The sequence below is a fragment of the Lolium perenne genome, chromosome 5 (genome assembly GCF_019359855.2).
Source record: "Lolium perenne isolate Kyuss_39 chromosome 5, Kyuss_2.0, whole genome shotgun sequence".
NCBI lineage: Eukaryota > Viridiplantae > Streptophyta > Magnoliopsida > Poales > Poaceae > Lolium > Lolium perenne.
In genome coordinates, this window is record NC_067248.2 from 174,814,493 (window position 1) to 174,886,433 (window position 71,941).

Genomic DNA, 71,941 nt, shown 5'->3' on the forward strand with positions numbered 1-71,941 from the left:
ATCAGAGCAAGCCATATGCTATATATGTCCAATGCAGCAATGTTGCTCTGCAGTATCACGGCAACGCAGACACAAAACAGCCGGCATGCATGTCCAAGCAGCTCCGTGCGGATTGCCATCACGGCGGTACCACTAACGGAGGGCCAATTCATGCAAGAGCATGTGTAGCCGTGTAGGTATGATTTCGCTCACGTACGCCTGGCAGTAGTCACTCTTCCTTTCGTTCAACCTCATTGCGTACGGCCCACTGGCCTAGGACGCACTCCATTCTATTCGTGTCCACTTACACACCATCACGGTTGCATGCTCAACGAGCTCCGTGTGTCCGGCAAACGCCGAGCAGCCACTTCCACACGGTGGCGTCCAACTTGGCCTAGAAGGTCGACCATGCACAGGTTATGGTCCAGCCCGGGCACGATGTGGTGATCGGCCTGCATCGACGTGAAGTGAGGCCTTTCGGCGTCGACCAGGTCGTTGTGGCTGCAAGCGGCCGCACCCAGACGGAACGATCTCGTCGTATACATCCAGAGACTCCTTGCCCGTCCGTTCTGTGAGCCTACCCGAGATCAGGGCTATCCATGTGACGGGATCTCGCGTGCGCTGTGCGCTGGCCTGGGTCGGGGGACCTCTGGCAGGGACGGCAGAGCCGACAGATGAGTTCGACTTCCACATGAGCGACACGGAGGAATCGCAGAGGCACGCGTGCAACCGGCCGCCCGTCATCCACCGCCGCCATACACCGCAATAGAGATTGTGGCCTCGTGGGGAGCTGATCCGGCAAGCTCTGGCCGGCGTCACCGCGACGATGCGATCCAAGTATGAAGGACCGGGCGGCCGTTCCTCCTGCGCCTGGTAGACCTCACCTCACGCGCCGCAGACAGGCGGCCGGCAGGCCGCGACGTTGGAACGTCGGATCGGGTGAGCTTCAAGGTGCCCCGCACAGCGCTGCAGACGCCCGGCCAATATATGGACGAAGATTTGCAGCAAAGTGGTTTAGGGCAGGCATCGGGTAGTTTTCCTGGTGGTGGATCTCTCATCCTAAACTCACGTGTATATATAGAGAGAACCAGGGGAAAGAGGAAGGAAAACTATACCCGATCGATACGGTCATAACTTATATACTGACGAGACTACATGGACGGCCAAACAGAACGAGGGAACCAGGAGTTTTCTCCGCGTACGGCTCCTGCGGCGAGCGATGTGATTGGGCTAAGCAAGCCAAGTCGGGACCACGCACGAAAAATACCTTCGCCACGGTCGACTTAAGAAGACGTATTCAAGGTTGGACGAAAGCGCATCTAAGACGGACCAAACCAAGGAAACTTTATTATTATTTATTATTAGGTAGGTATAGATATAGATATCAAAGATGCATTTCAAAATAAAGAGGTATATACACTCAAAAGCGAAAACATCACTCGCCTGACTGACTTGCAATACGTTGTTTTTCAATACAGTACTTGTCACCTAAGAACTAACATGTGACGCTGTTTATAAGCCCTCAGGGGTTATACCTTCATGCCCAAACTCCAATGTTCTTCCAGAAACACACAACTGACTGTGGACAGTTTTTCATTAGAAAGAAGGCATCAAGAAAACAAAAGTACATCGAGACAGAATAAGAGCAAAAAAACAGAAACAAAAACTCCTAGGCCCGTCAGCAAAACAAACAAAGAAAAAACCTAAGAAACTAGAGGCCATTAGAACAGAACTAAACCTACAACACAGGCACCTAGGCCCGACAGCAAAACAAACAAATAAAAACCCTAAGAAACTAGAAGCCATTAGAACAGAACTAAACCTACAACAAAGGTCCACGCCTAGGAGCCATCGGTCGGTCTTGTGGCTGTGCAGCAAATCTCCATGCAGTTTGCGCCCTGAAACCAGTTAAGAAACTGATCATCAGGCTGGGAGTAATGACCTGAAGAGTGAAGACCATATCGAGCCAGATCTGAGTGCCAGACCAGTCGGCGAAACCGCATTCTGACAACTGTGAGATTGATTCTTTGTCCTGGCCATGAAGAGGGCAAACCGCAGGATGATCTGGCCCTCGCTTCACAAAACGGTCTGCCATCTAACACCGGTTTTGCGCCGCTAACCATGTGAAGAAATATGCACTTAAAAGGTGCCCAGGATTCACAGATTGGCTTCCAAACATCGACCTTGCTGGCAAAAAGATTCTGATAAGCCGAGCTGACCGAATAGAGCCCTGACTTAGTTCAACGCCAAATGAATCGGCCAACGCCATCAATGGCCTCCACCGAGTTCGGTGCAGGACTGTCCACAAAATACTGCTCACTAAGGCTTCCATCACATGTGATAGGAAGTGTACTCTTTGCAGATTCTCCCACCCTCCCATCGAGCCCAAAATGTTGCAATCACCAACAAACATATTGTTTCAAGCAGTACTTCAGTAGTTCCACAGATTACTGCTGATCAAATTTTGATCGCATGAGATAGAATCATATGGAATGTACACTTTGTAAATACTCCCCCCTCCCATTTCAGCATTCACGAGTAAATTGGGAACCCAAAATGTGGCGATCACAAACAAACATATTCTTTCAAGCAGTACTGCAGCAGTGGGCCTAGTGTCTGGATGGCCAGATCCAGTCATCAGAATGCCTTCTAATTTCTGTCTGCACCCTGCATTGCATAATCATTGTTTTGTCCTCTCAACTTCAGTGTCCATCAGGAATATTTCACATTAGATTCTACTAAGATGTCACCAGTAATCACCACATGAACAAGAACCATCTCTAAAGTGGTGAAAGCGGTTAGAATCCCGCAGTATGATCAGCCTGCCCTCGATTGCAGAGATATACTTGAAAGCATTGTGACAATCTCCGCATACTCTTAGGTTTTTTATTACTCGGATAGGCCTCCCAAGAGGGATGTTTAGAATACCATAAGCAACAGCAAGCTTCTCGCTGTGATACTTTAGCATGTTCTCCTTCTCTTCGTCCTCCACATCATGCAAAACCATTTCTGTAGCTGATACATAGCCAGCTTTCTTCATCCTCATGTCAAGGTCTTTCAGGAAAGCATATATCTTTTCCTTCTCAGGGTGCACACAGTCACCAACTGAGAAAGTGTGTACTTTGTTCTGCACTTCCATCCAGCTGAATCCAGGCACCTTTTTCACACCGCGCTCCTCCATCATAACTCTCATCTTCCCCACATCACGCCATTTACCAGAAGATGCATATATATTTGAAAGCAAGACATACATGCCGCCATTTTCAGGCTCCAACTCGAATATTTTCTCAGCTGCAGTCCTGCCTAGTTCAGGATTGCGGTGAATCCTACTTGCACCAAGCAATGCACCCCACATAGTAGCGTCTGGTTCAAATGGCATGTCCTTCATAAGGCCCTCTGCTTCATCCAATCGTCCAGCCCGTCCAAGAAGGTCTATCATACAAGTGTAATGTTCAGGTTTTGCTGCCACACCAAAATCGCAGTGCATCGAATAAAAGTACGAAATCCCTTTCTCAACCAAGCCAGAATGACTACAAGCCGCAAGCACTCCAACCTGAAAGTCGAATTAATGAAAAAGCATAAGCAGAGTACACAAAAGCAAGTTGTATTTGTTAATTCCTATTAGTCTTACTAAACTAGGCAAAATCTCTGATGAATATTCCTGTAAATGTTTTACTAAAAGCAAGTGAACCTGATGGTACAGTATAATTGTCGACGAATTGATTTGTTAGCGGCACATATTGCACCTAAAGCAACTTTTCTGAAAGATATGGTTGAAAAACAAAGTTCAAGGAAAGGCATTCTTACTAGAGTAATATCATCTGGCTTGGTGGATGTCATCCTCATCATATCAAACACCTCAAGTGCCTCCTTGCCAAAACCATGACGTGCATAACCCGCAATCGCAGTATTCCATGAAACTGTATCCCTCTCCTCCATCTCCTCAAATGCATTGCGAGCATCCTCCATGTTCCCACATTTGAAGTACATAGCTAAAAGTGCATTCCCAACAAACCTTCCCAGCCCATATCCAGCTTTAATCAACCTCCCATGCAGCTGCATTCCACACTCAAGTGCAGCAATGTCAGCACACGTGCTCAACAAACAAGCGAATGCGGACCTATTGACCCACTCACCGCACCGCCCCATTTGGATGAACAGCTGCAGGGTTTCCTCACTAAAACCACCTTGTGCATATGCAGCCAACATTGCAGCCCAGGAGACTGCATCTTTCTGAGGCATCATGTCAAAAACTGCCCTTGCCTCATCCAGCATCCCTGCCTGAGCATACCCTGTCAACATTGTGTTCCATGACGCCACATTCCTGCTGGGCATCATGTCAAACAGTTCCTTTGCTTTCTCCATCATCCTCCGCTGGACATATGCTGCCACCATTGCATTCCACGACACAGCGTTCCTCTCTGGCATGGCATCAAACACCATCTGGGCATCCTCCAGCATTCCATTTTGTGCATACCCAGACACTACTGCCGTCCATGTGAATACGTCCCGCGCGGGTGCCATGTCGAACAGCCTTCTAGCCTCCACCATATCCCCTCCCCTCGCATAACCTGACACCATAGTATTCCAAGAAACAACATCTCTTTGCGGCATCCTGTCAAAAAGCTCCTGCGCTTCTGCCATCCGGCCCAACTGAACATACCCAGCCATCAAGGCGTTCCAGGAAATGGCATCCCACTCCGTCCTTGAATTAAACAACTCCATTGCTTCTTGAATCCGTCCATTCCTGACATAAGCGGCAAGCATGCCATTCCATGAGACGGCATCCTTCTCCGGGGCGAGATCAAAGTACTTCCGCGCAAGAGATACAAGCCCGTGGTTTGCGTGAGAGGAGATCATGACGTTGTATGACACCGAGTCCTTCACGGGCATTTCGTCGAACAGGCTACGGGCGTCAGTGAGGGACGACGAGATCGCCAGCGCATGGAGCAGGGTGTTGTAGGAGAAGGTGTCCGGCCGTGGGATGGAGCGGAAGAGGGACAGCGCGACAGGGAGGCGTCCGTTGGAGGCGTATCCGGCGAGCATGGCGTTGTAGGTGGAGGTGGAGCGGAGGGGCATGGCGTCGAATAGGCGCTCGGCCTCGCCGACGCGCCCGGCCCGCATGTGGGCGGTGATGGACTTGTTGCGCCGGATCACATCTGCGTCGATCTTTCCGGAACATGCCTCTCCGGCGGCTGGGGGGCGGTGGCTTCTCTGCCGCGCGGCGGCGCGGAGATGGCGGGAAGGGAGCATCGGTTGATTGTTTAAGTCTGGCTGAGAATTAGCTAAACCTTTGGTAAATGACTCGACTGAACCACTTTTTCGTTTGTTATACTCCCTCCTCCAATTACGAAGTTTATAATTGGTTATATTTTTCTAAATTTGACAAAGTCTATAAAAATGTTAATATCTACTGACGAAAATATACTTTAGTGATGAATTACAAAACTCATTCCACTGTAAATGTTGATTAATATTTTAATAGAATTAGTCAAATTTTAGAAGCTTAAAATCAATTAATACCCCTGAGCCGTCTTCTAGGGCGACACGGGAAACACCTAGCCGTCGGCCGCTTCGTATCCCTTCCGTCCTCCCAACCGCATAGCTGCCGCCAGACGATGCAGCCGACCAAAGCCCGTGTCGCGGAAGGTGGCAACGAACTTCCTCTGGTGGATCTCGACAAGAATGGCCCCCACCCATAGACGGTTTACTTCTAGAGTTTGACGGCGCTGCAGTGTGATGCTCCCTTGGGGCAGCGGGGTGCAGTGTACCTCGACGACCACATGGACATTCTCGTGGCGCAACCTCAAGCACCTTGACGGGATATGTATCTCTAAATCCTTCGGTGGGCATCTTGGACCTAGGCTAAGCTCCGTATGAGGTGGACAAGAAGGTCCAAATCAAGTTGGGCCCGTTGGAAGTGGATTTTGGGTCGGACGTTGGCAAAGCTTAGCGTTGTTTTCCCTCCCGGGAACTTGTGAGACTGGTGACAGATGTTGGTGTTCGAGGAGGTGGAGCGGTGTGCCATCGACTGCTTCATCCACGACGGGTCTCGGTGTTATGGCGCAACAGGTATCAGCAGCGGATGTGTATTGATGGGCTAGTGCAAGGTGGAGGGGATGTTTGGTGTCGTGTGAGCGTCGATCACAGACCTATCAAGGGTCTTTACGATGTTCTACACTCTAGAGATGAGTTGACGGAAGATGGCGAAGACAACTTCAAGAGCGTGCACATGAGGCGCGCTCTTTATATTTGGCCGGTAAGTGACGATTGTTTGGGGCCTTGTTTGTCCTCTACCGTTGTGCTAGTTGATGGTGTCGTTGTGTTTGATGACTCTGGTATTTATGTTCATTGTAAAATCTTTGCTAGTCATTGTTGAATAAACGAAACAGAAGAATAATGGAATAGAAGAGATCGTATGCATCGATTCGATTCACAAGACAAGGTATGAACCACTTATTCCGAAAAAAATGTATTTGACTTTATAGTTTGATCTTTCAAGTTCAGTTTATACTCCCTCTTTAAAATAATTGCCCCAAAATAGATATATCTAGTGTATAGATACATTGATTTTTCGGCAATTATTTTGAATCGAAAGTTTTTTTTTTCATAAATCAAGGGCTTGATTGATTTGGTGGGATTGAGTATTTGAGTGGGATTATTGCAAGTCAAAATCCCCAAATTGCATCCAAAGCTACCAAAGTGGACTTTGAAAGGTGTAACATGGTTTTTTTTTAGGGTAACATGGTTGTTTCTTGTTTAGAAACAAAAGAATACCCGCTTTGACGAGCCCACGCCCAAAAGGCCCATCAATATCTCTTCGGTCGGCCTAGAGCGGCGACCGCGTCTGGACAAAGCGCTTCGACGGAGATGGGCGGCGCCGCCGTGGCCTTGCTCGCCGCCACTAGACGACGCTCCACCCCGCCTGTCACCTCCTTGCTCCATCGTGCTGCGCGCGGTCTCCACGAGGCTACAGCGGCAGCGGAGGAGGATAAGGCGAGGACGCGGCGGCGAAGGAGCAGTAGCACCCGCCTTCTTGGACCTGACATCAGCGACACCTGGGACCCAGCCCCGCGCTCCGCGGCGAGGCAGCCTCCTCCTCGAGCTTCTGCAGGTGAGCGGGTCTTAGAGACTTGCTAATCTCTGCTTAGAGCCTCCTCCTTGTTATCCTTGGCGTGCGCTTCTTGGGTCATGATTTTGTGAGTACATGTTGTACAAAACATTAAATGTTATCAGGATTAGCTGTATCAACTTCGAGAACACATTTCATATTATTTGATATGTTTAGAGCGTTTGCTGTCAATTCGTGTGTTGGTGCAGAACCCATTTCCAGAACTCCAGATCCTGCCCTCTGAAACTTTTGTGTTCTATCTTAGAGGAAGTTTTGAGCTCTGTCCTCTCAAAGTGGAACTGTTGATGCATTGTGGGATAAAAATGTGGGTTCAAATAGAATGCAAGTTAAGGTTCTTTGCTAGCTTGCCTATAACGGTTCGTATTAGATGCTTCGATTTGGTTCGTAACTTCCAAGCACCAGTTGGATTTTTTTTTTCTTAGATTTACTTGAGCAAGCTGAACCCTTGCTGTCTAAAGTAGTGCTTTTTGGCATGCTGTAGTATCACTATGTATGTTTGATGAAATGACATAGTCAAATTTCAAGGTTTGCCATAGAAGCTATCTATCTCATTATTGTTGAGCCATCTTGTGCTAATGATTTATTGTTCTGATGTACTTTTGTTGTTTTCATAGTTGATTGTGAGTCCACGGCGACCATTATTGATGGCAAGTCCATCGCAGAGGACATAAGGCTACAGATTTCTGAGGAAGTTCGTCAAATGAAAAATGCAGTAGGACATGTTCCTGGCCTTGCTGTCGTATTGGTAGGCGATAGGAAGGACTCTCAGTCCTATGTGAGATTCAAAGTAAAGGGTTGTGAGGAAGTTGGAATAAAATCTTTGTTGGCGGAATTGCCTGAGAATTGCACAGAAGATGAGGTGGTGGATTCTGTATCGAGATTCAATGAAGATCCGTCAGTTCATGGCGTCCTTGTTCAGCTACCACTACCACAGGTAATGTATTTTACCTTTCTGATTGCCGCCCTAGTAAAGCATGATGTTTTGTTTAGTTCATAGATCCATATCATGAAAACCTTTTCATTTAGAGACTAGAGAACTGATTTGATGACTGATGCAAAGTACTTCTGTTCACATGCCAATAAATAGAAAAAATCAGTTGTATATTATTTGAACTTTAATTTTCATTGTCAAGATTTGTCTTTATGTCCAAGCTTTGCTGACATAATGCACCATCAAGCCGTCCATTCATGCTATGATTTTGTGTCAATCAGCATATGGATGAGGAAAAAATTCTGAACGCCATTAGCCTAGACAAGGATGTTGATGGTTTCCACCCCCTAAATGTTGGTAATCTTGCCCTCAGAAGCCGGAAACCTTTGTTTGTTTCCTGTGCTGCAAAAGCTTGCCTCGAATTATTGCTCCAATCTGGTATTGATCTCATGGGAAAGCATGTCACTATTATTGGGAGAAGCAAAGTTGTTGGATTACCCACTTCCTTACTTTTACAGGTAAAAGTTGTAAAATATACTCATCAACGGTCATCCTGCAGTTTTAACTGCATTACTATATGATGAATGTATTTTAACTTCATTTACTTTGCCCAGAGACATCATGCCACTGTAAGTGTTATCCATGCATTCACAGCAAACCCAGAGGAGATTACCCGTGAATCTGACATTGTAATCTCAGCTGCTGGAGTGGCCAACCTTGTAAGAGGGAGCTGGTTAAAGCAAGGTGCAGTTGTGATTGATGTTGGGACAAACCCAGTTGAGGTAATAACAGATGTCTATCATTCTTTTGCTCAAGAAGCTTGATTCATAATTGCTGCAGCATCAGTGCTATTGTTTGCTCAGTTTAGGTAAAAGCGTCCTAGTTTGATGATGTGAAGGTTGCTTCAGTCCACTAGTTCTGATTATACTTGCAAATTTGTTTGCTGATATTGGTTTTCTTGTTAGTCTATGTTTTAGATTTTCCCTTGGTGCACAACAGGGTAATTTTAGAAACACACATCCTAGATGGTTGTGCAATTTAATCTATCAAATCGTCACAGTTCCTAGTATATGTACAAATATAGCCCGAGTTTCATTGGAGGTTTCAAAATTTGATCAGGTAATTCATCACCAAGTAGCAAATTGGAGTCTTAACTTCAAATGCATAACCCTTTCTTTCTCCCTTCTAATTATCGAAGTTAAATAACTACCAATGTGGTACGTATTTTGTTGTCCTACTTAGCCCTAACCAGTCCTGGCCTTTTTTTTTTCAGGATCCAGATAGTGATTATGGCTATCGATTGACCGGAGATGTCTGCTTTGAAGAAGCAGTGACTGTGGCCTCTGCTATAACTCCAGTTCCTGGTGGAGTGGGACCAGTCACCATTGCAATGCTTCTTGCCAATACACTTGACTCAGCAAAACGAGTTTATGGATTGAATGACCCGACGCCCTGAGCTGTAACTATGGGTGTTGAGATACGGTTTGGATCAACCTGTGAAACCCGTCCTATATAGAACTTTTGAACTAGAGCTGCTACTTGGGTTGCACACAGAGAACAAAACCCTTTTGCCAGTTTTGACCTGGTTGGTTGCAATCCGGGACTGAAGACCGGTCATTGTATGCGCTTCCCCTTTGTAAATTAGTTTGTCTCCACTTTTTACTCTGCCCATTGCTCTCAAGTTAAGCTAGATTAGAGCTGGGATGTAATGTTTCGTTTTTTCGTCAACAAAATAATATATGCTTAGTGATATCCAAACTTCTAATAATTGTGTCTCTTGGTTGGGAATCATATGAATATGATGATAGTTCAGTTTCTAGCATACTAGCCAGATCCAACTCATGGAGATCAAGTAAAAACAGACACCACTTATTTGTATCGCGATATATTTATAAAACATAGTGGAGTCATGATACTACAAATTGCTTTTTGAGATACCTGTCTAGATTCTTTCATATTAATGATGATATTGACTCCTCAAGTTTAGAACATCCGATCCCTAGTCATCCAGACTGGAGTCATTATTTTATGCCAAGTCGTTGATCCATGAATGTGTAATAAGCAGGTGTTAAAAATCATTCTACATTTCCAGCAAAAAAAAAAAACATTCCACACAGTGCTGAACCACCTAATGACCACAATTCAGCAAAGGAAGCACCCTATTGCTTGTATCAGGGGAATCCTTTGAACGTATCTGATTTATCTCAGATTTGAGCAGCTCTTTCTGCACGAAGAGCCACAATATGTGCATACTATATTGTCTAGATCTAAATACATGAAGAAAGAAAATGTTCACCGTATCTTATTCAATATTTAACCCTTGTCGCACCAATTGTACATTGAAGGACATGCTATGAGTAGAACATGCAAGACAGCTGACCATCCAAGAGAAGGAAATAAGAACTTAATTTATTAATTTACTTATAAACATCTCATATGAAGGCATAAGTTGACCTAAGTATATTGGGAGTGGCATTATGTTCACATTGCCAGAAAGTAAAAAAACAGGGCCCTTTCTCCGCGTATTCTTTTGCACTGATTAGCTTCAGATTAACTCAATTTTCTGCTCTGCCACCCAACATTCTTTAGGACCCAGTTGTACTGTTTCAATCTACATAATGCAACCGATCATACCATCAGCCAAAATTATGCAATCGCCTCCATTCAAGAATGTGGAGAGTATACAAATGCTAATATATATATTGTGTATATGCACTTAGGCCTCGTACCTTTGCATTTTCGACACAGACAAAATCTTTGTAACATGCTTCCATCTGCAAGTGAGGATTCCACAACACTGCATCTGACCAACTGTGTTTCAAAAATTAAAAACAATTTAATCATGTGATCTTTGCAGCGCTGAAGAGGGATGAACTGGTTTGCTGAAATTAAACATACTTTGTATTTGAGATGACAATTTTGTCACCCAATCCATTGTCCAGGGTAAGCTCACTCGGTGCACCAAGGTAAACGCAGTCTACAAATCCTGGAAAGGTCACCTCTTCCCTGTATCACATGAAGCCGTTCATGATCATCTCTAGATATTTACTTTATGCACAACAGCTGACACTAGGATAAGTTTTTTCAATTAGTGCATATTTGTTTCCGAAATTAACAACTAAATCTATTTAATATATTGGGACAATAAAAATAAGAAATGCAACAGCACCGAGTAGTGCACACCATAGAGAGAAAAACGAGATGATTATTTTGGGAAGTTATTGGGAGAATATGAGACCCTGGGAGTTTAAATGCTTTAAACTAGTAATGTGGATATATAAATGTAAGTTTGTAACTAAGACTGGACTAGCTGACCAGCCCAAACTGACCTTTCTTCTTTGCCCTCCAGAGGATTTTTAGGGTCAGGATCCTTATTGAGAGTCTTACTACCTTTAAGACCTTTCACTGAAACACCAGCGATGGAAGCCTGTAAAAAAAAATTAGGCGATTCATGTGAATATAGTGTAGCAAGCAGAAATCAGTTTGGCTTTGTTCACAACCCTGCAACTTACACTGAAATAAGTATGGAGTGCTGAGTTGAATGAGAAAGGTTTATCGTCAGTATTAATTATTGTCAGGGTTGTTGACAGGCTTGTAGAGTGCAGTGTAACCTACAAATGATTAGACAAGCACAAATTCATATGCTGCAGAGGGGCAAGATTGGAATGTCAATTATTCTGAGTAGCATTGAGAAGCTTATGGTTGAACATATAGAGTGCACTAAGGAACATAGGTACTAGCAGGGTTTTACCTTGTATAAAGCATGGAAACTAAAATCCCACATTGAACGGCTGTATGAGTCGTCTTTTAGTTCCAAGGTTACAGCTGGATCTCCTTCGGTGACTTCTGAATCAGTGATAGACCAATTCACGTTCCTAGCAAATCCGTGCTGTAAGAAAATAAAAATGCCTTGATTACTACAGAAGAATATGCTGCAAAAATGTTTCATTCTATTGCAGCTGATGGATGGCATGAACATTACGGAAATCATTTTCTCACAGCACAGCTATACAACATCGGCTAGTGATGTCACATTATATATATACAAGTTCAAGAATGTATGATAGTTGCCCGAGTGCAGGTCATGTTTTGGGCTAAACTGAGATGCAACAACTGTTTGATTTAGTACTAGACATGGTTCATAGCTCTGTGTGACATCAGTAACAGATTTGCTAATATTCATTTGATGGGACGGAGTCTGTGAAATCTTATATGCTGTTATGATCGCAAATCACAAATTATATTAGGTTCTATGCTGATCTGCATAGGATGCAATAGAAAAATGGTTGTACAAACCTGCTGAATTGCGCCAGGCCCAAACTGGGGGAAGCAATGTGGAATTCCACCGCTGCTTTCAGAAAAAGAAATGGTTAGTTATCAGTTAAATCATGACGTTCTCTAATTCTATCCAATTAATCTTGATACCGACCTGATGGGTTTCTGACCATTGAACACAGCATCTGGTCTGACAAAGAGCAGGTCCTTTCCACTGGGGACCTTCCAAGAGGTGACACATCCTCCAAAGAGATAGATCTCAGCCTCACTTCATGCATAAATGAGTACACAATTAGCTGTTGCAAAGGTAAAAAGAAGTCTAGATAGCACATTCTGTTGCAGTAGTAGAATAACTCTAGGAATAACCTAACAGAAGCCATGATAGGCTACGCAGCAGTCACTTCTGACATTTATGCACACAACTGAACTATATTTCAAAGCTTTCATTACCATGCTGGCACAGTGGAACCAGGATTACTTAGTGTTGGACTCTGATGTGCCACCATTTCATCTTCTATGGTGCCTAATTCGAAACAATGAACCATCAACCCATGAGGCACTACTGCCATAACTTCCACAGTGGAATATCAAACCATCAGTTCACTATTTTCAACAATATGTTTCTTCTCTTGATTTTTAGCCTTCACCGTGGAAACCAGTGCACTAGAAGAAATTGTACAGCGATTTTTTTCTTTTCACAATAGAGTATGATATTACTCATGCTGCATTATCTACTTGCTTGTAAGTCATAGACTGATAGTAATACAGCTGAAGAATCCCCAAATCACCCGAAACCAGAATTTACCTCCCCTGCGGAGATTTGAGGCTGATCTTCGGCAGCCCGCCGTTTCCCTCTGATACCGCCACGCCCGGCGCGTACACCTTCTGCCCCACGCTGGCCATGGCCACCACCCGGAATCGCCTGCGCACACCCCGCCAAAACCAAAGAACAACACCAAGGGGTCAGTCCTTGCGCGCGCGCACGAATCGAATGCAGACTGGTGGAGGCAGGAGCTGATTGCGGTGCTGGTACCTGGAGCGGCGAGCTGAACTGGAGGAGGAGGAGGAGGCGGCGAAGGGAGCAGAGACGGCGAACATGCAGGAAGCCGCCATTTCTGCTTGGCCTCTCGGGAGAGGCTGAGACTTCGGTGTTCTGTCTGGTTTTAGAGTGGCTAGCCAGTGCCTTCGGATCTTCTGTTAAGTCGGATGCTGTGTTGCAATATGTGTGTATGGACTGATTGTGCTTTTTATTTTTCCCAAGGAACCAGTACAAGGTTAAAAGCTGCCCTTTACCAGCTTCTTCCATGAGCCATCCAGCTTATTACTTGGAGCTTTTAAATTAGTTATAAAATAATTAGTTTAGAAGTCCCGATTAATAAACTAGATGGCTTATGAGAGAAGTAAGGGTAGCTTACTTTTAAAGCCGACAAAAGGACTAGGTCTAAAACATACTTATGGGTTACCGACTTATTTTCAACCTATTTTTACAGAGAAACTTTGCGAAGGCAAGAAAAAAATGAAAGGTACCCTAGCCAATATTAACACTTGGTTGTGTACCTTCGATGTAGGTCATGCGTCTAAGATTTATCATTTTCTCTCCTTCCAAATGTTCCACAGGGTGCATGTGTGCAGGACATGTCCTGTATGGTGGATTCTCACGCAGGGAAGATCCACGTTAGAGAGGGACTAAAACATTAATTTGGATATTCGAAAAATCTAAATATTTTCCTTAAATATTCTACGTGATTTTCAAAATTTGAGTATGTGACAATGCCCGCACGCAGCAATTTTTTTGGCTGCACCCCTAGTTGTGACATTTCTGGGGTGGTGTCATGGACAATGGTTGGCATAATAATCTCTCATGTGCTGCAATTCCAGAAAACAGATGAAAACGGGAAGAACCAGTGGCGGACCCAGGAAAGAATTGGAGGGTGTGCAAACCTTCAAAAAAAAAGTTCGCACTACCCCATGTGCTATGAAGATCGAATGAAATATGCCTCTCTACGCGAATAAGCAGAAGTGATCCCAATAGAACAGATCAGAAAAGAGTTTACTAAGCTATCTTTAGCAGTTTTTTAGAATACCTTTTTAAAAGTGGATGGCTAGCTTGAATCTTAGATGCATGGATCTGACTAACCGGAGATCGGACTGCTTAGTTTTGAAGAAGAAAAATACCTTTATTATGTTCCAAATTAGGCTTGTAATTCGAGTGACCAATGGTAAGGATTGGCGTGGGTTTAGTTTGCCAAATCAATAGCATATATAGCTTAATGTGATACACAACATTGTAGATCAACACATGGGTTTCAGTTTTACATGATTCCAATACAAATAGCTCAAAACATTAACCAAGTCTTACATTATGAAATGAAATATAGAAAATTACATCACTTGGATTTGGTAAATCTACGTTCTTTCATTCCCATGAAGGTTTCAACTATGTCATCTTCACTTACTTTCGAGAACACATCTCGCTCAATAAATGTCACTAAACAATAGTTCAAGAGGTCATCACCCATACTATTTCTCAACTTGTTTTTCACTAGACTCATTGAAGAAAATGCTCTTTCAACATTCACCGTTGCCACCGGTAAGAGCAATATCAACTTGAGAAGTAAGTAGACTAGATCATAAACAACATGCTTGTTTGTTTCAACAAGCTTAATAGAGAGCTCACCAAGATGATTTACACATTTGAACCTATCATCCCTTCTCATATCATTGATAGAGGTATCAAGTTGGAATTCAAGCCTTATCAAAGACAAGCTTGGAAATTCATTGGGGTAGAAGCTTGCAAGTTTCATTACCTTTTGTGCATCATAAGAAGCAAATGAATTGAGGGGATTCAAAGCCGACATGCAAATAAGCAACTCCATGTTAACCTCATCAAACCGATTATCAAGCTCTTGAATAATTTGATCAATGACACCAAGATACACTTCTCTTCTACACCGATCATCATTTGTTTGTATTTCATAATACCGATGTGATCTACCATGAGCCACGTAATTATCCTCCGGTGAAGGAACTCCAATGCCATGTTTGTTGCAAAACAATGTCACGTTTGCAAGAAATCCTTCCCATCCATTAGACCTCATACGTTGCATTTGATCCTTTGCCAATCTAACAAGATCCATTGCATTAAGAATATCTTGATCCTTCTTTTGCAGAGATATAGACAAGTCATTTGTGTATCCAAGAATAACAAGCATCAAGTGAAGATTGAAAATAAAGTCAAATGATTCAAATGCGGCAGCAATTTCACGTATTCTTGACCACTCACTCTTTGGAGAAGGATCCTTTCCAATCCTTACAAGCACTTCAAGGATTGTGGAGTACATATCAACAATGTGTAGGATGGTTTTAAAATGAGAACCCCACCGAGTATCACCGGGTCTAGATAAACCCATTTCTTGATTCAATCCACTTCCACTTTCAATTTCACCCATTTCAAGTGCTTCATAAACTTTCTGAGCTCTAACATCTCGAAGCATGTCATGACGATTGCAAGAAACTCCAATAATATTGAACAAGTAAGAAACATGATCAAAAAACCAAACACATGGGAATAAATTAGAAATAGGTTGAGAACTTAGGGATTCATACATGCAGACTCGATCTGGCCGAGCGGCGAGCTGCGCGAGAAACGAAGGGCGAGCGGCGGTAAGTGGAGGCTGGCGAGGGGAGGGAGGCAGGCTGGCAGGGGCCGGCGTCCGGCGAGGCGGCGACGGCGACTTCGGGCGTCCAGTGCGGGCGGCAAGGTCGTGAGATGGAGCTGGAGGAATATTTTATGATTTGCCACACTTTTCTTTGAAGCGTTTATTATTCGCCACATGACCACCACATGTCAGTGAGACACAAAATGGCTAATGATAGAAGTGCAAAGAAAAATGTGGCAAATTGTAAAATTCCCTGGAGCTGGAACCTGGGGATCGAATGATTGGAACTTGTCTCGTGCTAGGCTGGTAGCTTAATTGGCATATTGGGCTGTTTTGGACTCTTGGGCCTCATTTTCAATCTGAAAAAGAGCAGGTAAAAAAAATTCTTCAGAATTCCAGGGTGTGCAATGGCACACCCTGCACACCCGCTGCGTCCGCCAATGGGAAGAACCATTATGGGCGGTAGTCATTCATTTTCGATATTAGACTCATCTTCGTCAGGCCAAACTGGACATTTGAAATGCAACTCCAAAGGTGCTAGACTTGTTTAAGCTTTTCAATTGTGTTGACCCTAGCGACAACTCTAATACAATTGTCGGCCTGCCTCTGTCCTAACAATCATTTGCTTTCTTTGAGCGATCTTATATAATAGAGAGTTAGCAGCTTAAGAGACCCTCTTTTGCTCCGATTGTCATGCCAGAAAACATTTTTCTCTCTGCTTCAATCGTGATCATAGTTGATGCTTGATGCTCTGAAGAGATCCATGTCCACCTTGTTTGTTTTCATTTATTTCAGTAGGGTGTATAAGCTTTTTAATAAAGTCATCCAACATGTTGCTTTAATTGTGTCATGTTTTTTGAGCTTCTTCGGTGACACACTCAACTTTTGTTGAGAAAAAAAGTCATGAACTAAATTTATCCGGCCAAGACTGCCACATACAAACATTAGTAAAATTAGATTGAAGAAACCACGATTCCATGCATATTTGATAGACCAACAATGTCTGATAATAGTATTTGCCCCCCTCGGTGAGTGACGGCTTCCATGACCTGGTCAGTTTCGGAATAAGTTGAACGAAGCTGAGAAAATTTGAAATTGCGGTTTATTAAAGTTGTACCTCTGTTTTAGCCTATATTTCGGCTAAAGTAGCGACAAATATTTAGGGCCGGAGGTAGTACCTCTGTTTCATAGTAAGATCACACAAGTAGGTGCTACAGTCCGGTACACAAAGGATCCTTGCCGCTTAGGCTGAGGTGCTTTGTGGTCTTCATGGGGCAGGCACAAAATGCAATTGTCCCTTGCCAACAATTTTATTCCGGGATATGCCTTTTGAGCGACTGAAAGGCAGGGGCAGGGGATATTATTTCCAACTCAGTAGTATCCTGACCAATACGAAGATGGATATTGTGTGGGCCGCACGGAGCAATCCACGGCGAGCCCAACAGCTGCCAGTGGAACGCTGCAGCCCGCCAAAACTGGAACGATGGGCCTTCAACCACACGGACATGTGGGCCCAGGCGACCGGGCCTCCGTCTTGTCTCTTCCTCGAATAAATCGAACTCTTATTCCTGCTTGGCCTTCTTCAAAAGGAAAAAAAAGCTTATTCCTGCTCGGCCCGGCCTCCTAAAATAAACCACCTCTGGAACCTTCTAGAAGACCTCATTCCCTCCAGCTAGCCTCTCGAAGCGGGGAGCCCCGGAGCGGGAACAAGGCGCGGGCGCGTGCTGCTCGCGCACCGGCGGCGATGGCGTCGGCGGGTGGTGGTGAGCCCGGCGTCGCGGGTGGCGTCGGGGCGCGCTCGGCTCCGTCTCCGCGGCCTCCCTGCGCAGCATCCCGGCGTGCGGTCGCTGCGTACGGCGACGGTGACGGCGACGGGGACGGGGGCGACCTCCCCGAGGTATTCGAGCGGCTCCACGCCGACGTCCATGTGGACTTGGTGTCCGCAGCACGCTGCGTCGGCGCGAGTTCGTCTCCGCCTCCGCCTCGCTGCGCCGCTTCCCCGCTGGCCCTCCTTCCGCTCCATGGCCACGGAGTCGGAGAGCTGCGAGTCTCCCTCCGCGAGGTGTTCGAGTGGCTGGTCGACAGCGGCTACGTGGAGTCCGTCGCGTCACGCGTCGGCGCGAGCTCGTCTTCGCGTCTGCCTCGCCCTCGCCGCGCCGCTTCCCCTCCCGCTCTCCTCCCGACCCATGGCCACGGAGGCGGAGGCCTGCGACTGCGAGTCTCCCTCCGCGAGGTGTTCGAGTGGCTGGTTGCCAACGGCGTGGAGCCCGTCGCGTCCTGCGTCGGCGCGAGCTCGTCTTCGCGTCCGCCTCGCTGCGCCGCTTACCCGCCTGCTCTCCTCCCGTCCGATGGCCACGGAGGCGGAGACCTGCGACTGCGAGTCTCCCTCCGCGAGGTGTTCGAGTGGCTGGTCGTCAACGGGTACGGGTACGTGGGCGTGGCGTCGGCAGCGTCTGGCGTCGCCGCGGGGTGGCCAACATTGCCGCCTCAATGCGCCGCGCCCCCGTCTGCGGTCGATGCGTCGGGTGGCCACGGCGGCGGAGACCTCCGGGACCCCCTCCGCGACTTCCTCGAGCGGCTTGTCGCCGAAGGCTACGTGCACCTGGCGTCGCCAGCGTTCCTCTGCCCTTTCCGCTCCTGCACCATCAACATCGGCCGGCTTGCGAGGTGAGGCGCCCTGCATTTGCCTGCATTCTGGTCCACCGATGTAAGCACTTCTGTTTATCTCGCTGATTCGAGAAAGAATAACCATGCTGTGAATCTCAGTGTTTGGCTATTAATCTTGGCATCCTGTAATTTTGGTATTTACAGTTGATTTATTGCGGTCCCCGATTGTATTCTTGATACCAGCAATGTTTAACGCTGTCTGCTGCATTCCACCACTGCGCAGTTATCTGATGAATCTGAATGCTCAACACTCGAATATGCTGCTTATCAATCAGAAGAACACGACAGAAGCATATTACCCTCAAGGGCAATCAGTTTTCCATCAGCATCATCCCAGGGTAAACACTTTTCTTACCTTCCTTTGATTCCTCTGTTGAATTTTACTTGCATTATCGAGTAATCATGATACTGTAAAGTGCTTTGTATTATCCACAAAGTATTGGTATGAAAGATCTTGGAAACGAGCTACACTGGTCTTATTTCCAACCTGAACCTTACTATTTCCATTGACATAAAACCTTGTTGAAAGAAAATTTCATCATCAGAGCACGTAAACAAGTTAGGCGTTTTGTTTGATATTTTAGTACTTCTCTGGATTGGGAAAAGACTGTCACGTGCACAACCTATAATATAAGTTTGGAGGAATACTGACAGATTGCTAAGTAATCTTCTGACAAGATGCTTGATTAAAGAAACAGTCCTTGATATTACAGGAATCTGGGACTTTTCTTTTTTGCACTTTTCTTGATTTGTGACTACTTCTTCCTGTGAATTAATCTTACTTATGTTTACTTATATTCATAGTACCCCAACTACCAAGCATAGATAAGGCTATTCATCATCTATGGTTTAGTTATTTCCTGCCAAATGGAAATTCAGTTAATTTTTTTCATGTTGTTAGGATTGATGGTGATCAGCCTCTCCCTATATATAATAGGGGAAGGGGCCTAAAACCTCCCAGTAATACCTAATTCCTAGTTTTCCTCATAATGGCCCTAGGGTGAGTAATTGATCCTTTAACTCTTTGATCTAAGATTCAAGAGCTCAATGTGGATGGGACAAACTTCAATGTATATGAAGAAGCAGATGATCTTAGTGACGCTCTTGCTCTTTTTATCGCCAAGCCCAAGCTCTTTGCTCAGGTCAGAAATGCTACAGTTTTAATATTTTGGCTTTGTTTCACATTTCTGTTAGGCATCTTTGTGGTTTATACATTTCTATCTTGTGGTTAGATATTTTTTGCTCTAATGTCGGTTGAGCACTGAATTTACTCACCTATGCATTAAAACTAAGAAATTTTAACTGGCATATGATATTTAATTTGTTCGATTGTGCTTCTTTGTCTTTGTCAGCCATCTCTTCTGCTTCCTGAAATTGGGCTGAAGAGCCAAATCTATGCAACAACAGACGTCATGTCAGCTATTAGGTATTTTACAACTGAGATCAAGTTTACCTGCACAGATGCACCGGCTTGTCACTTGCAGGTGCCAAAAAATGAAATATGTAACGCTTTGTCTGCCATGAATCTTTACAGGGAATTTGATCATGCCACTAATCCTCAATTTATTGATTCATGCACAAGCGCACCTCAGTTTTGCTTAACTGCAGGTGAGCTTCTGCTAGCACCAGCAGTATATGTATAGTAGGAAAAAATAAATCCTATTTTGTTGTACTGAGAAATTCCTTCAGTAAAATTTGATGCCATGGACTATCATTGCGTGCTATTGACCAAAATTACTTAAAGCTACTATTGTAAATACCACATCAGTGCCAGCTTCTGGGAACTAGTATCTTTACTCTGTGATGAAGATTGTGCTACACTGTGCTCCATAGAAGTATACACACTTTAGAGCAGTTTTTCTCTGCAGTAACTTAATATTTGTGTTCGATCGTGCAGCTAACATGTCTAGAGGAAGCCAGTTTGGTCTTTTGCACCATGAGCATGGAACTAGCACAGATCGATGGATGACACACGAGGTATTACTCTAGCTGTTAACACTGGTGCAATTAATTTAGTTGCTCTTTTGATATTTTGATTTTAAACTCTTGCTAAGTTGTACTATGTCTTGGTTGGTTTGCCGCAGGTCTTGACTTGCCGTCAATGTGAAATTTCTGCAGCAACAATTCAATATTTGTTTCATTGGAATTCTATTCTTGAGCAGAAACTGGAAGAGTTATCTCAGCATAATATTGCAGCCGTTCAAGATAGAAGCATAAGTGCACATGACATTGGGCCACTAAAAGCTGAGGCAGTGCATGATTCTGTTAGAAACTTGAAGGTTTTTACCTACTGTGTCTTCTCTCGTATTACTGGTTTAAATATACTATTGCATTAGGCATATATGTGCTGAACGAAATGTTGTTGTTTTCTTTCTACCTCATGTGTGATGTAGGAGGGGGAAAATGTAAGGGAGAAGTCCAAAAAAGAAACAAGTGGAGGCAATGCACCAGAACCTGATTCAGCGCCAAATTCTGATACAGGATCAGCAGGAGTCTTCCAGGTTGTTAATTTTGTTCTCTTTTTTCTGTACTTATGGTTTAAGTGATCTTTTGTACTGGTCGTTTAAGTATTCCTTTGCATCAAGTATACATGTCCTGTTAGAAACTATCAGTCGTTTGATTTCTACCCCATTATATACTATAGGAGGAGAAGTTAATGGAAAAATTCAACAAGATGCTTGTCGACTGTGTATTCTTCGCTATGCCACAAGTTTTGATATTTTTCCCGAGGTATCAAGTTTCTGAAGAGAAATCGGATCAGCGGTTAAGCTTGATGGCTATTATTCAGCACACAAATAATCAAAGCAATGAGAAGGTTGCCGTTGTATTATTTTTTGTGATATTTGTGAGCGTATGGTTGCTGGGCTTGGTTTTGTCTTTGTTTGGTCACGGAAGAAGATGTACAGCAGCGGTTTCTATGCTAACTCTATGGACGGTTGGTTCAACGGTTGCTTTCATAGATTACATGCTTTGCAAATGCTTGCCAGAGGATAATCTTTTCACATGGTTATTTTGGGGCCATTGGGCAGCAATGTTTGTTGGCATAGCGTACATATGGTTTGCATATGTAGGCGTACCAAAGTTTCCATCAGTCCGGCTTCCTAGGTGTCAGGTAAGGGCTATTTATAATGTTATTTGATTCATACTATGATGAACTGTAAGTTCACCGTTCTGTTGTTTGCCTTTTCTATGCAGCCTATCTCTGTACGTGTCCCAAAGCTTCCACCAGTTCAGTTTCCTAGTTGTCAGGTATGACTTATTTTTACAATGCCATTTGATTCGTATGATGAACTGCAAATTCACAGTTTTGGTGTTTGCCTTTTCTATGCAGCGTGTCTTCAATCTGTTCAGAGGATGGCGCCACAGTCTAGCGCCTGCTGTTGTACATGATGCTCAAGCGGAGGATGAGTTGCAGCGGGCTTTGCTACCAGTTTGATAAGGCAGCCTGTGATCGGTGACTTGTTCCATCAACATTTGATAGCTGTCTTTTCTGCGATGTGGACATAAACATGATGATGTTTCGGTGATACACTCACAGCCCTGAGTATCAGTGTGGATATAAACATGACATGATGCTACTCTGCACATCGATGATATAAACATGATATGATGCTACTCTGCACTGGATGTATACGGGTTCTAACTTGACAGATAATCCTCATTTCACTTGCATGTATGATTTATCAAAATTCGAGTAGCATGTGCATGTGCACTAGAAACATGAGAGAATATGGGCGCGTTCGGTAGGCTGCGCAGCCCTTGGCTCGCATCGGGCCCAGCCAAAATCGGCCCGTTTAGTTGCCTGTAAGCCCTCCGCGTTGTGGCTAACCGGTTCTCAAAGCACCCCTGGGAAGGCCCTGGAGGAATGCCTGAATCGGCAGTTTCCAGCGGGCCTGTCCCGTTGTCGTGCTATTTTTGCACGCCCTCGTGCGACGGTTGCACGCGTGGAGAAGCACGGGAAACAACATGTTGTCTTGGCCCTCGCTCCTCACTTCCAGTCACCGGTTCCCTCCTTCTCTCTCCCCATTCACTCCTCTCACTGACACTCACAACCTTGTCGCATCAACCGCCGCCCATGGCCTCTTCGCCTCCTTCCGCTCCAGCGTCGATGGATCCCGCCGTCCGGCCGACGGTCACGACGTTGCACGAGGGGATCCTGCGCATCGTCCGCGAGTACGAGGCCGGCGGCCGCGATTCGGCGGTGCAGATCGATGTCGGTCGCGTACCTGTGCTGAATCGGCCATCGCCGTTCGCGAGTACGAGGACGGCCGGCATCACAACTCGCAGCACGGCCATCGCCGATCTTCATGTCGTCTGGATTCCACCGGCGGATCCCTCGACTCCGGGGGTTTTTGACCCTGCCCCCTAGGGTTTCCCTCGGCGATGGCGGTGGCAATGGCGACTGGTGCACCGGGCTTCAGCAGGGAGATGGAGCCCCCACGGGGGTTCGCATCGACCCAATGCACGCGCCGATGCCATGGGGCATGCCGCGTCCGGCTGCTCTGAATGGCCCGCCACACGTCGCGTCGCCATCGTTCGGCTGACCACGTGCTCATTGGCAGCCGACAGCTCCATCGGCGCTGCTTCCCGACCGCGGCACCGGCGCCCTACCAAACGACCCACGCTCTGACTCCGCCTCCTCCTCCACCCGGATTTGGAGTGCGACCTCCTCGAGGACCTGTCAGCGTCTGTGCACGTCCTCCTCCTCCTCCGACAAGGCCGTTGTCACTCCACCCCATCGTAAGTACTCTCATGCGCTCCCTCATCTGATAGATGCTAGTGTAGATCGATTCGATTACATTGTCGATCAGATAGTTGTCTGATTGATGTGAATGTAGATATGATTGATATCAATGTGCGCTGCATGTCATGACCATGCCAAGCTCAAGCTCCATCATGAACTTGACATTGTCTTGTCCATGTCCATGACAGTGTTTGACAATGTCAAGTCCATGACATTGCTTGACAATGCCAAGCTCCATGACATTGCTTGACAATGTCAAGTCCATGACATTACTTGACAATGGCATGCACTACATCATGGACTTTTCATTGGCATGCCGTATGATGGAGCTTCACATTGCCATTGGCATTGGCATGCCCTTTCATGGAGCTCCATCATGGACATTGCCATTGGCATGACGATCTTGTTGTGATTGTCATGGCCATCATGGAATTGATCTGCAGAACTGGCTAACACTTTGCATTGTCATTGCATCTGCAAAACTGGCTCTTCCTGGAAACCTTCCCGGAAGGGCCCATACTGGACGCAAGGGACATGGCTTCGTGACCCCAATGAACGGTTCATGCAAGCGCACCGGCAGATCACCGCACTAAGGGTTCACGCCGGCCGTCCTGCTGACTGGGGCACGCTCCCAGGCAGCGGGTGCCGGCATTCTTCGTGTAGGTGGAGAGCCCGGACCTCCTTGCCCTCGCCGTGCCGCCCTACATGGAGCAACTCCTGATAATCAAGTACAAGCTGAAGAATAATGGCCCACCGGTGAAGGTGTGTTTGTACATGGGCGAGCGCTGCGAGTGGAAGGTGCAGCTCCAGTGGATGGCCCAGCGGGTCGGCTTCATCAAGTCCTGGAGCGAGTTCGCCGCCAGGCTTGGCCTCCACGTCGACGACGCGATCGTCTTCACCCCTAAGGATGACGGCTTCAAGGTCGACGTCTTCAGGAAGGAGACTTCGTGCTCCAGCATCTTCAGCTGCAAGAGGCATCGCGAGGGCCCTTATGTTGATCCTCGCCGTTAAGGCGCAGGTGCTTGATCCCTGTCTCTGCTGTTGTCTGATCAAAGTCGCTACTAGTTGTGCTCGCCTCTATGAGGCTGTTAAACACTTCCTTTTGTGCATATGTGGCTGTTCTGTTGGCCTGTAGAGGCTGTTAAACATTGCTTTTGGATCTAGGTAGTCTGCCCCAGGTTTAAGTAGACGTCTTACCACTCTGGTGCTACAATTAGGTACTAAGTACCATGTTCGTTGCGTATCTAACTATGTGTTGTGCTTATGATCGTGTTTGAGCTCTTTTGTGTGTAGTTATGTGATGGTAACTCGCCATATTTGAATATGGTGAGGAGAAGCTTTGCATGGGTCCCCAAAATGACAACATGTACTTCTGTTCGGACCGATGCAACACATGCTACCAAATGATGGGCCAAATATGGCCCGTGGCCAGTTCACGACGCACAGGGACGCCCGTCTCGCTGCCCTAGTGGTGCACGATTTTGGCCATCCTACCAAACGCGCCCTATGTGAATGCCGATGTCTTGTTAGAAACAGCAAAAGTAAATGCAATACTGTTAAATATATGACCAAATTACTAAATGATTTAATTCGGATAAACAATTGATAAATCATGACTATACAAACATGAAGAAAACTAATCATGCAGAATAGCATGAACAAACTACATTTAGACAAGATAAAGAAGATAAACGAATCGCATCTACCACAAATTCTAGAACTAGAAATTCTAGTAAAGACTGAAGCAGGAAAGAAAAAAATACTTACGGTGGGCGTTGGCAGCGGCGATGACAGTAACGTCGGTGTTTATGTCGGGGATCAATGAACTAACTGCTATGGTGAAATATTTATGTCTTAATGATTCCTATACTTACTCATAAAAATGGCTCTATGACCCATCATAAGGGATGTATTTGCTCATATCTATGGCTACATCTAATTTAGGCTCCGCCTGACGAGGGATCACCTCGGCAATGCCTACGTATTGTAGACTTGGGTTTCGGGAGAGAGCGACGATGGAGATTTCGGGGTCGAGATTAGGCACACGACGTACCCATCTTCGGATCCTCTCGGTGGAGGATCCCTACGTGCTGCTAGCAATCCAGTATATGATCATAGATGTGTTTACAGGGTGCCGCCGTAGCGGAGCTATGTTGTTTATCTGTTGTCCTCTTTATTTCGGGTGCCCTGGCTAGCTTTATATATGCAACCAGCCTAGGGTTTTACAAGTCCTGGTCGACTACTTCTTCGGGTTGCCTTGTTGGGCCTTCTCCATATTGGGTCTTCTCCATATTGGGCCGAGTCAGGTATACTAATAATGGGTACCCGAAGGGTATACCATGTCACCGCCCCCTTAGAAATTGAAACTTGACAAGATATTCACTATGTTGTGTAGAAATCTAAATGCTAATTAAATCCATGCTGCCCTTAGGAACCGCTTGTCACATATAAGTTCACACACACTTGAGTTTGTCCTAGGAATGGGTTTTCTCTAATTGAGAGCATTTACTTATTGCTATTTACTTCTTGCACTTTATTGTATTGCAAACTACACACCCAAAACACCAGACGCTGCACCCGTTTTTATTGTTTTACTTATCAAACTTACTAACCAATATCTTCAGCTCCTCGTGGGTTCGACAACCTTTTTTTTATTGGAAAGTACTACAATAGATCTCCTGTACTTGGAAGCCATAAGCTATTCCCCATCTACCCAATGAATCTGGTTACACAACACGTCCTCCTACATATTGATACAAAATTTCAAGCACTAGCTAAAGCAATGTCAAGCACAAAAATTAAGTAGCTCAATTATCCATGCAGTAGAAGAAGTATCTGCACAATGCAATGAACCTACCTTACATCTATGGCCTAGAAATTTTCTCCATGTGATTTCTCCTTCGAAGCAAACGTATTTGTACATGGGCATGTCATGTTTGCACCTCAAATCGCTGTCATTATACCCGGTGAAGTCTAGGTCTAACATTGTTTCTGGGATCTATAATAGGAAGGGGCAGCAATATTTAAACATACATTGCACGAATTGAAGCTCAAACCGAAAAATCCTCATATCTGACGACTCAAACCCTAACCACTGCACGTACCGGCAAACGAGGACTTAGGTCGTGGCCCTCTTTAAACTCTGTCAGCAGGCTGTCCTGGTTCTTGAGCACGTTTTTTACCATCATTGTTGAACCTCTTGAGTTTGCTTCCTCTCCCTTTCCTCACATGATTCTTGCTCATTCTTGAGGGATCTAAGAGAGGAGATCTAGATCTACAACCTCCACCAACCTATTTCTCCTCTAAGTGAGGGGGACTCTTGGGATCTAGATCCTGGAGTCATTTGTTGATTTCCTCCTTTGTTCTTCCTCTCTAATCTCATCCTAGCATCTGTTGCTTTGGTGGGATTTGAGTGTGAAGGATTTGAACATCTCTAGTGTTCTTGCTTTGCATCATTGCATAGTGTTGAGCTCTCCACCACGATTAGTTCGAGTGATCGAGAGACCATGAGCTTGTTACTCTTGGAGGGAGACCTCCTAGTTGGCTTGGCGGTTGGTGCTCCGGTGATCTCTTCAAGGAAGATTGTGAAGAGACCCGGACTTCTCCTTCGTGGAGCTTGTGAAGTGGTTTTGGCGCTTGCCATCTCCGGAGTGGAGGAAATGCTAACCATAAGGAAAGGGCCATTATCCTTCGTGGGTTTGGCTCGGAGAATAGGGTGAGCCTTCGTGGCGCTGGGGAATCCTTCGTGGGACCTCCACTCCTCCAAATGTGGCGTACCTTCTGATGGGTTCGTTGCATGGAAAACAAAAGTTTTCTACCGTGAACATGAACAAAAACCAAGATCCAATCTAGGAAGAAGCAAGATCTAATCTACCAAGATCGAGGCAACGGGAAGATTGCGAGACTAACCCTCGAAGATTCCAAAGCCTACGAGATTAGATCTCGTTGTTGACGTAGTCGATCGTCCGTGCTGCAATCCAGCAGCACTTCCGTACTCGGTCGTGCGTACGGTGTCGATGAAGACCGTCCTCTCCCCGTTCCAGCGGGCAGCGGAGGTTTGGTAGATCTCCTCGGAATCCTAGCAGCACGACGGCGTGGTGGTAGTGGTGGAGGAGAAAAGCTGCAGGGCTTCGCCTAAGCCGGATCAATGTATCGGTGGGAGAGGGAGGCGGCCAGAGGACAAGGGATGAGGGAGAGCTGCGCCCCTGCCCCCTCCCCTCTTTACATAGGGGGGGGGGTGCGGCCAGGGATGGCTTGGCCCCTCCTCCAAGCCCTAGGCCGGCGGCCAAGATGGGGAAAGGGGGGAAACTTCCCCCCAAGTTGACCCCCACAAGGGTTTCGGGGAAACCCTAGGGGTTTGGCCGGCTGGGCCTTGGGGGGCATGTGCCCCTGACCCATTAGGCTAGGGAGCATCCCCTCAGCCCATGCTAGGCCTCCTAGGGTCGTGGGCCCACTGGTGGGGCCCTCGAAGCCTTCTAGAACCTTCTTGGTCTTCCACCGAAAAAATCCCGAATTTTTCTGAAACCTAGAAATCAACTTCCCTTATATGAATCTTATTCTCCGGACCATTCCGGACCTCCTCGTGATGTCCTGGATCCCATCCGAGACTCCGAACAAACTTCGGTCTCCATCTCATATTCCAAATCTACTTATGCGACATCGAACCTTAAGTGCGTCACCCTACGGTTCGTGAACTATGCAGGCATGGTCGAGACTCCTCTCCGACCAATAACCAATAGCAGGATCTGGAGATCCATAATTGCTCCCACACATTCAACATTAACTTAGTGATCGATTGAACCATTTACATATGATACCGATTCCCTTTGTCACACGATACTTTACTTGCCTGAGGTTCGATCATCGGTATCTCCATACCTTGTTCAACCTCGTTACCGACAATTACTCTTTACTCGTACCGTGGCATGTCATGTCTTGTGACCCAGTCACATGCTTGCAAGCTAATTAGACGACATTCCACCGAGAGGTTCCAAAGTGTATCTATCCGTCATCAGGATGGACAAATCCCACTGTTGATCCATATGCCTGATACGTCTCCAACGCATCGATAATTTCTTATGTTCCATGCTACTTTATTGATGATACCTACATGTTTTATGCATACTTTATGTCATATTTATGCATTTTCCGGCACTAACCTATTAACAAGATGCCAAAGAGCCGATTCTTTGTTTCTGCTGTTTTTGGTTTCAGAAATCCTAGTAAGGAAATATTCTCGGAATTGGACGAAATCAACACCCAGGATCTTATTTTTCCACGAAGCTTCCAGAACACCGGGGGAGATACGAAGTGGGGCGACGAGGCGGCGACACGCCAGGGCGGCGCGGCCCAAGCCCTGGCCGTGCCGGCCTGTTGTGTGGGCCCCTCGTGTTGCCCCTAAACCTACCTCTTCGCCTATAAGAAGCCTTCATCGATAATAACTCCAGTACCGAGAGCCACGATACGGAAAACCTTCCAGACGCCGCCGCCAATCCCATCTCGGGGGATTCAGTAGATCGCCTCCGGCACCCTGCCGGAGAGGGGAATCATCTCCCGGAGGACTCTACACCGCCATGGTCGCCTCCGGAGTGATGTGTGAGTAGTTCACCCCTGGACTATGGGTCCATAGCAGTAGCTAGATGGTTGTCTTCTCCTCATTGTGCTATCATTGTCGGATCTTGTGAGCTGCCTAACATGATCAAGATCATCTATCTGTAATACTATATGTTGTGTTTGTTGGGATCCGATGAATAGTGAATGCTATGTTATGTTGATTATCAATCTATCATGTGTTGTTTATGATCTTGCATGCTCTCCGTTGCTAGTAGAGGCTCTGGCCAAGTTGATACTTGTAACTCCAAGAAGGAGTATTTATGCTCGATAGTGGGTTCATGTCTCCATTAAATCTGGGGGAGTGACAGCAACCCCTAAGGTTGTGGATGTGCTGTTGCCACTAGGGATAAAACATCAATGCTATGTCTAAGGATATATTCGTTGATTACATTACGCACCATACTTAATGCAATTGTATGTTGTTTGCAACTTAATACTGGAGGGGGTTCGGATGATAACCTGAAGGTGGACTTTTTAGGCATAGATGCATGCTGGATAGCGGTCTATGTACTTTGTCGTAATGCCCAATTAAATCTCACAATACTCATCATAACATGTATGTGCATTGTCATGCCCTCTCTATTTGTCAATTGCCCAACTGTAATTTGTTCACCCAACATGCTTATTCTTATGGGAGAGACACCTCTAGTGAACTGTGGACCCCGGTCCATTCTTTTACATCGAATACAATCTACTGCAATACTCGTTCTACTGTTCTCTGCAAACATCATTATCCACACTATACATCTAATCCTTTGTTACAGCAAGCCGGTGATATTGACAACCTCACTGTTACGTTGGGGCAAAGTACTTTGGTTGTGTTGTGCAAGTTCCACGTTGGCGCCGGAATCCCTGGTGTTGCGCCACACTACACTTCGCCGCCATCAACCTTCAACGTGCTTCTTGGCTCCTACTGGTTCGATAAACCTTGGTTTCTTACTGAGGGAAACTTGCCGCTGTACGCATCATACCTTCCGCTTGGGGTTTCCAACGGGCACGTCGACTGCGTGCTAGCATCGAGGCTTTTTTCTGGCGCCGTTGTCGGGGATCTGAAGAAAAGTTACACCACAAAGATCTCTAACTCCCACGTCAACTACACGCCAGCAAGACTTTTTCTGGCGCCGTTGCCGGGGAGATCAAGACACGCTGCAAGGTGAGTCTCCACTTCCAATCTCTTTACTTTGTTTTTGTCTTGCTTTATTTTATTTACTACTTTGTTTGCTGCATTATATCAAAACACAAAAGAATTAGTTGCTAGTTTACTTTATTTATTGTCTTGTTTGCAATCTCCATATTAAAAACACAAAAAAATTAGTTACTTGCATTTACTTTATTTGCCTTTTGTTTATTTCATCATGTTTCCTCCTAATTTCACTTTAAAAGATATACATGTGGGACAAGGGTCTATAATTGGAAGAGATAATATAGAAGAATTTTTCACCCATGTTAGTATGCAAGAAGAACTTGAAGATATACCCCTGGCAAAAACTGTCCCTGCCTATGAAGATGCCTCTGTCTGTTTGGTACGCATGATGGAAACTAGATTTATTATTCTCAATCCCATGATACAACACATATTTCTTACACTTTCTGATATGGAGAGGGGAGAAAAGAGAGATTTTGTTTTAAAAGTCCTTGTGCGAGAATTTGAGGACATGGCTAAAGAAGCTAGAAAAGTTTTTATTAAGCATAAGAGGCTTGGTATGTTCACCGATTTTAAAAGAACACTTGAAAAGATGGACATGGATAGAATAAAGTATACTAATAATGTTAATGATGGTGGGGAGTTTAAAGCACCAATACCTTGCAAGCTCCTAGGAATGCATGAAGCTCTAGATGATAATTATGCTTGGCTTGTCCCTGAAAATTTGTTTGATGAGAATAGCAAGCCTAAGACTAATGAAAAGGGAGCCTCTGAAACTTACAGATACAACATACAATGCATGGTTGAGAAAACTCCAAACCCCGCTGTTGATACTTCATCTCTTGATAATACTTGATACACACTTTCTGCGCCTAGCTGAAAGGCGTTAAAGAAAAGCGCTTATGGGAGACAACCCATGATTTTACTTCTGCACTTTTATTTTATGTTTGAGTCTTGGAAGTTTTTACTACTGTAGCAACCTCTCCTTATCTTAATTTTGTTGCATTGTTGTGCCAAGTAAAGTCTTTGATAGTAAGGTTCATACTAGATTTGGATTACTGCGCAGAAACATATTTCTTGCTGTCACGAATCTGGGCTGAATTCTCTGTAGGAAACTCAGAAAATTCTGCCAATTTACGTGAGTGATCCTCAGATATGTACGCAACTTTCATTAAATTTGAGCATTTTCATTTGAGCAAGTCTGGTGCCTCGTAAAAATTCGTCTTTACGGACTGTTCTGTTTTGACAGATTCTGCCTTTTATTTCGCATTGCCTGTTTTGCTATGCTTGATGGACTTCTTTGTTCCATTAACTTTCAGTAGCTTTGTGCAATGTCCAGAAGTGTTAAGAATGATTATGTCACCTTTGAACATGTGAATTTTGATTGTGCACTAACCCTCTAATGAGTTGTTTTGAGTTTGGTGTGGAGTAAGTTTTCAAGGATCAAGAGAGGAGGATGATACAATATGATCAAGGAGAGTGAAAGCTCTAAGCTTGGGGATGCCCCAGTGGTTCATCCCTGCATATTTCAAGAAGACTCAAGCATCTAAGCTTGGGGCATCCCCTTCTTCATCGATAACATTATCAGGTTCATCTAGTGAAACTATATTTTTATTCCATCACATCTTATGTACTTTGCTTGGAGCGTCTGTTTGTTTTTGTTTTTGTTTTGTTTGAATAAAATGGATCCTAGCATTCATTGTGTGGGAGAGAGACACGCTCCGCTGTTGCATATGGACAAATATGTCTTTGACTTTACTCATAATGTTCATGGCGAAGGATAAACTACTTCGTTAATTGTTATATGGTTGGAAACGGGAAATGCTACATGTGGTAATTGGTAGAATGTCTTGGATAATTTGATACTTGGCAATTTTTATAGATCATGTTTAAGCTCTTGCATCATATACTTTGCACCTATTAGTGAAGAAATACATAGAGCTTGCTAAAATTTGGTTTGCATGATTGGTCTCTCTAAAGTCTAGATATTTTCTAGTAAGGATTTGAGCAACAAGGATGACAGTGTAGAGTTTTATAATGCTTGCATATGTTTTCATGTGAGTTTTGCTGTACCGGTTCATGCTTGTGTTTGCTTCAAATAACCTTGCTAGCCTAAGCCTTGTATTGAGAAGGATTACTTCTCGTGCATCCAAATCCTTGAGCCAATAACTATGCCATTTGTGTCCACCATACCTACCTACTACATGGTATTTCTCCGCCATTCCAAAGTAAATTGCTTGAGTGCTACCTTTAATTTTCTATCCTTTGTCTTTGCAATATATAGCTCATGGGACAAATAGCCTAAAAACTATTGTGGTATTGAATATGTACATGTATTTTATTTCTTATTAAGTTGCTTGCTATGCGATAACCATGTTCCTGGGGACGCCATCAACTACTCTTTGTTGAATATCATGTGAGTTGCTATGCATGTTCGTCTTGTCTGAAGTAAGGGCGATTTACCATGAGTTGAATGGTTTTAGCATGCATATTGTTAGAGAAGAACATTGGGCCGCTAACTAAAGCCATGATTCATGGTGGAAGTTTCAGTTTTGGACAACAATCCTCAATCTCTAATGAGAATATTAATTGTTGTTGAATGCTTAAGCATTAAAGAGGAGTCCATTATCTGTTGTCTATGTTGTCCCGGTATGGATGTCTAAGTTGAGAATAATCAAAAGCGAGAAATCCAATGCGAGCTTTCTCCTTAGACCTTTGTACAGGCGGCATAGAGGTACCCCTTTGTGATACTTGGTTAAAACATATGTATTGCAGTGATAATCCAGTTAATCCGAGCTAATTAGGACAAGGTGCGGCACTATTGGTATACTATGCATGAGGCTTGCAACTTGTAGGATATAATTTACATAACACATATGTTTTATTACTACCGTTGACAAAATTGTTTCTTGTTTTCAAAATAAAAGCTCTAGCACAAATATAGCAATCGATGCTTCCCTCTTTGAAGGGCCTTTCTTCTACTTTTATGTTGAGTCAGTTTACCTATTTCCTCCCACCTCAAGAAGCAAAAACTTGTGTTAACTGTGCATTGATTCTTACATGCTTGCATATTTGCATTCATCATATTACTTTATGTTGACAACTATCCATGAGATATACATGTTACAAGTTGAAAGCAACCGCTGAAACTTAATCTCCCTTTGTGTTGCTTCAATACCTTCACTATGAATTTATTGCTTTATGAGTTAACTCTTATGCAAGACTTATTGATGTTTGTCTTGGAAGTACTATTCATGAAAAGTCTTTGCTATATGATTCAGTTGTTTACTCATTGTCTTTATCATTGCTTTGGATCGCTGCATTCATTACATATGCTTACAATAGTATTGATCAAGATCATGATGGCATGTCACTTCAGAAATTATCTTTGTTATCGTTTACCTACTCGGGACGAGTAGGAACTAAGCTTGGGGATGCTGATACGTCTCCAACGTATCGATAATTTCTTATGTTCCATGCTACTTTATTGATGATACCTACATGTTTTATGCATACTTTATGTCATATTTATGCATTTTCCGGCACTAACCTATTAACAAGATGCCAAAGAGCCAGTTGCTGTTTTCTGCTGTTTTTGGTTTCAGAAATCCTAGTAAGGAAATATTCTCGGAATTGGACGAAATCAACGCCCAGGATCTTATTTTTCCACGAAGCTTCCAGAACACCGGGGGAGATACGAAGTGGGGCGACGAGGCGGCGACACGCCAGGGCGGCGCGGCCCAAGCCCTGGCCGCGCCGGCCTGTTGTGTGGGCCCCTCGCGTCACCCCTAAACCTACCTCTTCGCCTATAAGAAGCCTTCGTCGATAATAACTCTAGTACCGAGAGCCACGATACGGAAAACCTTCCAGAGACGCCGCCGCCGCCAATCCCATCTCGGGGGATTCAGTAGATCGCCTCCGGCACCCTGCCGGAGAGGGGAATCATCTCCCGGAGGACTCTACACCGCCATGGTCGCCTCCGGAGTGATGTGTGAGTAGTTCACCCCTGGACTATGGGTCCATAGCAGTAGCTAGATGGTTGTCTTCTCATCATTGTGCTATCATTGTCGGATCTTGTGAGCTGCCTAACATGATCAAGATCATCTATCTGTAATACTATATGTTGTGTTTGTTGGGATCCGATGAATAGTGAATGCTATGTTATGTTGATTATCAATCTATCATGTGTTGTTTATGATCTTGCATGCTCTACGTTGCTAGTAGAGGCTCTGGCCAAGTTGATACTTGTAACTCCAAGAGGGAGTATTTATGCTCGATAGTGGGTTCATGTCTCCATTAAATCTGGGAGTAATGACAACCCCTAAGGTTGTGGATGTGCTGTTGCCACTAGGGATAAAACATCAATGCTATGTCTAAGGATATATTCGTTGATTACATTACGCACCATACTTAATGCAATTGTCTGTTGTTTGCAACTTAATACTGGAGGGTGTTCGGATGATAACCTGAAGGTGAACTTTTTAGGCATAGATGCATGCTGGATAGCGGTCTATGTACTTTGTCGTAATGCCCAATTAAATCTCACAATACTCATCATAACATGTATGTGCATTGTCATGCCCTCTCTATTTGTCAATTGCCCAACTGTAATTTGTTCACCCAACATGCTTATTCTTATGGGAGAGACACCTCTAGTGAACTGTGGACCCCGGTCCATTCTTTTACATCGAATACAATCTACTGCAATACTCGTTCTACTGTTCTCTGCAAACATCATCATCCACACTATACATCTAGTCCTTTGTTACAGCAAGCCGGTGAGATTGACAACCTCACTGTTACGTTGGGGCAAAGTACTTTGGTTGTGTTGTGCAGGTTCCACGTTGGCGCCGGAATCCCTGGTGTTGCGCCGCACTACACTTCGCCGCCATCAACCTTCAACGTGCTTCTTGGCTCCTACTGGTTCGATAAACCTTGGTTTCTTACTGAGGGAAACTTGCCACTGTACGCATCATACCTTCCGCTTGGGGTTCCCAACGGGCACGTCGACTGCGTGCTAGCATCAATGCCTCAACTCACACTTTCCGCATACTTGATCCCATCTTTATAACCACTTATTTACACAATGGCGTTTGATGTAATCAAAGCATCCTTCCGGTGTAAGTGATTTACATGATCTCATGGTCAAAGGACTAGGTAACTATGTATCGAAAGCTAATAGCAAATTGAACTTAATGACTTGATCTTATTCTACGCTCATTTGGGTGTGTGTCCATTATATCATTCAGTCAATGACATAACCTTTTTATTAATAACATCCAATGTTCATGATCACGAAACCATGATCATCTATTAATCAACAAGCTAGTTATACAAGAGGCTTACTAGGGACTCTTTGTTGTTTACATAACACACATGTATCAATGTTTCGGTTAATACAATTATAGCATGGTATGCAAACATTTATCATAAACACAAAGATATTATAATAACCTCTTTATTATTGCCTCTTGGGCATATCTCCAACAGTCTCCCACTTGCACTAGAGTCAATAATCTAGATACATAATTAAGGTACCTAACACCCATGGCATTCTGGTGTTGGTCATGCTTTGCCCTAGGGAGAGCTTTAGTCAATGGTCTGCCACATTCAGATCTGTGTGTACTTTGCAAATCTTTACTTCACCATCTTCGATGTACTCGCTAATCGAATGAAAACGCAGCTTGATGTGCTTTAGCTTCTTGTGTGACCTTGGTTCTTGTGCATTGGCGATGGCACCCATGTTGTCACAGTAGATGACTAATGAGTCCAATGCACTAGGAACCACACCAAGCTCAACAATGAACCTCTTCATCCATACCGCTTCCGATGAAGCCTTCAAAGCCGCTATGTATTCAGATCCAATTGAAGACTTCGCCACCGTGCACTGCTTGGAACTCATCCAGCTTACTGCAGCACCATTCAGTATAAACACGTACCCAGACTGAGACTTAGATTCATCAGGATCAGTGTTCCAACTTGCATCGGTGTAACTGGTTAGAACAAGCTCTTGGTCACCGCCATAACAAAGAAACATATCCTTAGTACTTTTCAAGTACTTCAGGATATTCTTGACCGCTGTCCAGTGTTCCATTCCTGGATCACTCTGATATCTGCTGGTCAAACTAACAACATATGTGATATCCGGTCTAGTACACAGCATGGCATACATGATAGAGCCTACTGCCGAGGCATAGGGGATCTTGTTGATCCTCTCTCTTTCTTCTGTCGTAGCCGGACCTTGAGTTTTACTCAAGACCTTACCTGGCAACATAGGCAAGAACCCTTTCTTACTTTCATCCATTCTAAACTTCTTTAGAATCTTGTCCAGGTATGTACTCTGTGAAAGCCCTATTAGGCCTCTTGATCTATCTCTATAAATCTTGATGCCTAAAACGTACGCTGCTTCACCAAGGTCTTTCATTGAAAAACACTTATTCAAATAACCTTTAACACTGCTTAGTAGTTCTATATCATTCCCAATCAATAATATGTCATCTACATATAATATCATGAATGCTACAGAGCTCCCACTCACTTTCTTGTAAATACAGGCCTCACCATGAGTCCGTATAAACCCGAAGTCTTTGATCACCATATCAAAACGTCGGTTCCAACTCCGGGATGCTTGCTTCAGTCCATAAATGGAACGCTGAAGTTTGCATACCTTGTTAGCATTTTTAGGATCGACAAAACCTTTGGATTGTACCATATACAACTCTTCCTCAATATCACCATTAAGGAACGCCATTTTGACATCCATTTGCCAAATCTCATAATCGAAAAATGCAGCTATTGCTAACAAAATCCTCACAGACTTTAGCTTCGCTACAGGTGAGAAAGTCTCATCGTAGTCAACTCCTTGAATTTGTCAGAAACCCTTTGCGACAAGTCGAGCTTTATAGACAGTAATATTACCATCAGCGTCTGTTTTTCTTTTGAAGTTCCATTTATTCTCGACAGCCTTGCGGCTATCAGGTAAGTCTACCAAAGTCCATACTTGGTTATCATACATGGATCCCATTTCGGATTTCATGGCTTCTTGCCATTTGTTGGAATCTGGGCTCATCATTTCTTCTTCATACGTCGCAGGGTCTTCATCATTGTTGTCCACAATGATGACATTTAGACAGGGATCATACCAATCAGGAGTGGTACGTTCCCTCGTCGATCTGCGAGGTTCAGTAGCTTCCTCGTTCGAAGTTTCATGATCATCATCATTTGCTTCCTCTCCTATCGGTGCAGGCTGCACAGGAACATCTTCCGGTACTGCGCTACTCTGATCTATGTGAAAAGGTTCAGTAACCTCGTCGAGTTCTACTTTCCTTCCAGTCACTTCTTTAGTGAGAAACTCCTTCTCAAGAAAGGATCCGTTTTTAGCAACAAAGATTTTTTCCTTCGGATCTGTGATAGAAAGTGTACCCAATAGTTTCTTTAGGGTATCCTATGAAGACGCATTTGTCCGCTTTGGGTTCTAGCTTGTCAGGTTGTAACTTCTTTACATAAGCTTCGCAACCCTAAACTTTAAGGAATGACAACTTAGGTTTCTTTCCAAACCATAATTCATATGGTGTCGTTTCAACGGATTTAGATGATGCCCTATTTAAAGTGAATGCGGCTGTCTCTAATGCATAACCCCAAAATGATAATGGCAAATCAGTAAGAGACATCATAGATCGAACCATATCCACGAGAGTTTGATTACAACGTTTGGACACACCATTACGTTGTGGTGTTCCCGGCGGTGTCAACTGTGAAAGTATTCCGTATTTCTTTAAGTTCATGCCAAACTCATAACTCAGATATTCGCCTCCGCGATCAGAACGCAGAAACTTAATCTTCTTGTTACGTTGATTTTCTACTTCACTTTGGAATTCCTTAAACTTCTCGAAAGTTTCGGACTTAGGTTTCATAAACTAAATATACCCATATGTACTCAGATCATCCGTGAAGGTTAGAACATAACGATAATCACCGCGCGATGCCACACTCATTGGTCCGCACACATCGGTATGTATGATTTCCAGCAAGTCCGTAGCTCGCTCCATTGTACCAGAAAATGGAGTCCTAGTCATTTTTCCTGTTAGACATGCTTCACATCTATCAAGTGACTCAAAGTCAAGTGACTCAAGAAGTCCATCGGAATGGAGTTTCTTCATGCGCTTCACTCCAATATGACCAAGACGACAGTGCCACATATAAGTAGAATTATCATTCAGTTTAATTCTCTTAGCATCAATGTTATGAACATGTGTATCACTACTATCGAGATTTAACAAGAATAAACCATTCATCTCAGGCGCATGACCATAAAAGATATAACTCATATAAATAGAACAACCATTATTCGCTGATTTAAACGAATAACCGTCTTGCATTAAACAAGATCTAGATATAATGTTCATGCTCAACACAGGCACCAAATAACAATTATTAAGGTTTAAAACTAATCTCGAAGGTAGATGTAGAGGGAGCGTGCCGACGATGATCACATCGACCTTGGATCCATTTCCAACACGCATCGTCACCTCGTCCCTTGCCAGGCTTCGTTTATTCCGCAGCTCCTGTTTCGAGTTATAAATGTGAGCAACCAAAACCAGTATCAAATACCCATGCACTACTACGAGAACCAGTAAGATAGACATCAATAACATGTATATCAAATAAACCTTTCTTCTTGATGAGGCCGTTCTTCAGATCAGCCAAGTATTTGGGGCAATTACGCTTCCAGTGCCCCTTCTCCTTGCAGTAATAGCACACAGTATCAGGCTTAGGGCCAGCCTTGGGCTTCTCAGGAGGCGCAACAACTTTCTTGCTGCCCTTCTTGAAGTTGCCCTTGTTGTTAGGCTTGCCCTGCTTCTTGAAACTGGTGGTCTTGTTGACCATCAACACTTGGTGCTCTTTCTGTATCTCAACTTCAGCAGATTTCAGCATGGAGAAGAGTTCAGGTAACTCTTTGTTCATGTTCTGCATGTTGTAGTTCATCACGAAGTTCTTGTAACTAGGTGGCAGTGATTGGAGGACACGATGAATACCCAGCTGGTTAGGAATCACAATTCCCAAGTCACTAAGGTTCTTCGCGTGCCCAGACATCTTGAGCACGTGCTCGCTAACGGATCTACCCTCTTCCATCATGCAGCCAAAGAAGTGTTTCGAGGCCTCATAGCTAATTTCCACGGCCGCATGAGTTTCAAAGATAGCTTTTAGCTCATGGACCAGCTCATAAGGATCGTGGTGCTCAAACCGTATTTGGAGCTCCGCCTCTAGGCTGCACAGGATGGCACACTGAACTTGAGAGTACCAAATGACCCGAGTCTCGTAAACATTCTTTACGTCCTCAGATACTGCAGGTGGTGGTGGGGGACCTAGCGGTGCATCGAGCACATATTGCAGATTTCCACCATTGAGGAAAATCCTCACATGACGGAACCAGTCGGTGAAGTTGCTACCATTGCTTTTAAGCTTTTCTTTCTCTAGGAACTGGTTAAAACTGATGGAGGGTGACGCCATGATCTACAACATATTTGCAAAGAGTTTAGACTAAGTTTATGATAAATTGAGTTCAATTTTAATTATTAAATTAACTAGGTGAACTCCCACTCAAAACAACATCCCTCGCATTGTCTTAGTGATCACACGAACCAAATCCACTACACCAAGTCCGATCTTCACGAGAAAAGATGTAGCTTCAAAGGCGAACACTCAAAGTGTTCATCATATCATTCATATGACTCATGCTCTACCTTTCGGTATCCCGTGTTCCGAGACCATGTCTATACATGCTAGGCTCGTCAAGGCAACCTTAGTATCCGCGTGTGCAAAACTGGCTTGCACCCGTTGTATGCACATGTAGAATCTATCACACTCGATCATCATGTGATGTTTTGAAACGACAAGTCTTAGCAACGGTGCATACTAAGGATGAACACTTTATTATCTTGATATTTAGTGAGAGGGATCATCTTATAATGCTACCGTCGCGATCTAAGCAAAATAAGATGCATAAAGGATTAACATCACATGCAATTCATAATGTGTGATATGATATGGCCTTTCTTCTTGTGCTTTTGATCTCCATCTCCAAAGCACGGACATGATCTCCATCATCACCAGCATGGCGTCAAGGTCAGTGGCGCCGCTTCATGGTTGTCCATCACTTATAGCTACTATAACAACTACTTGAAATAAAGCTATTACATGATGAATAGACACGCAGGTCTTTAACAAAAATTAAAGACAACCATTAGGCTCCTGCCGGTTGCCATAATACAATAATGAACATCTCATACATCAAATATAATCATCATCATATGGCCATATCACATCACCAAACCCTGCAAAAACAAGTTAGACGCCTCTAATTTGGTTTGCATATTTTACGTGGTTTAGGGTTTTCGAGTAAGATCCAATCTACCTACGAACATGAACCACAACGGTGATACTAGTGTTGTCAATAGAAAGAGTAGATTGAATCTTCACTATGGTGGGAGAGACAGACACCCGCAAAGCCACTTATGCAATACAAGTTGCATGTCAAGCGTGGAGCAAGTCTCATGAGACGCGGTCATGTAAAGTTAGCCCATGCCGCTTCATCCCACCATCCCGCAAGATGCAAAGTACACTAACTAAAAACAACAAAAGCATCAATGCCCACAAAAACCATTGTGTTCTACTCGTGCAACAGATCTATGCATAGACACGGCTCTGATACCACTGATGGGTTCGTTGCATGGAAAACAAAAAATTTCTACCGTGAACATGAACAAAAACCAAGATCCAATCTAGGAAGAAGCAAGATCTAATCTACCAAGATCGAAGCAACGAGAAGATTGCGAGACTAACCCTCGAAGATTCCAAAGCCTACGAGATTAGATCTCGTTGTTGATGTAGTCGATCATCCGTGCTGCAATCCGGCAGCACTTCCGTACTCGGTTGTGTGTACGGTGTCGATGAAGCCCGTCCTCTCCCCGTTCCAGCGGGCAGAGGAGGTGTGGTAGATCTCCTCAGAATCCAAGCAGCACGACGGCGTGGTGGTGGTGGTGGAGGAGAAAAGCTGCAGGGCTTCGCCTAAGTCGGAGCAACGTATCGGTGGGAGAGAGTGTAGGGATTCGTTGCATAGAAAACAAAAAATTTCCTACCGCGAACACGCAATCCAAGCCAAGATGCAATCTAGAAGACGGTAGCAACGAGGGGATGATCGAGACTCACCCTTGAAGAGTTCCAAAGCTTACAAGATGAGGCTCTTGTTGCTGCGGTAGACGTTCACTTGCCGCTTGCAAAAGCGCGTAGAAGATCTTGATCACGATGCCACAATCGGGCAGCACCTCCGTACTCAGTCACACGTTCGGTGTTGATGAAGTCGACGTCCACCTCCCCGTTCCAGCGGGCAGCGGAAGTAGTAGCTCCTCTTGAATCCGGCAGCACGACGGCGTGGTGTCGGTGGTGGTGGAGAATCCCGGCAGAGCTTCGCTAAGCGTGCGGGGAAGAAGGAGGAGTGGGGCGGCTAGGGTTTGGGGAGAGGGGGGCGCCGGCCACTTGAGGGGTGCGGCCACCTTGTGGTGTTGGGGTGGCTGGCCCCCTCCCCTTGGCCCTCATTATATACGTGGAACACCCAAGAGTTGGTCTACAAGTCTTCGAATAAGACCCCAAACCAAAACCTTCCATATGACATGAAACCTACCCAAGCTAGGACTCCCACTAGAGGTGGGATTCCCACCTTCCCTTGGGAGGGGGTGGCCGGCCACCATAGGTGGAGTCCACCTGGGACTCCACCCCTTAGGGTTGGCCGGCCATGGTGGTGGAGTCCCTTCGGGACTCCGCCTTTCAAAGTGACTTTCTTCCGGAATATTCTAGAACCTTCTAGCACCTTCCATAAATGCACCGGATCATTTTCAAACTCATAAAATGACTTCCTATATATGAATCTTATTCTCCGGACCATTCCGGAACTCCTCGTGATGTCCGGGATCTCATCCGGGACTTCGAACAAATCTTCGAACTCCATTCCATATTCAAGTTCTACCATTTCAACATCAAACCTTAAGTGTGTCACCCTACGGTTCGTGAACTATGTGGACATGGTTGAGTACTCTCTCCGACCAATAACCAATAGCGGGATCTGGAGATCCATAATGGCTCCCACATATTCAACAATGACTTTTAGTGATCGAATGAACCATTCACATAAGATACCAATTCCCTTTGTCACGTGATATTTTACTTGTCCGAGGTTTGATCATCGGTATCACTCTATACCTTGTTCAACCTCGTCTCCTGACAAGTACTCTTTACTCGTACCGTGGTATGTGGTCTCTTATGAACTTATTCATATGCTTGCAAGACATTAGACGACATTCCACCGAGAGGGCCTAGAGTATATCTATCCGTCATCGGGATGGACAAATCCCACTGTTGATCCATATGCCTCAACTCATACTTTCCGGATACTTAATCCCACCTTTATAACCACCCATTTACGCAGTGGTATTTGATGTAATCAAAGTACCTTTCCGGTATAAGTGATTTACATGATCTCATGGTCATAAGGACTAGGTTACTATGTATCGAAAGCTTATAGCAAATAACTTAATGACGTGATCTTATGCTACGCTTAATTGGGTGTGTCCATTACATCATTCATACAATGATATAACCTTGTTATTAATAACATCCAATGTTCATGATTATGAAACTAATCATCCATTAATCAACAAGCTAGTTAAGAGGCATACTAGGGACTCTTTGTTGTTTACATATCACACATGTATCAATGTTTTGGTTAATACAATTATAGCATGGTATATAAACATTTATCATAAACATAAAGATATATAATAACCACTTTTATTATTGCCTCTTGGGCATATCTCCTTCAGTCTCCCACTTGCACTAGAGTCAATAATCTAGATTACATTGTAATATACCTAACACCCATGGCATTCTGGTGTTGGTCATGCTTTGCCCTAGGGAGAGCTTTAGTCAACGGATCTGCTACATTCAGATCAGTGTGTACTTTGCAAATCTTTACTTCTCCATCTTCGATGTACTCGCGAATCGAGTGGTAACACAGCTTGATATGCTTCAGCCTCTTGTGTGACCTTGGTTCTTGTGCATTGGCGATGGCACCCATGTTGTCACAGTATATGACTAGTGGGTCCAATGCACTAGGAACAACACCGAGCTCTACAATGAACCTCTTCATCCATACCGCTTCTGATGAAGCCTCTGAAGCCGCTATGTACTCTGATTCTGTTGAAGACTTCGCCACCGTGCACTGCTTCGAGCTTGCCCACCATCGCTGAGCACCATTCAATATAAACACGTACCTGCATCGTGACTTAGAGTCATCAGGATCAGTGTTCCAACTTGCATCGGTGTAACCGCTTACAACGAGCTCTTGGTCACCTCCATAACAAAGAAACATATCCTTAGTTCTTTTCAAGTACTTTAGGATATTCTTGACCGCTGTCCAGTGTTCCATTCCTGGATCACTTTGATATCTGCTAGTCAAACTAACAGCATGTGCTATATCCGGTCTAGTACATAGCATGGCATACATGATAGATCCTACTGCCGAGGCATAGGGGATATTACTCATCCTTTCTCTTTCTTCTGCCGTAGCCGGTCCTTGAGTCTTACTCAAGACCTTGCCTGGTAACATAGGTAAGAAACCTTTCTTACTTTCGTCCATTCTAAACTTCTTTAGAATCTTGTCCAGGTATGTACTCTGTGATAGCCCTATTAGGCGTTTTGATCTATCTCTATAAATCTTGATGCCTAATATATACGATGCTTCACCAAGGTCTTTCATTGAAAAACTATTATTCAAATAACCTTTTACCTGCTTTGCTTAATAGTTCTATATCATTCCCAATCAATAATATGTCATCTACATATAATATCAGGAATGCTAGAGAGCTCCCACTCACTTTCTTGTAAATACAGGCCTCTCCATGACACTGTATAAACCTGAAGTCTTTGATCACTTTATCAAAGCGTCGGTTCCAACTTCTTGATGCTTGCTTCAGTCCATAGATTGAACGCTGAAGTTTGCATACTTTGTCAGCATTTTTAGGATCTACAAAACCTTTGGGTTGTACCATATACAACTCTTCCTCAATGTCTCCATTAAGGAACGCCATTTTGACATCCATCTGCCAAATCTCATAATCGAAAAATGCAGCTATTGCTAACAAAATCCTCACAGAGTTTAGCTTCGCTACAGGTGAGAAAGTCTCATCGTAGTCAACTCCTTGAATTTGTCGGAAACCCTTTGCGACAAGTCGAGCTTTATAGACAGTAATATTACCATCAGCATCTGTTTTTCTCTTGAAGATCCATTTATTCTCGATAGCCTTGCGGCTATCAGGTAAGTCTACCAAAGTCCACACTTTGTTATCATACATGGATCCCATTTCGGATTTCATGGCTTCTTGCCATTTGTTGGAATCTGGGCTCATCATCGCTTCTTCATACGTCGCAGGGTCCTCATCATTGTTATCCACAATCATGACATTTAGACAAGGATCATACCAATCAGGAGTGGCACGTTCCCTTGTCGATCTACGAGGTTCAGTAGTTTCCTCGTTCGAAGTTTCATGATCGTTATCATTAGCTTCCTCTGTTGTCGGTGCAGGCGGTACAGGTACAATTTCCGGTACTGCGCTACTCTGATCAACGAGTAAAGATTCATCAATCTCATCAAGTTCTACTTTTCTTCGAGTCACTTCTTTAGTGAGAAATTCTTTCTCAAGAAAGGTTCTGTTCTTAGCAACAAAGATTTTGCCTTCGGATCTGTGATAGAAAGTATACCCTATAGTTTCCTTAGGGTATCCTATGAAGACGCATTTCTCCGCTTTGGGTTCTAGCTTGTCCGGTTGTAACTTCTTTACATAGGCTTCGCAACCCCAAACTTTAAGGAACGACAACTTAGGTTTCTTATTAAACCATAATTCATACGGTGTCGTTTCTACGGATTTTGATGGTGCTCTATTTAAAGTGAATGCGGCTGTCTCTAATGCATAACTCTAAAATGATAACGGCAAATCAGTAAGAGACATCATAGAACGAACCATATCTAAGAGAGTTCGATTATGACGTTCGGACACACCATTTCGTTGTGGTGTTCCCGGCGGTGTCAATTGTGAAAGTATTCCGCATTTCTTTAAATGCATGCCAAACTCATAACTCAGATATTCACCTCCGTGATCAAATCGTAGAAATTTAATCTTTTTGTTACGTTGATTTTCTACTTCACTTTGGAATTCCTTAAACTTCTCAAAAGTTTCGGATTTATGTTTCATGAAATAGATATACCCATATCTACTCAGATCATCTGTGAAGGTTAGAACATAACGATAACCACCGCGCGATGCTACACTCATTGGTCCGCACACATCGGTATGTATGATTTCCAATAAGTCAGTAGCTCGCTCCATCATACCAGAAAATGGAGTCTTAGTCATTTTTCCCATTAGACATGCTTCGCATCTATCAAGTGACTCAAAGTCAAGTGATTCAAGTAATCCATCGGTATGGAGTTTCTTCATGCGTTTCACTCCAATATGACCAAGGCAGCGATTGCCACATATAAGTAGAATTATCATTCAATTTAATTCGCTTAGCATCAATGTTATGTATATGCGTATCACTACTATCGAGATCTAATAGAAATAAGCCATTCTTTTCAGGTGCTCGACCATAAAAGATATTATTCATAAAAATAGAACAACCATTATTCTCAGACTTGAATGAATAACTGTCTTGCATTAAACAAGATCCAGATATAATGTTCATGCTCAACGCGGGTACAAAATAACAATTATTTAGGCTTAAAACTAATCCCGAAGGTAGATGTAGAGGAAGTGTGCCGACAGCGATCACATCGACTTTGGATCCGTTTCCAACGCGCATCATCACTTCATCTTTCAGTAGTCTTCGTTTACTCTTTAATTCCTGTTTCGAGTTACAAATATGAGCAACCGAACCAGTATCAAATACCTAGGTACTAGAACGAGAACCAGTGAGATAAACATCTATAACATGTATATCAGATATACCTTCTTTCTTCTTCTTAACAAGGCCCCTCTTCAGATCAACCAGATACTTGGAGCAATTACGCTTCCAGTGTCCCTTCTCCTCGCAGTAATAGCACTCAGCATCAGGCTTAGGGCCGTTCTTATGTTTCATAGGAGGCGTGGCAGCTTTCTTGCCACCCTTCTTGAATTTTCCCTTAGACTTGCCCTGTTTCTTGAAACTGGTGGTCTTGTTGACCATCAACACTTGGTGCTCTTTCTTGATCTCAATCTCAGCAGCTTTTAGCATGCCAAAGAGTTCAGGTAACTCCTTGTTCATGTTCTGCATATTGTAGTTCATCACAAAGTTCTTGTAACTTGGTGGCAGTGATTGAAGGACACGATTAATCCCCAGTCTATTAGGAATCACTATTCCCAAGTCACTGAGTTTCTTCGCATGCCCGGTCATAACGAGCATGTGCTCACTAACGGAGCTGCCTTCTTCCATCATACAGCTGAAGAAGTGTTTCGATGCTTCATAGCATTCCACGGGCGCATGAGTCTCAAATATGGCTTTCAGCTCATTGACCAACTCATGAGGATCGTGGTGCTCAAAACGTTTTTGAAGATCGGCTTCCAGACTGCACAGGAGGGCACACTGAACTTGAGAGTACCGAGTTTTCCGAGTCGCGTAAACATTCTTTACTTCATCGGTTTCAGTTTCTGCAGGAGGGTCACCTAGCGGTGCATCAAGCACAAATTGCAGATTTCCGCCAGCGAGGAAGATCCTCACATGACGAAACCAGTCGGTGAAGTTGCTACCATTGCTCTTAAGCTTTTCTTTCTCTAGGAACTGGTTAAAATTGATTGGGGACGCCATCTCTACAACATATATTTGCAAAAGTTTAGACTAAGTTTATGACAAATTGAGTTCAAATTTTAATTCAACATAATTAAAAATCTAGGTGAACTCCCACTCAAAACAATATCCCTCGCATTGTCTTAGTGATCACACGAACCAAATCCACCACACCTAAGTCCGATCATCACGAGACAAGGTGTAATTTCAATGGCGAACACTGATACGTCTCCGACGTATCGATAATTTCTTATGTTCCATGCCACATTATTGATGATTTCTACATGTTATATGCACATTTTATGTCATATTTATGCTTTTTCCGGAACTAACCTATTGACGAGATGCCGAAGGGCCAGTTCCTGTTTTCTGCTGTTTTTGGTTTCAGAAATCCTAGTAAGGAAATATTCTCGGAATTGGACGAAATCAACGCCCAGGGTCCTATTTTGCCCGGAAGCATCCAGAACACCCGAGAGTCGCCAGAGGGGGGCCACAGGGGCCCCAGATGATAGGCCGGCGCGGCCCAGGCCCTGGCCGCGCCGCCTTATGGTGTCGTCGCCTCGTTGACCTTCTGACGCCGCCTATTCGCCTATTTAAGCCCCCTCGACCTAAAACCTCGATACGGAAGAGCCACGATACGGAAAACCTTCCAGAGCCGCCGCCATCGCGAAGCCAAGATCTGGGGGACAGGAGTCTCTGTTCCGGCACGCCGCCAGGACGGGGAAGTGCCCCCGGAAGGCTCCTCCATCGACACCACCGCCATCTCCATCAACGCTGCTGTCTCCCATGAGGAGGGAGTAGTTCTCCATCGAGGCTCGGGGCTGTACCGGTAGCTATGTGGTTCATCTCTCTCCTATGTGCTTCAATACAATAATCTCATGAGCTGCCTTACATGATTGAGATTCATATGATGATGCTTGTAATCTAGATGTCGTTATGCTAGTCAAGTGAATTTTACTTATGTGATCTCCGGAGACTCCTTGTCCCACGTGTGTAAAGGTGACAGTGTGTGCACCGTGTGGGTCTCTTAGGCTATATTTCACAGAATACTTATTCACTGTTATGAAGAGCATAGTGAAGTGCTTATTTATATCTCTTTATGATTGCAATGTGTTTTGTATCACAATTTATCTGCATGCTACTCTAGTGATGTTATTAAAGTAGTTTTATTCCTCCTGCACGGTGTAATGGTGACAGTGTGTGCATCCGTGTTAGTACTTGGCGCAGGCTATGATTATGATCTCTTGTAGATTATGAAGTTAACTATTGCTATGATGGTATTGATGTGATCTATTCCTCCTACATAGTGTGAAGGTGACAGTGTGCATGCTATGTTAGTACTTGGTTTAGTCGTGTTGATCTTTCATGCACTCTAAGGTTATTTAAATATGAACATTGAATTGTGGAGCTTGTTAACCCCGGCATTGAGGGTTCGTGTAATCCTACGCAATGGTGTTCATCATCCAACAAGAGTGTAGAGTATGCATTTATCTATTCTGTTATGTGATCAATGTTGAGAGTGTCCACTAGTGAAAGTATGATCCCTAGGCCTTGTTCCTAAATACTGCTATCGCTGTTTGTTTACTGTTTCTTTGCGTTACTACGCTGCGTTACTACGCTTGTTTCTTGTCCTGGGCAAAGCACTTTTAAGTGCCGTTGCTACTGCTTATATATATTCATACCACCTGTATTTCACTATCTCTTCGCCGAACTAGTGCACCTATTAGGTGTGTTGGGGACACAAGAGACTTCTTGCTTTGTGGTTGCAGGGTTGCATGAGAGGGATATCTTTGACCTCTTCCTCCCTGAGTTCGATAAACCTTGGGTGATCCACTTAAGGGAAACTTGCTGCTGTTCTACAAACCTCTGCTCTTGGAGGCCCAACACTGTCTACAGGAAAAGGAGGGGGCGTAGACATCAAACACTCAAAGTGTTCATCATATCAACCATATGATTCATGCTCTACCTTTCGGTATCACGTGTTCCGAGACCATGTCTGTACATGCTAGGCTCGTCAAGGCCACCTTAGTATCCGCATGTGCAAAACTGTCTTGCACCCGTTTTATGCACTTGTTGATTCTATCACACCCGATCATCACGAGATGCTTCGAAACGACAAGTCTTGGCAACGGTGCTACTAAGGATGAAAACTTTATTATCTTGAGATTTTAGTGAGGGATCATCTTATAATGCTACCGTCGCGATCTAAGCAAAATAAGATGCATAAAAGGATTAACATCACATGCAGTTCATATGTGATATGATATGGCCCTTTTGTCTTTGCGCCTTTGATCTTCATCTCCAAAGCACGGACATGATCTCCATCATCTTCGGGCATGATCTCCATCATCGTCGGCGTAGCGTCAAGGTCAATGGTGCCGTCTTCATTGTTGTCCTCCATGTAGCAACTATTACAACTACTTTGAAATACTACTCAACATGAAATTTAAAGACAACCATAAGGCTCCTGCCGGTTGCCACAATACAATAATGATCATCTCATACATATTCATCATCACATTATGGCCATATCACATCACCAAACCCTGCAAAAACAAGTTAGACGTCTCTAATTTGGTTTGCATATTTTACGTGGTTTAGGGTTTTCGAGAAAGATCTAATCTACCTACGAACATGAACCACAACGGTGATACTAATGTTGTCAATAGAAGAGTAAATTGAATCTTCACTATAGTAGGAGAGACAGACACCCGCAAAGCCTCTTATGCAATACAAGTTGCATGTCGAACGAGGAACAAGTCTCATGAACGCGGTCATGTAAAGTTAGCCCGAGCCGCTTCATCCCACTATGCCACAAAGATGCAAAGTACTCAAACTAAAGATAACAAGAGCATCAACGCCCACAAAACCATTGTGTTCTACTCGTGCAACCATCTATGCATAGACACGGCTCTGATACCACTGTAGGGATTCGTTGCATAGAAAACAAAAAATTTCCTACCGTGAACACGCAATCCAAGCCAAGATGCAATCTAGAAGACGGTAGCAACGAGGGGATGATCGAGACTCACCCTTGAAGAGTTCCAAAGCCTACAAGATGAGGCTCTTGTTGCTGCGGTAGACGTTCACTTGCCGCTTGCAAAAGCGCGTAGAAGATCTTGATCACGGTGCCACAATCGGGCAGCACCTCCGTACTCGATCACACGTTCGGTGTTGATGAAGTCGACGTCCACCTCCCCGTTCCAGCGGGCAGCGGAAGTAGTAGCTCCTCTTGAATCCGGCTGCACGACGGCATGGTGTCGGTGGTGGTGGAGAATCCCGGTGGAGCTTCGCTAAGCGTGCGGGGAAGAAGGAGGAGTGGGGCGCCGGCCACTTGAGGGGTGCGGCCACCTTGTGGTGTTGGGGTGGCCGGCCCCCTCCCCTTGGCCCTCATTATATAGGTGGAACACCCAAGAGTTGGTCTACAAGTCTTCGAATAAGACCCCAAACCAAAACCTTCCATATGACATGAAACCTACCCAAGCTAGGACTCCCACTAGAGGTGGGATTCCCACCTTCCCTTGGGAGGGGGTGGCCGGCCACCATAGGTGGAGTCTACCTGGGACTCCACCCCTCAGGGTTGGCCGGCCATGGTGGTGGAGTCCCTTCGGGACTCCGCCTTCCAAAGTGACTTTCTTCCGGAATATTCTAGAACCTTCTAGCACCTTCCATAAATGCACCGGATCATTTTCAAACTCATAAAATGACTTCCTATATATGAATCTTATTCTCCGGACCATTCCGGAACTCCTCGTGATGTCCGGGATCTCATCCGGGACTTCGAACAAATCTTCGAACTCCATTCCATATTCAAGTTCTACCATTTCAACATCAAACCTTAAGTGTGTCACCCTATGGTTCGTGAACTATGTGGACATGGTTGAGTACTCTCTCCGACCAATAACCAATAGCGGGATCTGGAGATCCATAATGGCTCCCACATATTCAACGATGACTTTTAGTGATCGAATGAACCATTCACATACGATACCAATTCCCTTTGTCACGCGATATTTTACTTGTCCGAGGTTTGATCATCGGTATCACTCTATACCTTGTTCAACCTCGTCTCCTGACAAGTACTCTTTACTCGTACCGTGGTATGTGGTCTTTTATGAACTTATTCATATGCTTGCAAGACATTAGACGACATTCCACTGAGAGGGCCCAGAGTATATCTATCCGTCATCGGGATGGACAAATCCCACTGTTGATCCATATGCCTCAACTCATACTTTCCGGATACTTAATCCCACCTTTATAACCACCCATTTACGCAGTGGCGTTTGATGTAAGCAATGTACCTTTCCGGTATAAGTGATTTACATGATCTCATGGTCATAAGGACTAGGTAACTATGTATCGAAAGCTTATAGCAAATAACTTAATGACGTGATCTTATGCTACGCTTAATTGGGTGTGTCCATTACATCATTCATACAATGATATAACCTTGTTATTAATAACATCCAATGTTCATGATTATGAAACTAATCATCCATTAATCAACAAGCTAGTTAAGAGGCATACTAGGGACTCTTTGTTGTTTACATATCACACATGTATCAATGTTTCGGTTAATACAATTATAGCATGGTATATAAACATTTATCATAAACATAAAGATATATAATAACCACTTTTATTATTGCCTCTTGGGCATATCTCCTTCAGAGAGAGGCGGCCAGAGGACAAGGGATGAGGGAGAGCTGCGCCCCCTGCCCCCTGCCCTATTTATATAGGAGGGGGTGCAGCCAGAGATGGCTTGGCCCCTCCTCCAAGCCCTAGGCCGGTGGCCAAGATGGGGAAAGGGGGGAAACTTCCCCCCCCCCCCCAAGTTGATCCCCCAGGGTTTTGGGCAAACCCTAGGGGTTTGGCTGGCTGGGCCTTGGGGGGCATCTGCCCCTGGACCATTAGGCTAGGGAGCATCCCCTCAGCCCATGCTAGGCCTCCTAGGGTCGTGGGCCCACGGGTGGGACCCCGGGAACCTTCTAGAACCTTCCCGGTCTTCCACCGAAAAAATTCCGAACTTTTCCGAAACCTAGAAATCAACTTCCCTTATATGAATCTTATTCTCCGGACCATTCCAGACCTCCTCGTGATGTCCTGGATCCCATCCGAAACTCCGAACAAACTTCGGCCTCCATCTGATATTCCGAATCTACTTATGCGACATCGAACCTTAAGCGCGTCACCCTACGGTTCGTGAACTATGCAGACATGGTCGAGACTCCTTGATACGCGTACAGCACGCGTCCGTTGGGAACCCCAAGAGGAAGGTGTGATGCGTACAGCGGCAAGTTTTCCCTCAGTATGAAACCAAGGTTTATCGAACCAGTAGGAGCCAAGAAGCACGTTGAAGGTTGATGGCGGCGAGATGTAGTGCGGCGCAACACCAGGGATTCCGGCGCCAACGTGGAACCTGCACAACACAAACCAAGTACTTTGCCCCAACGAAACAGCGAGGTTGTCAATCTCACCGGCTTGCTGTAACAAAGGATTAGATGTATAGTGTGGATGATGATTGTTTGCAGAAAAACAGTAGAACATTATTGCAGTAGATTGTATTCAGTAAAGAGAATTGGACCGGGGTCCACAGTTCACTAGAGGTGTCTCTCCCATAAGATAAACAGCATGTTGGGTGAACAAATTACAGTTGGGCAATTGACAAATAAAGAGGGCATGACCATGCACATACATATTATGATGAGTATTGTGAGATTTAATTGGGCATTACGACAAAGTACACAGACCGCTATCCAGCATGCATCTATGCCTAAAAAGTCCACCTTCAGGTTATCATCCGAACCCCCTCCAGTATTAAGTTGCTAACAACAGACAATTGCATTAAGTATTGCGCGTAATGTAATCAGTAACTACATCCTCGAACATAGCACCAATGTTTTATCCCTAGTGGCAACAGCACATCCATAATCTTAGAGATTTGTCACTTCCCCAGATTCACGGAGACATGAACCCACTATCGAGCATAAATACTCCCTCTTGGAGTTACAAGCATCTACTTGGCCAGAGCATCTACTAGTAACGGAGAGCATGCAAGATCATAAACAACACATAGATATAAAGTGATAATCAACATAACATGGTATTCTCTATTCATCGGATCCCAACAAACACAACATATAGAATTACAGATAGATGATCTTGATCATGTTCGGCAGCTCACAAGACCCGACAATTAAGCACAATGGGGAGAAGACAACCATCTAGCTACTGCTATGGACCCATAGTCCAGGGGTAGACTACTCACACATCACTCCGGAGGCGACCATGGCGGCGTAGAGTCCTCCGGGAGATGATTCCCCTCTCCGGCAGGGTGCCGGAGGCGATCTCCTGAATCCCCCGAGATGGGATTGGCGGCAGCGGCGTCTCTGGAAGGTTTTCCGTATCGTGGCTCTCCGTACTGGGGGTTTCGCGACGAAGGCTATTTGTAGGCGAAAGGGCAGGTCAAGGGGCGTCACGAGGGGCCCACACCCTAGGTCGGCGCGGCCAGGGCTTGGGCCGCGCCGCCCTATGCTGTCGCCACCTCGTGGCCCCACTTTGTTGACTCTTCGGTCTTATGGAAGCTTCGTGGCAAAATAGGACCCTGGGCGTTGATTTCGTCCAATTCCGAGAATATTTCCTTACTAGGATTTCTGAAACCAAAAACAGCAGAAAACAGCAACTGGCACTTCGGCATCTTGTTAATAGGTTAGTTCCAGAAAATGCACGAATATGACATAAAGTGTGCATAAAACATGTAGATATCATCAATAATGTGGCATGGAACATAAGAAATTATCGATACGCCGGAGACGTATCAGCATCCCCAAGCTTAGTTCCTGCTCGTCCCAAGCAGGTAAACGATAAACAAAGATAATTTCTGGAGTGACATGCCATCATAATCTTGATCATACTATTTGTAAAGCATATGAGCTGAGATCAAATCATTCAAAGCAAGTATCTATATTGACATAAGAGATGATAATGCAAGAGTTAGACAAGCTAGAAGTTTTCATGAACTATTGCTTTAAAGACATGCAACCGTACAAAGTTCATTAAAGATGTATTAAGTATTCAGCATAGAAGTTCTATCCTTCATTCCAAGCATCAAGTAAATTTTCACAACATAAGAAGGATTCAGTCAAGTAAACATAAACATGAACGTCATGAATCAACTGTTTCGAAGTCTACTCAACTGGTGAGCGCAAGCATTTGGTATTAGCACCAGGATGTTATGGCATAAAGAACGTTAATGGGGGTTTGGAAGGCCAAATGGAAGAAAGGCTTGCAAAGCTGTAAATGACCATTAGACAAGAGGAAGCCTTATGATCGAAGCTATGCAAGGAGTAGTGATTGCCATGCAACGGATGCACATAGAGCTATATATGTATGAAAGCTCTCCAATGGAACTAGTGGGGGTGCATCCAACTTGGTTGCTCACGAAGACCTAGAGCACTTTTGAGGAGGCTCATCATTGGAATATACAACCCAAGTTCTATAGTGTAAATTCCCCACATAGTTATACTAGTAAAACATGAAAACTCTCTCATATGAATGTAGGTGCTGAACATGAGCACAAATGATGACTATGAATAATGCGGGTGCTAAAACATGAGCACAAGTGTGGATAAAAGATAGTAATGCTGCCCCCTTTTTCTTTATTCTCTTTTTTTCTTTTTTCTTGTTTTTCTCTTTTTTTTTCTTTTTTTTCTTTCTTTTCATTTTTTTCTTTTTGATGGCCTCCACGGCTCTTTTCATTTTTAGGGGCAACATCCTAATATGACAACACACTTTTTGGTACAAATAACTCATAATGAATGAAACATGATGTATGAAACTGTATGCCTCTGCTAGTGTAGCAGGATGTGCAATGATCTAGCGTAACATGGGTAAACCACACATCAGCTGTATATGATCATGCAAAGCAATATATAAATAATAAATGACAACATGGCATGTAATGTAAAAATGGATGTTGCATGGCAATATATCTCGGAACAGCTATGGAAATGCTGTGGTAGGTAGGTATGGTGGCTGTTTTGAGGAGATGTATGGGCTTATGTGTAGGAGAACAAGAGAAAGTTCTCCCACGGGTTTGGATGTACCGGCGAAGTATGCACAATTCTCAATGTGAGCAAAAGGCAATGCACAGTGCCGAAGAGTCTAGCAAATTTGGATGGTGGAAGTGCCAAAAACCGTAGCTTAACATTAGTCAAAAAGAACTCACAAGCTTATTGCAAACAACTAGCAGATTCATCATTAAGAGCATGATTAAAATTTACTCCAAGGAGGGCCGTTCACGGTGGCACAAGTACCCCGCTAGCTCCCTCGACCTTCAGCACAACTTAGTTATTACGATGAACTCCCAGACATGGAAAGCTATCAAGTCCAACTACGCCTTCAACTATTTAAATAGAGTTTGTAGTACGGCACAAGCTTAAAGACAACAATCCACTACTAATTTTAACTCATTTATCCAGCAAGCCTTACCATCTAAATATCTCAAAACATTTGCAAAGAATCAAGTTATCAAAGCTCAATGTTCTACAAGTATTTTATTATACACTACCACATGCAACATTTCCCGTTTCCAACCATACAACAATTTAACGAAGAAGAAACTTTGCCATGAATATTATGAGTAAAGCCTAAGGACATACTTGTCCATATGCTACAGCGGAGCGTGTCTCTCTCCCACACAGTGAATGCTAGGATCCATTTTATTCAAACAAAACAAAAACAAAAACAAACTAACGCTCCAAGAAAAGCACATAAGCTGTGATGGAATAAAAATATAGTTTCAGGGGAGGAACCTGATAATGTTGTCGATGAAGAAGGGGATGCCTTGGGCATCCCCAAGCTTAGACGCTTGAGTCTTCTTGATATATGCAGGGGTGAACCACCGGGGCATCCCCAAGCTTAGAGCTTTCACTCTCCTTGATCATGTTGTATCATCTCCCTCTCTTGATCCTTGAAAACTTCCTCCACACCAAACTTAGAACAACTCATTAGAGGGTTAGTGCTCAATCAAAATATACATGTTCAGAGGTGACATAATCATTCTTAACACTTCTGGACATTGCACAAAGCTACTGAAAGTCAATGGAATCGAAATATCCATCGAACATAACAAAACTGGCAATGCGAAATAAAAGGCAGAATCTGTCAAAACAGAACAGTTCGTATTGATGAATTTTATCGAGGCACCAGACTTGCTCAAATGAAAATGCTCAAATTGAATGAAAGTTGCGTACATATCTGAGGACCACTCACGTAAATTGGCATAATTTTATGAGTTACCTACAGAGAATTTTGCCCAGATTCGTGACAGCAAAGAAATCTGTTTCTGCGCAGTAATCCAAATCTAGTATGAACTTTACTATCAACGACTTTACTTGGCACAACAAAACACTAAACTAAGATAAGGAGAGGTTGCTACAGTAGTAAACAACTTCCAAGACACAAAATAAAAACAAAGTACTGTAGTAAAAACACTTGGGTTGTCTCCCATAAGCGCTTTTCTTTAACGCCATTCAGCTAGGCGCAGAAAGTGTGTATCAAGTATTATCAAGAGACGAAGTGTTGTTATCACAAGCTCCCCCATCCGTAGTGGTACAAAGGGCTTTGTCAATTTTAGGCCTATAATAATATTTCTTTGGTTTAGGCACTTTAGAGACATACATAAACTTTTGCTCCTTACCCACATAAGCTTTCTCCTTATATTTAAGAGAAGAAAATGTTGAACCCAAGGTTTCCATAGCTTTTTCAAGTTCGCCAATCCTATTGGTTTGATCATCATGGACAACACAAGTTCCTAGGACACTAATTCTTTCATCAATTCCTCCTAAGGGTTTATCAAGTTCATCAGTTTTATCAAGTAACATTTCCAATTTAGTTTCAACACTTGGAAATTTTTTCTCTATGGTTTCCAATTTTTTCATAACATCTTCGAGAGAGATTTCAGTTTTAACTTCATCAACAGGGGGTATTCCAAATAGACTCTCAATAATGCAACTAGCTTCTAATGCATGAGTACTTAGGAAGTTACCTTTTGCGAGACTATCAAGAACATACCTATTCCAGCTAGAGACACCAACATAAAAATTCCTGAGTAGGATAGTGGTGGAGTGTTTCTTAGTGCACCTATTATGGGCATCACTAATTCTATACCAAGCATCTCTTAAACATTCTCCCCCTCGTTGCTTAAACGTACGAACTTCAACTTCAGGATTACTCATTTTAGCAGTAGTAAATAAAACAAACTAGATAAAGTAAATGCAAGTAACTAATTTTTTTGTGTTTTTGATATAGTAAACAAGATAGTAAATAAAGTAAAACTAGCAACTAATTTTTTTTGTATTTTGATTTAGTGCAGCAAACAAAGTAGTAAATAAAACTAAGCAAGACAAAAATAAAGTAAAGAGATTGGGATGTAGAGACTCCCCTTGCAGCGTGTCTTGATCTCCCCGGCAACGGCGCCAGAAAAAGAGCTTGATACGCGTACAACACGCGTCCGTTGGGAACCCCAAGAGGAAGGTGTGATGCGTACAGCGGCAAGTTTTCCCTCAGTATGAAACCAAGGTTTATCGAACCAGTAGGAGCCAAGAAGCACGTTGAAGGTTGATGGCGGCGAGATGTAGTGCAGCGCAACACCAGGGATTCCGGCGCCAACGTGGAACCTGCACAACACAAACCAAGTACTTTGCCCCAACGAAACAGCGAAGTTGTCAATCTCACCGGCTTGCTGTAACAAAGGATTAGATGTATAGTGTGGATGATGATTGTTTGCAGTAAAACAGTAGAACAGTATTGCAGTAGATTGTATTTCAGTAAAGAGAATTGGACCGGGGTCCACAGTTCACTAGAGGTGTCTCTCCCATAAGATAAACAACATGTTGGGTGAACAAATTACAGTTGGGCAATTGACAAATAAAGAGGGCATGACCATGCACATACATATTATGATGAGTATTGTGAGATTTAATTGGGCATTATGACAAAGTACATAGACCGCTATCCAGCATGCATCTATGCCTAAAAAGTCCACCTTCAGGTTATCGTCCGAACCCCCTCCAGTATTAAGTTGCTAACAACAGACAATTGCATTAAGTATTGCGCGTAATGTAATCAGTAACTACATCCTCGAACATAGCACCAATGTTTTATCCCTAGTAGCAACAACACATCCATAATCTTAGAGATTTCTGTCACTTCCCCAGATTCACGGAGACATGAACCCACTATCGAGCATAAATACTCCCTCTTGGAGTTACAAGCATCTACTTGGCCAGAGCATCTACTAGTAACGGAGAGCATGCAAGATCATAAACAACACATAGATATAAATTGATAATCAACATAACATGGTATTCTCTATTCATCGGATCCCAACAAACACAACATATAGAATTACAGATAGATGATCTTGATCATGTTCGGCAGCTCACAAGACCCGACAATTAAGCACAATGGGGAGAAGACAACCATCTAGCTACTGCTATGGACCCATAGTCCAGGGGTAGACTACTCACACATCACTCCGGAGGCGACCATGGCGGCGTAGAGTCCTCCGGGAGATGATTCCCCTCTCCGGCAGGGTGCCGGAGGCGATCTCCTGAATCCCCCGAGATGGGATTGGCGGCGGCGGCGTCTCTGGAAGGTTTTCCGTATCGTGGCTCTCCGTACTGGGGGTTTCGCGATGAAGGCTATTTGTAGGCGGAAGGGCAGGTCAAGGGGCGTCACGAGGGGCCCACATCCTAGGTCGGCGCAGCCAGGGCTTGGGCCGCGCCGCCCTATGGTGTCGCCACCTCGTGGCCCCACTTCGTTGACTCTTCGGTCTTCTGGAAGCTTCGTGGCAAAATAGGACCCTGGGCGTTGATTTCGTCCAATTCTGAGAATATTTCCTTACTAGGATTTCTGAAACCAAAAACAGCAGTAAAACGAATCGGCACTTCGGCATCTTGTTAATAGGTTAGTTCCAGAAAATGCACGAATATGACATAAAGTGTGCATAAAACATGTAGATATCATCAATAATGTGGCATGGAACATAAGAAATTATCGATACGTCGGAGACGTATCACTCCTCTCCGACCAATAACCAATAGCGGGATCTGGAGATCCATAATGGATCCGACACATTCAATGATAACTTAGTTATCGATTGAACCATTTACATACGATACCGATTCCCTTTGTCACACGATACTTTACTTGTCCGAGGTTCGATCATCGGTATCTCCATACCTTGTTCAACCTTGTTACCGACAAGTACTCTTTACTCGTACCGTGGCATGTCATCTCTTGTGACCCAGACACATGCTTGCAAGCTAATTAGACGACATTCCACCGAGAGGGCCCATAGTGTATCTATCCTACATTGGGATGGACAAATCCCACTGTTGATCCATATGCCTCAACTCACATTTTCCGAATACTTAATCCCATCTTTATAACCACCCATTACGCAATGGCATTTGATGTAATCAAAGCATCCTTCCGGTGTAAGTGATTTACATGATCTCATGGTCAAAGGACTAGGTAACTATGTATTGAAAGCTAATAGCAAATTGAACTTAATGACTTGATCTTATGCTACGCTCATTTGGGTGTGTGTCCATTATATCATTCAACCAATGACATAACCTTGTTATTAATAACATCCAATGTTCTGATCACGAAACCATGATCATCTATTAATCAACAAGCTAGTTATACAAGAGGCTTACTAGGGACTCCTTGTTGTTTATATAACACACATGTATCACTGCTTCGGTTAATACAATTATAGCATGGTATGCAAACATTTATCATAAACACAAAGATATTATAACAACCTCTTTATTATTGCCTCTTGGGCATATCTCCAACACCTTCTTGCAAAGGAAGGGAACACAGGAACACATCCTCGTCTCCGCGTGCCTCGGTTATTTCTATACCCGAACTTTCTTTCCTTGTGATAGCCATCGTGCTTGAAGTACATATATCTTGCTATCACTTGTGCTACATATATCTTGTGCCTATCTTTCTTAGCTCTAGTTGTTGTTGCACTTAGGTGAGCCTAGCATATTTAGGATTTGTGCTTGTAAAATAAACGTTAGTTTAATTCCGCATTCTTACAAGCCAAATCTGTAAGAGTTTTTAAAATGCCTATTCACCCCCTCTAGGCGACATCTCGTCCTTTCAATTGGTATCAGAGCAAGCAGGTCTCTCCTTGTTTAAGGCTTCACCGCCTTGAGAGTAAAGATGTCGGCTAGTAATATAGTGGACAATGACACAATTATCTTTGATGGCACAAATTATCCTTTGTGGAGAAATCGCTTGCTTTATAATCTTCGGACCTTGTGTCCAAATATAGAGATATTTCTAGATGTAGGTTTTTCTCCTCTGATGGAGCCTCAAAATCTATATTTAGAGGATGAGAAAAACTTACATCTTGAAGCTCAAGTATCTAATGAGCTTTTATTCTCCTTGAGACAAGATTTTCGTAGGTTCTTGATATATATAAAGCGAAAGTTATCTCGTGTGATATGGATCAAGCTTAAGGAAATGTTTGGTGGATACATTTCTCACATGGTCGGTGGTGTCTCCAAGGAGCTCTCTTCCCCTTCACATCATGAAGAGCTCTAAGTTGCTTCCTGATGACGCGTAAAGCACACGCCCGTTGGGAACCCCAAGAGGAAGGTGTGATGCGTACAACAGCAAGTTTTCCCTCAGTAAGAAACCAAGGTTATCGAACCAGTAGGAGTCAAGGAACACGTGAAGGTTGTTGGTGGCGGTGTGTAGTGCGGCGCAACACCAGGGATTCCGGCGCCAACGTGGAACCTGCACAACACAATCCAAATACTTTGCCCCAACTTAATAGTGAGGTTGTCAATCTCACCGGCTTGCTGTAACAAAGGGTTAATCGTATAGTGTGGAAAATGATGTTTGTATGCGAAGAACAGTAAAGAACAATGTTTGCAGTAGATTGTATTCGGATGTAAAGAATGGACCGGGGTCCACAGTTCACTAGTGGTGTCTCTCCAATAAGATAAAGCATGTTGGGTGAACAAATTACAGTTGGGCAATTGACAAATAAAGAGGGCATAACAATGCACATACATATCATGATGAGTAGTGTGAAATTCAATTGGGCATTACGACAAAGTACATAGACCGCTATCCAGCATGCATCTATGTCTAAAAAGTCCACCTTCAGGTTAGCATCCGCACCCCTTCCAGTATTAAGTTGCAAACAACAGACAATTGCATTAAGTATGGTGCGTAATGTAATCAACACAAATATCCTTAGACAAAGCATTGATGTTTTATCCCTAGTGGCAACAGCACATCCACAACCTTAGAACTTTCTCACATCCTTGTCCTGCATTAAATGGAGGCATGAACCCACTATCGAGCATAAATACTCCCTCTTGGAGTTACAAGTATCAACTTGGCCAGAGCCTCTACTAGCAACGGAGAGCATGCAAGATCATAAACAACACATATATGATAGATTGATAATCAGCATAACATAGTATTCCATATTCATCGGATCCCAACAAACGCAACATGTAGCATTACAAATAGATGATCTTGATCATGTTAGGCAGCTCACAAGATCGAACAATGATAGCACATGAGGAGAAGATAACCATCTAGCTACTGCTATGGACCCATAGTCCAGGGGTGAACTACTCACACATCAATCCGGAGGCGATCATGGTGATGAAGAGTCCTCCGGGAGATGATTCCCCTCTCCGGCAGGGTGCCGGAGGCGATCTTCTGAATCCCCCGAGATGGGATTGGCGGCGGCGGCGTCTCTGGAAGGTTTTCCGTATCGTGGCTCTCGGTACTGGGTTTTTCGCGACGAAGGCTTTAAGTAGGCGGAAGGGTAGGGTTGGAGGCGGCGCGAGGGGCCCACACACTAGGGCGGCGCGGGCCCCTCCTTGGCCGCGCCGCCTTAGCGTGTCGCCACCTCATGGCCCCACTTCGTATCCTCTTCGGTCTTCTGGAAGCTTAGTGGAAAAATAAGACCCTGGGCGTTGATTTCGTCCAATTCCGAGAATATTTCCTTTGTAGGATTTCTGAAACCAAAAACAACAGAAAACAACAACTGGCTCTTCGGCATCTTGTCAATAGGTTAGTGCCGGAAAATGCATAATAATGACATAAAGTGTGTATAAAACATGTGAGTATCATCATAAAAGTAGCATGGAACATAAGAAATTGTAGATACGTTTGAGACGTATCAAGCATCCCCAAGCTTAGTTCCTACTCGCCCTCGAGTAGGTAAACGATAACAAAGATAATTTCTGAAGTGACATGCTATCATAATCTTGATCAATACTATTGTAAAGCATATGTAATGAATGAAGTGATTCGAAGCAATGGTAAAGACAATGATTAAACAACTGAATCATATAGCAAAGACTTTTCATGAATAGTACTTTCAAGACAAGCATCAATAAGACTTTCATAGGAGTTAACTCATAAAGCAATAGATTCTTAGTAGAAAGTTTTGAAGCAACACAAAGGAAGATATAAGTTTCAGCAGTTGCTTTCAACTTCAACATGTTTATCTCATGGATAATTGTCAACATAAAGTAATATGATGAATGCAAATAAGCAAATATGTAGGAATCAATGCACACGGTTGACACAAGTGTTTGCTTCTAAGACAGAAAGAAGTAGGTAAACTGACTCAACATAAAAGTAAAGAAAGGCCCTTCGCAGAGGGAAGCATGGATTGCTATATTTCTGCTAGAGCTTTTATTTTGAAAACATAGAAACAATTTTGTCAACGGTAGTAATAATTGATATGTGTTATGTATAAGATATCCTATAAGTTGCAAGCCTCATGCATAGTATACCAATAGTGCCCGCACCTTGTCCTAATTAGCTTGGATTACATGGATTATCATTGCATAGCATATGTTTCAACCAAGTGTCACAAAGGGGTACCTCTATGCCGCTTGTACAAAGGTCTAAGGAGAAAGCTCGCATTGGATTTCTCGCTTTTGATTATTCTCAACTTAGACATCCATACCGGGACAACATAGACAACAGATAATGGACTCCTCTTTAATGCATAAGCATTCAACAACAGATAATATTCTCATATGAGATTGAGGATTGTTGTCCAAACTGAAACTTCCACCATGGATCATGGCTTTAGTTAGCGGCCCAATGTTCTTCTCTAAAAATATGCATACTCAAACCATTTGATCATGATAAATCTCCCTTACTTCAGACAAGACGAACATGCATGGCAACTCACATGATATTCAACAAAGGTGAAATAGTTGATGGCGTCCCCAGGAACATGGTTACCGCTCAACAAGCAACTTATTAAGAAATATGATACATAAGTACATATTCAGTACCACAATAGCTTTTGAGGATATTTTTCCCATGAGCTATATATTGCAAAGACAAAGAATGGAATTTTAAAGGTAGCACTCAAGCAATTTACTTTGGAATGGCAGAGAAATACCATGTAGTAGGTAGGTATGGTGGACACAAATGGCATAGTTTTTGGCTCAAGGATTTTGGATGCACGAGAATTATTCCCTCTCAATACAAGGCTAGGCTAGCAAGGTTGTTTGAAGCAAACACAAGTATGAACCGGTACAGCAAAACTTACATAAGAACATATTGCAAGCATTATAAGACTCTACACTGTCTTCCTTGTTGTTCAAACCCTCACCAGAAAATATCTAGACTTTAGAGAGACCAATCATGCAAACCAAATGTCAACAAGCTCTACGGTATTTCTTCATTAATAGGTGCAAAGTACATGATGCAAGAGCTTAAACATGATCTATTTGAGCACAACAATTGCCAAGTATCAAATTGTTCAAGACATTATACCAATTTACCACATGTAGCATTTTCTGTTTCCAACCATATAACAATGAACGAAGCAGTTTCAACCTTCGCCATGAACATTAAGAGTAAAGCTAAGAACATATGTGTTCATATGCAACAGCGGAGCATGTCTCTCTCCCACACAATGCATGCTAGGATCCGATTTTATTCAAACAAACAAAAACAAGAACATAAAGACACTCCAAGTAAAGCACATAAGATGTGACGGAATAAAAATATAGTTTCACTAGAGGTGACCTGATAAGTTGTCGATGAAGATGGGGATGCCTTGGGCATCCCCAAGCTTAGATGCTTGAGTCTTCTTGAAATATGCAGGGATGAACCACGGGGGCATCCCCAAGCTTAGAGTTTTCACTCTCCTTGATCATATTGTATCATCCTCCTCTCTTGATCCTTGAAAACTTCCTCCACACCAAACTCAAAACAAACTCATTAGAGGGTTAGTGCATAATCAAAAATTCACATATTCAGAGGTGACATAATCATTCTTAACATTTCTGGACATTGCACAAAGCTACTGAAAGTTAATGGAACAAAGAAATCCATCAAACATAGCAAAACAGGCAATACGAAATAAAAGGCAGAATCTGCCAAAACAGAACAGTCTGTAAAGATGAATTTTTCTGGGGCACTTAACTTGCTCAGATGAAAATTCTCAAATTGAATGAAAGTTGCGTACATATCTGAGGATCACGCACGTAAATTGGAAGATTTTTCTGAGTTACCTACAGAGAATACTACTCAAATTCGTGATAGCAAGAAATCTGTTTCTACGCAGTAATCCAAATCTAGTATTATCTTTACTATCAAAGACTTTACTTGGCACAACAATGCGATAAAATAAAGATAAGGAGAGGTTGCTACAGTAGTAACAACTTCCAAGACTCAAATATAAAACAAAGATACTGTAGTAACATAATGGGTTGTCTCCCATAAGCGCTTTTCTTTAACCCCTTTCAGCTAGGCGCAGAAACTGTGAATCAAGTATTATCAAGAGATGAAGCATCAACATCATAATTTGTTCTAATAATAGAATCAAAAGGTAACTTCATTCTCTTTCTAGGGAAGTGTTCCATACCTTTCTTGAGAGGAAATTGATATTTAATATTACCTTCCTTCATATCAATAATAGCACCAACAGTTCGAAGAAAAGGTCTTCCCAAAATAATGGGACAAGATGCATTGCACTCAATATCCAAGAAAACAAAATCAATGGGGACAAGGTTATTGTTGACCGTAATGCGAAAATTATCAATCCTCCCCAAAGGTTTCTTTGTAGAATTATCAGCAAGATTAACATCCAAATAACAGTTTTTCAATGGTGGCAAGTCAAGCATATTATAGATTTTCTTAGGCATAACAGAAATACTTGCACCAAGATCACATAAAGCATTACAATCAAAATCATTGACCTTCATCTTAATGATGGGCTCCCAACCATCTTCTAACTTCCTAGGAATAGAAGTTTCAAGTTTTAATTTATCTTCTCTAGCTTTTATGAGAGCATTTGTAATATGTTTTGTAAAGGCCAAATTTATAGCACTAGCATTAGGACTTCTAGCAAGTTTTTGCAAGAACTTTATAACTTCAGAGATGTGACAATCATCAAAATCTAAACCATTATGATCTACAGCAATGGGATCATTGTCCCCAATATTTGAAAAATTTCAGCAGTTTTATCACAGGCAGTTTCAGCAGTTTTAGCAGTTTCAGGCAGTTTTTCACACTTTGCATTAGGAGTAGAAACATTGCCAACACCAATTATTTTACCATTGATACTAGGAGGTGTAGCAAGATGTGAAGAATTAGCATTACTAGTGGTGGTAATAGTCCAAACTTTAGCTACATTATTCTCTTTAGCATTTTCTTCTTTTTCCCACCTAGCACGCAATTCAGCCATCAATCTAATATTTTCATTAATTCGAACTTGGATGGCGTTTTATGTAGCAAATGACTTAATATATTTAGTTTCGTTAGGCATAACTTTCAATTTCAAAGATCAACATCAGCGTCAAGACTATCAACTTTAGAAGCAAGAATATCAATTTTACCAAGCTTTTCTTCAACAGATTTGTTAAAAGCAGTTTGTGTACTAATAAATTCTTTAAGCATAGCTTCAAGACCAGGGGGTACACTCCTATTATTATTGTAAGAATTCCCATAAGAATTACCATAACCGTTACTATTATTAGAAGGATATGGCCTATAGTTGTTACCAAAATTATTCCTATAAGCATTGTTGTTGAAATTATTATTTTTAATGAAGTTCACATCAACATGCTCTTCTTGAGCAACCAATGAAGCTAACGGAACATTATTAGGATCAACATTAGATCTACCATTCACAAGCATAGACATAATAGCATCAATCTTATCACTCAAGGAGGAGGTTTCTTCGACAGAATTTACCTTCTTACCTTGTGGAGCTCTTTCCGTGTGCCATTCAGAGTAATTAATCATCATGTCATCAAGAAGCTTCGTTGCGGCGTCTAAGGTGATGGACATAAAGGTACCTCCAGCAGCTGAATCCAATAGGTTTCGCGAAGAAAAATTCAATCCTGCATAAAAGGTTTGGATGATCATCTAGGTAGTCAGTCCATGGGTGGGGCAATTCTTCACCAAAGATTTCATTCTTTCCCATGCTTGAGCAACATGCTCATTATCCAATTGCTTAAAATTCATTATGCTACTTCTCAAAGATATAATTTTAGCAGGAGGATAATATCTACCAATGAAGGCATCCTTACATTTAGTCCATGAATCAATACTATTCTTAGGCAAAGATAGCAACCAATCTTTAGCTCTTCCTCTTAAGGAGAAAGGAAACAATTTCAATTTTATAATGTCACCATCTACATCCTTATACTTTTGCATTTCACAAAGTTCAACAAAATTATTAAGATGGGCAGCAGCATCATCAGAACTAACACCAAAAAATTGCTCTCTCATAACAAGATTCAGTAAAGCAGGTTTAATTTCAAAAAATTCTGCTGTAGTAGCAGGTGGAGCAATAGGTGTGCATAGGAAATCATTATTATTTGTGCTAGTGAAGTCACACAACTTAGTATTTTCAGGAGTACCCATTTTAGCAATAATAAATAAAGCAAACTAAATAAAGTAAATGCAAGTAACTAATTTTTTTGTGTTTTTAATATGGAGAACGCAAACAAGACAGTAAATAAAGTAAAGCAAGTAACTAATTTTTTTGTATTTTGATATAAGAAAGCAAACAAAGCAGTAAATAAAATAATGTAAAGGAAGACAAAAACAAAGTAAAGAGATTGGAAGTGGGAGACTCCCCTTGCAGCGTGTCTTGATCTCCCCGGCAACGGCGCCAGAAAACTGTCTTGATGACGCGTAAAGCACACGCACGTTGGGAACCCCAAGAGGAAGGTGTGATGCGTACATCATCAAGTTTTCCCTCAGTAAGAAACCAAGGTTATCGAACCAGTAGGAGTCAAGGAACACGTGAAGGTTGTTGGTGGCGGAGTGTAGTGCGGCGCAACACCAGGGATTCCGGCGCCAACGTGGAACCTGCACAACACAATCCAAATACTTTGCCCCAACTTAATAGTGAGGTTGTCAATCTCACCGGTTTGCTGTAACAAAGGGTTAATCGTATAGTGTGGAAAATGATGTTTGTATGCGAAGAACAGTAAAGAACAATGTTTGCAGTAGATTGTATTCGGATGTAAAGAATGGACCAGGGTCCACAGTTCACTAGTGGTGTCTCTCCAATAAGATAAAGCATGTTGGGTGAACAAATTACAGTTGGGCAATTGACAAATAAAGAGGGCATAAAAATGCACATACATATCATGATGAGTAGTGTGAAATTCAATTGGGCATTACGACAAAGTACATAGACCGCTATCCAGCATGCATCTATGCCTAAAAAGTCCACCTTCAGGTTAGCATCCGCACCCCTTCCATTATTAAGTTGCAAACAACAGAAAATTGCATTAAGTATGGTGCGTAATGTAATCAACAAAAATATCCTTAGACAAAGCATTGATGTTTTATCCCTAGTGGCAATAGCACATCCACAACCTTAGAACTTTCTGTCACTGTCCCAGATTAAATGGAGGCATGAACCCACTATCGAGCATAAATAATCCCTCTTGGAGTTACAAGTATCAACTTGGCCAGAGCCTCTACTAGCAACGGAGAGCATGCAAGATCATAAACAACACATATATGATAGATTGATAATCAACATAACATAGTATTCCATATTCATCGGATCCCAACAAACGCAACATGTAGCATTACAAATATATGATCTTGATCATGTTAGGCAGCTCACAAGATCGAACAATGATAGCACATGAGGAGAAGACAACCATCTAGCTACTACTATGGACCCATAGTCCAGGGGTGAACTACTCACACATCAATCCGGAGGCGATCATGGTGATGAAGAGTCCTCCGGGAGATGATTCCCCACTCCGGCAGGGTGCCGGAGGCGATCTCCTGAATCCCCCGAGATGGGATTGGCGGTGGCGGCGTCTCTGGAAGGTTTTCCGTATCGTGGCTCTCGATACTGGGGTTTTCGCGACGAAGGCTTTAAGTAGGCGGAAGGGTAGGGTTGGAGGCGGCGCGAGGGGCCCACACACTAGGGCGACGCGGGCCCCTCCTTGGCCGCGCCGCCTTAGCGTGTCGCCAACTCATGGCCCCACTTTGTATCCTCTTAGGTCTTCTGGAAGCTTCGTGGAAAAATAAGACCCTGTGCGTTGATTTCGTCCAATTCCGAGAATATTTCCTTTGTAGGATTTCTGAAACCAAAAATAGCAGAAAACAGCAACTGGCTCTTCGGCATCTTGTCAATAGGTTAGTGCCGGAAAATGCATAATAATGACATAAAGTGTGTATAAAACATGTGAGTATCATCATAAAAGTAGCATGGAACATAAGAAGTTATAGATACGTTTGAGACGTATCACTTCCACCTCCAGCCGTGATGATTTATCATCTTCTTCCACTTCACCAACGTGTTCCAAGACACAAGGTAATGACATGGTGAGTGGTGATGGAAATTGTAATGTTGATATTGTGCTCACTATTTGTGATCCTTCATATCTATCCCATTGCAATGTTGATGGTCCTTGCATATCATGTATAAACTCCCTACATCAATCCCATGATGATATGCATGCCTTGTCTTGTTGCCATAATCAAAATGCTTATATTTCCTTTAGTGGTTGTCGTGGTATCGTCACGGCATATGCCATAGAGTGGCTAAAGAGAGTGGTTCCTAGTATGGTCTTACGGCGGTATCCGGATGCGGGTATGAGTACGAGCGACACGGCGACGTACCCAGGTTCGAGGCCCTCCTGTGGAGGTAACACCTCTACTCCTGCTATGAGTGTATAAGATGTAACACAGTACAATGGTGCTCCTAGAGCTGTATCCGGCTGCTCCTGGGAGGCTAAGGTAGACGAAGGTCTCTCTAACAGGGCAGCGCTAAGACTAGAATGAGTAAGTGTTGATCGATCCCTTGCACGAGAGGGGGTAGTGCAACTTATATAGGCGCTGGCACTTCACAAAGAAGTCCCTATGACCTACTGGCCGGCTGGCCGGCTCCGGGTTCCCGCTCCTTCCCGAGGCGCCGCTGTCAGGAGCCGTTGGACGTGGAAGCCTTGTCTTGTCACCAGCCGAAGTCAGCTGTATGGAGAGGAGGTGTCCCTGTCGCCATCGATGGCCTGTAGCCGTACGGCGCGGCGTGATCCATGGTGGCTTGTCCGGCGGAGGCACTGTTGCTCTACATTGCCCCGCACTTTATGGAAGGTGAGATCATCGTGGACTTTAGGAGCCGGATCACCTTTCCAGTTCTTTCTCCTGCAAGGCTCACCAACTCGGAACATGTCAGGGAGATTCAAACCAAGCCGGATATGGCAAGTTGAAGCCGGCCCAGCCACAGCGTAGACGGCTATGGCCAGACCAGCGTGGACTTTGAATCAACCGGCTCCCAAGGCAGCCGGCCACGGCTCCAGCCGGCTGCTCCTCAGCCGGCCTTTGCCGCGGGCCGACAGGCCTTGAGCCGACTGTTCTCAGTCCTTTGCCCTACCCGGGGTCTTCCCCCCGACATTAGCCCCTGAAGCTGGCAAGGTCCTGCATAAAGAAGGACCTGGGCAGGTTTTCCTGACCCTTAGTCTTTGATCTCGTAGATTGTATTTGAGAAGCACTCGAGGGGCCGGCTAAGAATTGTCGTTCAGCCGGCTGCGCCCTCATTCGGCTTGCTTCGTCCGCCTGCTCGCAAGCCGGATGCCGCTTTGTTATGCGGATTTTTATATTCGTCAAGTGTTGGAGGCCGTTCCGCCTTGCTCGGAGAGTTTTGGGCTGGGTTGGAGGAGGACGTCCGGCTGCGGCTTGGGCGTGCCGGAATCTCCGCCGCCTCGGGCCTTGCACCCGACTTGATGGCTTCTGACGGCACTGCTGCTGCCGTTTCGTCTGGTCACATCATTGTCTCCCCCAGATCCTTTGCGGTCGTGGGCGACGTGGTGTGGCCGTTTCCAGTAACCGCAGCGGTGGTGGGGGAAGTTATGGCGCAATAAATCCCGGATCGTGGCCCACGATCGCCACTTGCCTGCGCGTCGCACGTGGCAGGCGGGTATAAATGCCCGTGGAGCGGTACAGAGGCGGCTACTCTGCCCATTTCTTCCTCGCACCCACGTCTTTCTCTCTCCCGCTCGAGCCAAGTTTCTGCGCTTGAGCGATCCCACCGGCGAATCCCCGGCGAACTCCGGCGATCCACGGCGGCCAAGCTCCTCCGCCGGCCCGCAGCCTTCTCATCACCGTTCCGGCGCCACGGGTCCTCGTGTGTCTACGGTACGTCCTCCGCCGCCACCGCGTTCGCCGTCGTCTCGCGGTTCTTCCTCGCCTTTCGCGCTCTCCTGGTCTTCCTCTTCTTCTTCTTCCGCGACGATGGCTCCTCCAAGCGGATCGTGGGAGAGGGCTCGTACATGAGGGATGACGACATCGCTCGTCTTGTGCGCCTCCGCCGGATCCCCTCGGAGGTGATCACGTGGGCGCCTGGAGCCGAGGTGGAGCCGACCCCGGAGCCTGGCGAACGCGTCGTCTTCGGGGCGCACTTCGACCGGGTTCTAGGCCTGCCGGCTTCGCCGTTTCTTCGGCGATTCCTTGATTTCTTCGGTCTGTAGCCGCACCACTTGCCGCCCAATGCCTTCGTTGCGCTGAGCTGCTACGTGGCCTTCATGGAGGGCTACGCCGTCTTGTGGCCGGAGGTGGACTTCTGGAGCCGACTCTTCTACCTGAAGACACAAACCACCGATGGCCAGATGCGAGCCTACGGTGCCGCCTCCATCTACTCCCGCACGGGCACGCCCTTCCCGAAGATCCTGATTGTGGACTTGGTGAAGAAGTGGCAGATGTCCTTCTTCTATGTGCGGAACGACAACCCGGTGTTCGACCGGATCAACCTGCCGGAGTACAACCCGGCCCCGCCAGTCGGCCAGATCAACTGGGGCCACAACGCCAAGTCGGCGGACCCGGAGGCGGAGGTAAAACTTATGTGGGACTTCCTCATGGACTGTGTTAGCCAAGGCTGGCTGTGCGCAGCCGACCTCCTCTGCTGCTACGCCGCCCGCCGGGTGCTGCCTTTACAGGCACGCGCCCACAAGATCTGCCACATGTCCGGCCGATTCGACCCAACCCGGACGTCCAAGATCGAGCTCAATAGGGCTCAGGTCGCCAGGCGGGTGAACTCCATCTCCTAGGCGAAACTGTCGGAAACCTGGGACTGGGGGATGGAGCCCTACAGCCGGGAGGAGATGGCGCATGTGGTAAGTTTTATCTGCTTTTTGTCCGAGTTCCGGCTTGCGGCAGCGTGGCCGGCTTGTACCTTACAGTTTTCTTGTTTATCTGCAGCTCTTCGACCGCCAGAGGGTTGAGGACGACGACCTGGAGCATAAGCTGTGGACGCCGGATCATGTCGATCCGGCTGACCAAGCCGGCGACGATGGCGTCCCGGAGGCGGCTGACCAAGGAGGCCAGGGGGAGCACAACCCGCCGCCTTCTCCAGAGCAGCAGG

The 71,941-nt window shown here is 44.2% G+C and overlaps 4 protein-coding genes across 4 annotated transcripts; 2 read left to right on the top strand and 2 right to left on the bottom strand.

The window, feature by feature from the left end:
• Positions 1 to 1,535: 1,535 nt before the first annotated feature.
• LOC127300676 (pentatricopeptide repeat-containing protein At4g02750) lies at positions 1,536 to 5,276 on the bottom strand. The gene is made up of 2 exons (XM_051330826.1): positions 3,787 to 5,276; positions 1,536 to 3,532 (listed from the first exon to the last, which is right to left on the bottom strand). The coding sequence occupies exons 1-2, from the start codon at positions 5,230 to 5,232 to the stop codon at positions 2,726 to 2,728; spliced, it is 2,253 nt and encodes a 750-aa protein (XP_051186786.1). The 5' UTR covers positions 5,233 to 5,276; the 3' UTR covers positions 1,536 to 2,725.
• A 1,487-nt stretch (positions 5,277 to 6,763) lies between these two features.
• Positions 6,764 to 9,683, top strand: LOC127300677 (bifunctional protein FolD 1, mitochondrial). Its single transcript, XM_051330827.2, has 5 exons — positions 6,764 to 7,093; positions 7,726 to 8,045; positions 8,324 to 8,560; positions 8,657 to 8,824; positions 9,316 to 9,683. Exons 1-5 carry the CDS (start codon positions 6,850 to 6,852, stop codon positions 9,496 to 9,498), a joined length of 1,152 nt encoding a protein of 383 aa, XP_051186787.1. The 5' UTR covers positions 6,764 to 6,849; the 3' UTR covers positions 9,499 to 9,683.
• Positions 9,684 to 10,318: 635 nt separating this feature from the next.
• Positions 10,319 to 13,508, bottom strand: LOC127300678 (putative glucose-6-phosphate 1-epimerase). Its single transcript, XM_051330829.2, has 10 exons — positions 13,351 to 13,508; positions 13,123 to 13,239; positions 12,472 to 12,585; positions 12,339 to 12,390; positions 11,794 to 11,931; positions 11,555 to 11,653; positions 11,372 to 11,469; positions 10,941 to 11,048; positions 10,772 to 10,853; positions 10,319 to 10,653 (listed from the first exon to the last, which is right to left on the bottom strand). The coding sequence occupies exons 1-10, from the start codon at positions 13,428 to 13,430 to the stop codon at positions 10,588 to 10,590; spliced, it is 954 nt and encodes a 317-aa protein (XP_051186789.1). The 5' UTR covers positions 13,431 to 13,508; the 3' UTR covers positions 10,319 to 10,587.
• A 4,123-nt stretch (positions 13,509 to 17,631) lies between these two features.
• LOC127298014 (uncharacterized) lies at positions 17,632 to 22,228 on the top strand. Its single transcript, XM_051328020.1, has 11 exons — positions 17,632 to 18,643; positions 18,867 to 18,981; positions 19,678 to 19,785; positions 19,996 to 20,069; positions 20,178 to 20,251; positions 20,541 to 20,620; positions 20,728 to 20,922; positions 21,037 to 21,144; positions 21,288 to 21,755; positions 21,839 to 21,892; positions 21,975 to 22,228. The coding sequence occupies exons 1-11, from the start codon at positions 17,721 to 17,723 to the stop codon at positions 22,077 to 22,079; spliced, it is 2,304 nt and encodes a 767-aa protein (XP_051183980.1). The 5' UTR covers positions 17,632 to 17,720; the 3' UTR covers positions 22,080 to 22,228.
• The last annotated feature ends 49,713 nt before the right edge of the window (positions 22,229 to 71,941 follow it).

Excerpts from the sequence above, each read along its gene's own strand:
- LOC127300676 (XM_051330826.1), bottom strand. The coding sequence starts at position 5,232 with ATGCTCCCTTCCCGCCATCTCCGCGCCGCCGCGCGGCAGAGAAGCCAC. Across the intron at positions 3,533-3,786 it reads AGCCAGATGATATTACTCTA|GTTGGAGTGCTTGCGGCTTG; the intron begins GTAAGAATGCCT and ends TTCGACTTTCAG.
- LOC127300677 (XM_051330827.2), top strand. The coding sequence starts at position 6,850 with ATGGGCGGCGCCGCCGTGGCCTTGCTCGCCGCCACTAGACGACGCTCC. Across the intron at positions 8,046-8,323 it reads TTCAGCTACCACTACCACAG|CATATGGATGAGGAAAAAAT; the intron begins GTAATGTATTTT and ends TGTGTCAATCAG. Across the intron at positions 8,825-9,315 it reads TTGGGACAAACCCAGTTGAG|GATCCAGATAGTGATTATGG; the intron begins GTAATAACAGAT and ends TTTTTTTTTCAG.
- LOC127300678 (XM_051330829.2), bottom strand. The coding sequence starts at position 13,430 with ATGGCGGCTTCCTGCATGTTCGCCGTCTCTGCTCCCTTCGCCGCCTCC. Across the intron at positions 11,654-11,793 it reads GTTTCCATGCTTTATACAAG|GTTACACTGCACTCTACAAG; the intron begins GTAAAACCCTGC and ends AATCATTTGTAG. Across the intron at positions 10,854-10,940 it reads ATTGTCATCTCAAATACAAA|TTGGTCAGATGCAGTGTTGT; the intron begins GTATGTTTAATT and ends TTTGAAACACAG.
- LOC127298014 (XM_051328020.1), top strand. The coding sequence starts at position 17,721 with ATGGCGTCGGCGGGTGGTGGTGAGCCCGGCGTCGCGGGTGGCGTCGGG. Across the intron at positions 21,145-21,287 it reads GATCAGCAGGAGTCTTCCAG|GAGGAGAAGTTAATGGAAAA; the intron begins GTTGTTAATTTT and ends TATATACTATAG. Across the intron at positions 21,893-21,974 it reads TTCAGTTTCCTAGTTGTCAG|CGTGTCTTCAATCTGTTCAG; the intron begins GTATGACTTATT and ends TTTTCTATGCAG.